The sequence below is a fragment of the Dendrobates tinctorius genome, unplaced genomic scaffold, assembly GCF_039654945.1.
Source record: "Dendrobates tinctorius isolate UK_male_01 unplaced genomic scaffold, ASM3965494v1 ptg000054l, whole genome shotgun sequence".
Taxonomy (NCBI): Eukaryota; Metazoa; Chordata; class Amphibia; order Anura; family Dendrobatidae; genus Dendrobates; species Dendrobates tinctorius.
In genome coordinates, this window is record NW_027361722.1 from 428,416 (window position 1) to 500,504 (window position 72,089).

Below are 72,089 nucleotides of genomic sequence, written 5' to 3' on the forward strand. Positions count from 1 at the left end.
GAAATCCAAGTGCGATCCCACCGGTAGAGGCTCATGGGTTCTGGTTAACGCATTAAACGGCCCTGTTTGCCCGCTAAAGATCGTTAAGAGATACGCTGTAATAAAGCACGCAAGTAGATTTTTCCTCACTCATACAGACGGGTCCCCCCTGACAAAGTACCAATTCCAAGCAATTTTTAAGTTATGCTTGGAGAAAACCGGCGCAAATCCAAAAGAGTACGGGACACATTTGTTCCGTATCGGGGCAGCCACAGAAGCAGCTAGGGCAGGAGTGTCCAAGGCCGAGGTGCAGAGAGTGGGGCGTTGGAAATCCGCATGCTTCGCCAGATACATAAGACCTGATTTGCTGAATTAACATATGTTGTTTCTTGCAGGAGTTGAAGTTTGGGTTGTGGGACATTCCTATGTCTATTGGGCAGGAAAAAAGGGCCAAACTGCGTCCGGGAGGAAGGAATCTGTACCTCCTGGGCCTAGAGGTTAACTGGAGGGGTATCAGAGGCCTCCAATGGAAACAGGTGTTCAAAGAGATGGTTGACATTTCAAGGAGGCCAAAGCGCCCGGTGATACTGGTGGTACACGCGGGTGACAATGATCTAGGCAAGCAAAAGGTGGCGGACCTGTATAAGTGGATGACAACGGATATAGACCGGCTCCCCTGTTTATTCACAAATATGATGCTGGTGTGGTCAGAGATGATACCACGGGCCGTCTGGCGAGGCGCAAGAGATAAAAAAGCCATAGAGCGCACAAGGAGGAAATTCAACGCCCGGATGGGAAAATTTGTGAGAGGAAAAGGCGGTATCGTAATTCGTCACCACCATCTGCAACGGGATAACACAAAACTATTAAGACCGGACGGAGTTCACCTGACGGACATTGGCCTCGATATTTTTCTGACAGGTTTACAGGAGGGGGTTGAACAGGCCCTAACGCTGATGGATGGGGTCGGAGTCCCGTGTAGGGTATACACAGGATCCTCCGTGGCGGGAGAAGCAGAGGAGCGCAAAGGTTCGTAACCGCTCGTTGGGCCAACTTGCCTGTCGAATGCGGACAGGATCTCGGCGCGAGCCGCCCGTTACGGAGTGTAATTACTAAACTGTGACCGACCTGTTCACCCACCTAGGATTGTCTGGGTTTCTTTACGGGATTGGAGGGAGGGGGAAGGCACCCGTCACACAGGTCTCCACAGTTCTGCCGCGCATAGTTCTCCTTTGGTCTCATCTGAGCAGAGCCCTTACTGCAAAACTTCACGGTGTCTGAAGACTTTTTCGGGGCTTTGTACATGACCCTGATGAGAGAGATTCCAACAACACAAAACAAGATCTGAACTCGGCCTCATATAGACTTTGTGTGTGAGGGACACTGACGCACTTTGTGGAGGGATTACTTGTGCGTCTAGCAGTCTCTCTCTCTCGTGGTTCAGATATTTATGGTACTAGTTGGTGCACCATGCTCACACTTGGGCACCACAGATCCATATAGCGAGGGCCCTACAGGACGGCGGGGGAGGAGGCGTCCCACTGTCAAGGCTTCTGTGGGCAGCGCACATTCTGACCTTCGGGGGAGACAGGCATATAGCTCTGCACCCCGTGTTCATTGCACTGCTGTGATTCTTCTCTCCATGTCCCAGTACTGATTCCTGTGACTGCTGACAACCCTGCAGATCTGCAGTCGCCATGAGCGGTGCGCTGGCAGGGGTCTCCTGCCTGGTGACGGGGGCCAGTGGGTTTGTAGGGCACCGGATTGTGCAGATGTTACTGGAGGAAGAAGACGACCTAGGAGAACTTCGAGCCATGGATAAGATCCTGAGTGCCCAGCTTCTCCACACCTGTGAGCGTAAGTCTCGTAAAGGGGCGCTCTGCTGCTTCTTAAAGGGGTATTCTTATTAGAGACACTTATGGCATAATAGATGGCGGCCCGATTCTAGCGCATCGGGTATTCTACAATATGTGTGTAGTTTATTTATCATGATTCCGCACCAATATCGCTGATTGCGGCAAGTCCGTGCGCCGGAGATGACCCGCAGCAACCGTCGGGAGATCAGCGGCTACCTGGGGCGTGCGTCGTTCTAATGCCGCGCCAATTCGCGGCCGGACTGCGCCTGTCGCTGATTGGTCGTGGATGGCCGGGCGTGACCAATCAGGTACGTGGGATTTCCATTACAGAGAGACAGAATTAGACGATTATATAGTAGAAGCGCTGGACCCTAAAATGAGAGTGAGGGTCGTCAAGCCTGTACACAGAAGTCTATGGCAAAATGGGGAGAGCCGGCCGCTGCCTGTGTTCTCCTGATGGACAGGGGTCCGGAGGGGATATGTTACAAATGCTGTGGAGGAGAAGACCCCACACTAATGTCTGTGGAGGGGGAAGACCCCACACTAATGTCTGTGAAGGGGGAAGACCCCACACTAATGTCTGTGGAGGGGAAGACCCCACACTAATGTCTGTGGAGGGGAAGACCCCACACTAATGTCTGTGGAGGGGGAAGACCCCACACTAATGTCTGTGGAGGGGGAAGACCCCACACTAATGTCTGTGGAGGGGGAAGACCCCACACTAATGTCTGTGGAGGGGAAGACCCCACACTAATGTCTGTGGAGGGGAAGACCCCACACTAATGTCTGTGGAGGGGAAGACCCCACACTAATGTCTGTGGAGGGGAAGACCCCACACTAATGTCTGTGGAGGGGGAAGACCCCACACTAATGTCTGTGGAGGGGGAAGACCCCACACTAATGTCTGTGGAGGGGAAGACCCCACACTAATGTCTGTGGAGGGGGAAGACCCCACACTAATGTCTGTGGAGGGGGAAGACCCCACACTAATGTCTGTGGAGGGGGAAGACCCCACACTAATGTCTGTGGAGGGGGAAGACCCCACACTAATGTCTGTGGAGGGGGAAGACCCCACACTAATGTCTGTGGAGGGGGAAGACCCCACACTAATGTCTGTGGAGGGGGAAGACCCCACACTAATGTCTGTGGAGGGGGAAGACCCCACACTAATGTCTGTGCACGAGGCCTAATAGCGAGAGCTGACGAGCCTCAACCTTTACGACAAGCACAACTAGCGGCCGACTCATTGGATAATGAAAAGTTTTGCAACTTTATAACAAATTTTCTGCTTTACTTACTCAGCATAGTTAATAAGAAAATCTACTGGTGACGGCGATCCCTGACCTCCTCCTGCTCACACATGAGGGTACACGAGGCTGATATCAGTCACATAAGTCACATATGGCGTAATGTCTGGAGGTTATATCAGTACTGGAGCGTTATAAGAGGGGCTGATATCAGTCACATATGGTGTAATGTCTGGGGGTTATATCAGTACTGGAGTGTTATAAGAGGGGCTGATATCAGTCACATATGATGTAATGTCTGGGGGTTATATCAGTACTGGAGCGTTATAAGAGGGGCTGATATCAGTCACATATGGTGTAATGTCTGGGGGTTATATCAGTACTGGAGTGTTATAAGAGGGGCTGATATCAGTCACATATGATGTAATGTCTGGGGGTTATATCAGTACTGGAGCGTTATAAGAGGGGCTGATATCAGTCACATATGATGTAATGTCTGGAGGTTATATCAGTACTGGAGCATTATAAGAGGGGCTGATATCAGTCACATATGATGTAATGTCTGGAGGTTATATCAGTGCTGGAGCATTATAAGAGGGGCTGATATCAGTCACATGATGTAATGTCTGGGGGTTATATCAGTACTGGAGCGTTATAAGAGGGGCTGATGTCAGTCACATATGATGTAATGTCTGGGGGTTATATCAGCACTGGAGCGTTATAAGAGGGGCTGATATCAGTCACATATGGTGTAATGTCTGGGGGTTATATCAGTACTGGAGCGTAATAAGAGGGGCTGATATCAGTCACATATGATGTAATGTCTGGAGGTTATATCAGTACTGGAGCGTTATAAGAGGGGCTGATATCAGTCACATGATGTAATTTCTGGGGGTTATATCAGTACTGGAGCATTATAAGAGGGGCTGATATCAGTCACATATGATGTAATGTCTGGGGGTTATATCAGCACTGGAGCGTTATAAGAGGGGCTGATGTCAGTCACATATGATGTAATGTCTGGGGGTTATATCAGCACTGGAGCGTTATAAGAGGGGCTGATGTCAGTCACATATGGTGTAATGTCTGGGGGTTATATCAGCACTGGAGCGTAATAAGAGGGGCTGATATCAGTCACATATGGTGTAATGTCTGGGGGTTATATCAGTACTGGAGCGTTATAAGAGGGGATGATATCAGTCACATATGATGTAATGTCTGGGGGTTATATCAGTACTGGAGGGTTATAAGAGGGGCTGATATCAGTCACATATGATGTAATGTCTGGGGGTTATATCAGTACTGGAGCGTTATAAGAGGGGCTGATGTCAGTCACATATGATGTAATGTCTGGGGGTTATATCAGCACTGGAGCATTATAAGAGGGGCTGATATCAGTCACATATGGTGTAATGTCTGGGGGTTATATCAGTACTGGAGCGTTATAAGAGGGGCTGATGTCAGTCACATATGATGTAATGTCTGGGGGTTATATCAGCACTGGAGCATTATAAGAGGGGCTGATATCAGTCACATATGGTGTAATGTCTGGGGGTTATATCAGTACTGGAGCGTAATAAGAGGGGCTGATATCAGTCACATATGATGTAATGTCTGGAGGTTATATCAGTACTGGAGCGTTATAAGAGAGGCTGATATCAGTCACATATGGTGTAATGTCTGGGGGTTATATCAGCACTGGAGCGTTATAAGAGGGGCTGATATCAGTCACATGATGTAATGTCTGGGGGTTATATCAGCACTGGAGCGTTATAAGAGGGGCTGATATCAGTCACATATGATGTAATGTCTGGGGGTTATATCAGTACTGGAGCATTATAAGAGGGGCTGATATCAGTCACATATGATGTAATGTCTGGAGGTTATATCAGCACTGGAGCATTATAAGAGGGGCTGATATCAGTCACATATGATGTAATGTCTGGAGGTTATATCAGCACTGGAGCGTTATAAGAGGGGCTGATATCAGTCACATGATGTAATGTCTGGGGGTTATATCAGTACTGGAGCATTATAAGAGGGGCTGATATCAGTCACATATGATGTAATGTCTGGGGGTTATATCAGCACTGGAGCGTTATAAGAGGGGCTGATATCAGTCACATATGATGTAATGTCTGGGGGTTATATCAGTACTGGAGCATTATAAGAGGGGCTGATATCAGTCACATATGATGTAATGTCTGGAGGTTATATCAGCACTGGAGCATTATAAGAGGGGCTGATATCAGTCACATATGATGTAATGTCTGGAGGTTATATCAGCACTGGAGCGTTATAAGAGGGGCTGATATCAGTCACATGATGTAATGTCTGGGGGTTATATCAGTACTGGAGCATTATAAGAGGGGCTGATATCAGTCACATATGATGTAATGTCTGGGGGTTATATCAGTACTGGAGCGTTATAAGAGGGGCTGATGTCAGTCACATATGATGTAATGTCTGGGGGTTATATCAGTACTGGAGCGTTATAAGAGGGGCTGATGTCAGTCACATATGATGTAATGTCTGGGGGTTATATCAGCACTGGAGCATTATAAGAGGGGCTGATATCAGTCACATATGGTGTAATGTCTGGGGGTTATATCAGTACTGGAGCGTTATAAGAGGGGCTGATATCAGTCACATATGATGTAATGTCTGGAGGTTATATCAGCACTGGAGCGTTATAAGAGGGGCTGATATCAGTCACATGATGTAATGTCTGGGGGTTATATCAGTACTGGAGCATTATAAGAGGGGCTGATATCAGTCACATATGATGTAATGTCTGGGGGTTATATCAGCACTGGAGCGTTATAAGAGGGGCTGATATCAGTCACATATGATGTAATGTCTGGGGGTTATATCAGTACTGGAGCGTTATAAGAGGGGCTGATATCAGTCACATATGATGTAATGTCTGGAGGTTATATCAGCACTGGAGCGTTATAAGAGGGGCTGATATCAGTCACATATGATGTAATGTCTGGAGGTTATATCAGTACTGGAGTGTTATAAGAGGGGCTGATATCAGTCACATATGGTGTAATGTCTGGGGGTTATATCAGCACTGGAGCATTATAAGAGGGGCTGATATCAGTCACATATGGTGTAATGTCTGGGGGTTATATCAGTACTGGAGCGTTATAAGAGGGGCTGATATCAGTCACATATGATGTAATGTCTGGAGGTTATATCAGCACTGGAGCGTTATAAGAGGGGCTGATATCAGTCACATGATGTAATGTCTGGGGGTTATATCAGTACTGGAGCATTATAAGAGGGGCTGATATCAGTCACATATGATGTAATGTCTGGGGGTTATATCAGCACTGGAGCATTATAAGAGGGGCTGATATCAGTCACATATGGTGTAATGTCTGGGGGTTATATCAGTACTGGAGCGTTATAAGAGGGGCTGATATCAGTCACATATGGTGTAATGTCTGGGGGTTATATCAGTACTGGAGCGTTATAAGAGGGGCTGATATCAGTCACATATGGTGCAATGTCTGGAGGTTATATCAGTACTGGAGCGTTATAAGAGGGGCTGATATCAGTCACATATGGTGTAATGTCTGGGGGTTATATCAGTACTGGAGCGTTATAAGAGGGGCTGATATCAGTCACATATGGTGTAATGTCTGGGGGTTATATCAGCACTGGAGCATTATAAGAGGGGCTGATATCAGTCACATATGGTGTAATGTCTGGGGGTTGTATCAGTACTGGAGCGTTATAAGAGGGGCTGATATCAGTCACATATGATGTAATGTCTGGAGGTTATATCAGCACTGGAGCGTTATAAGAGGGGCTGATATCAGTCACATGATGTAATGTCTGGGGGTTATATCAGTACTGGAGCATTATAAGAGGGGCTGATATCAGTCACATATGATGTAATGTCTGGGGGTTATATCAGCACTGGAGCATTATAAGAGGGGCTGATATCAGTCACATATGGTGTAATGTCTGGGGTTATATCAGTACTGGAGCGTTATAAGAGGGGCTGATATCAGTCACATATGGTGTAATGTCTGGGGGTTATATCAGCACTGGAGCGTTATAAGAGGGGCTGATATCAGTCACATGATGTAATGTCTGGGGGTTATATCAGTACTGGAGCATTATAAGAGGGGCTGATATCAGTCACATATGATGTAATTTCTGGGGGTTATATCAGCACTGGAGCATTATAAGAGGGGCTGATATCAGTCACATATGGTGTAATGTCTGGGGTTATATCAGTACTGGAGCGTTATAAGAGGGGCTGATATCAGTCACATATGATGTAATGTCTGGGGGTTATATCAGCACTGGAGCGTTATAAGAGGGGCTGATATCAGTCACATGATGTAATGTCTGGGGGTTATATCAGTACTGGAGCATTATAAGAGGGGCTGATATCAGTCACATATGATGTAATGTCTGGGGGTTATATCAGCACTGGAGCATTATAAGAGGGGCTGATATCAGTCACATATGGTGTAATGTCTGGGGTTATATCAGTACTGGAGCGTTATAAGAGGGGCTGATATCAGTCACATATGATGTAATGTCTGGAGGTTATATCAGCACTGGAGCGTTATAAGAGGGGCTGATATCAGTCACATGATGTAATGTCTGGGGGTTATATCAGTACTGGAGCATTATAAGAGGGGCTGATATCAGTCACATATGATGTAATGTCTGGGGGTTATATCAGCACTGGAGCATTATAAGAGGGGCTGATATCAGTCACATATGGTGTAATGTCTGGGGTTATATCAGTACTGGAGCGTTATAAGAGGGGCTGATATCAGTCACATATGATGTAATGTCTGGGGGTTATATCAGTACTGGAGCGTTATAAGAGGGGCTGATATCAGTCACATATGGTGTAATGTCTGGGGGTTATATCAGTACTGGAGCGTTACAAGAGGGGCTGATATCAGTCACATATGATGTAATGTCTGGAGGTTATATCAGCACTGGAGCGTTATAAGAGGGGCTGATATCAGTCACATGATGTAATGTCTGGGGGTTATATCAGTACTGGAGCATTATAAGAGGGGCTGATATCAGTCACATATGATGTAATGTCTGGGGGTTATATCAGCACTGGAGCATTATAAGAGGCTGATATCAGTCACATATGATGTAATGTCTGGGGGTTATATCAGTACTGGAGCGTTATAAGAGGGGCTGATATCAGTCACATATGATGTAATGTCTGGAGGTTATATCAGCACTGGAGCATTATAAGAGGCTGATATCAGTCACATATGATGTAATGTCTGGGGGTTATATCAGTACTGGAGCGTTATAAGAGGGGCTGATATCAGTCACATATGGTGTAATGTCTGGGGGTTATATCAGCACTGGAGCATTATAAGAGGGGCTGATATCAGTCACATATGGTGTAATGTCTGGGGGTTATATCAGTACTGGAGCGTTATAAGAGGGGCTGATATCAGTCACATATGATGTAATGTCTGGAGGTTATATCAGCACTGGAGCGTTATAAGAGGGGCTGATATCAGTCACATGATGTAATGTCTGGGGGTTATATCAGTACTGGAGCATTATAAGAGGGGCTGATATCAGTCACATATGATGTAATGTCTGGGGGTTATATCAGCACTGGAGCATTATAAGAGGCTGATATCAGTCACATATGATGTAATGTCTGGGGGTTATATCAGTACTGGAGCGTTATAAGAGGGGCTGATATCAGTCACATATGATGTAATGTCTGGAGGTTATATCAGTACTGGAGCATTATAAGAGGGGCTGATATCAGTCACATATGATGTAATGTCTGGAGGTTATATCAGTACTGGAGCGTTATAAGAGGGGCTGATATCAGTCACATGATGTAATGTCTGGGGGTTATATCAGTACTGGAGCATTATAAGAGGGGCTGATATCAGTCACATATGATGTAATGTCTGGGGGTTATATCAGTACTGGAGCATTATAAGAGGCTGATATCAGTCACATATGATGTAATGTCTGGGGGTTATATCAGTACTGGAGCGTTATAAGAGGGGCTGATATCAGTCACATATGATGTAATGTCTGGAGGTTATATCAGCACTGGAGCATTATAAGAGGCTGATATCAGTCACATATGATGTAATGTCTGGGGGTTATATCAGTACTGGAGCGTTATAAGAGGGGCTGATATCAGTCACATATGATGTAATGTCTGGAGGTTATATCAGTACTGGAGTGTTATAAGAGGGGCTGATATCAGTCACATATGATGTAATGTCTGGAGGTTATATCAGTACTGGAGCGTTATAAGAGGGGCTGATATCAGTCACATATGGTGTAATGTCTGGAGGTTATATCAGCACTGGAGCGTTATAAGAGGGGCTGATATCAGTCACATATGGTGTAATGTCTGGGGGTTATATCAGTACTGGAGCGTTATAAGAGGGGCTGATATCAGTCACATATGATGTAATGTCTGGGGGTTATATCAGTACTGGAGCGTTATAAGAGGGGCTGATATCAGTCACATATGATGTAATGTCTGGGGGTTATATCAGTACTGGAGTGTTATAAGAGGGGCTGATATCAGTCACATATGATGTAATGTCTGGGGGTTATATCAGTACTGGAGTGTTATAAGAGGGGCTGATATCAGTCACATATGATGTAATGTCTGGAGGTTATATCAGTACTGGAGCGTTATAAGAGGGGCTGATATCAGTCACATATGGTGTAATGTCTGGGGGTTATATCAGTACTGGAGCGTTATAAGAGGGGCAGATATCAGTCACATATGATGTAATGTCTGGAGGTTATATCAGTACTGGAGCGTTATAAGAGGGGCTGATATCAGTCACATATGGTGTAATGTCTGGGGGTTATATCAGTACTGGAGCGTTATAAGAGGGGCTGATATCAGTCACATATGGTGTAATGTCTGGGGGTTATATCAGTACTGGAGCGTTATAAGAGGGGCTGATATCAGTCACATATGATGTAATGTCTGGGGGTTATATCAGTACTGGAGTGTTATAAGAGGGGCTGATATCAGTCACATATGATGTAATGTCTGGGGGTTATATCAGTACTGGAGCGTTATAAGAGGGGCTGATATCAGTCACATATGATGTAATGTCTGGGGGTTATATCAGTACTGGAGCGTTATAAGAGGGGCTGATATCAGTCACATATGATGTAATGTCTGGAGGTTATATCAGCACTGGAGCATTATAAGAGGCTGATATCAGTCACATATGATGTAATGTCTGGGGGTTATATCAGTACTGGAGCGTTATAAGAGGGGCTGATATCAGTCACATATGATGTAATGTCTGGAGGTTATATCAGTACTGGAGAGTTATAAGAGGGGCTGATATCAGTCACATATGGTGTAATGTCTGGAGGTTATATCAGCACTGGAGCGTTATAAGAGGGGCTGATATCAGTCACATATGGTGTAATGTCTGGGGGTTATATCAGTACTGGAGCATTATAAGAGGGGCTGATATCAGTCACATATGATGTAATGTCTGGGGGTTATATCAGTACTGGAGCGTTATAAGAGGGGCTGATATCAGTCACATATGATGTAATGTCTGGGGGTTATATCAGTACTGGAGCGTTATAAGAGGGGCTGATATCAGTCACATATGGTGTAATGTCTGGGGGTTATATCAGTACTGGAGCGTTATAAGAGGGGCTGATATCAGTCACATATGATGTAATGTCTGGAGGTTATATCAGCACTGGAGCATTATAAGAGGCTGATATCAGTCACATATGATGTAATGTCTGGGGGTTATATCAGTACTGGAGCGTTATAAGAGGGGCTGATATCAGTCACATATGATGTAATGTCTGGGGGTTATATCAGTACTGGAGCGTTATAAGAGGGGCTGATATCAGTCACATACGGTGTAATGTCTGGAGGTTATATCAGCACTGGAGCATTATAAGAGGCTGATATCAGTCACATATGATGTAATGTCTGGGGGTTATATCAGTACTGGAGCGTTATAAGAGGGGCTGATATCAGTCACATATGATGTAATGTCTGGAGGTTATATCAGTACTGGAGAGTTATAAGAGGGGCTGATATCAGTCACATATGGTGTAATGTCTGGAGGTTATATCAGCACTGGAGCGTTATAAGAGGGGCTGATATCAGTCACATATGATGTAATGTCTGGGGGTTATATCAGTACTGGAGCGTTATAAGAGGGGCTGATATCAGTCACATGGTGTAATGTCTGGGGGTTATATCAGTACTGGAGTGTTATAAGAGGGGCTTATATCAGTCACATATGGTGTAATGTCTGGGGGTTATATCAGTACTGGAGCGTTATAAGAGGGGCTGATATCAGTCACATATGGTGTAATGTCTGGGGGTTATATCAGTACTGGAGCGTTATAAGAGGGGCAGATATCAGTCACATATGATGTAATGTCTGGAGGTTATATCAGTACTGGAGCGTTATAAGAGGGGCTGATATCAGTCACATATGGTGTAATGTCTGGGGGTTATATCAGTACTGGAGTGTTATAAGAGGGGCTTATATCAGTCACATATGGTGTAATGTCTGGGGGTTATATCAGTACTGGAGCGTTATAAGAGGGGCAGATATCAGTCACATATGATGTAATGTCTGGAGGTTATATCAGTACTGGAGCGTTATAAGAGGGGCTGATATCAGTCACATATGGTGTAATGTCTGGGGGTTATATCAGTACTGGAGCGTTATAAGAGGGGCTGATATCAGTCACATATGGTGTAATGTCTGGGGGTTATATCAGTACTGGAGCGTTATAAGAGGGGCTGATATCAGTCACATATGATGTAATGTCTGGGGGTTATATCAGTACTGGAGCGTTATAAGAGGGGCTGATATCAGTCACATATGATGCAATGTCTGGGGGTTATATCAGTACTGGAGCGTTATAAGAGGGGCTGATATCAGTCACATATGATGTAATGTCTGGGGGTTATATCAGTACTGGAGCGTTATAAGAGGGGCTGATATCAGTCACATATGATGCAATGTCTGGGGGTTATATCAGTACTGGAGCGTTATAAGAGGGGCTGATATCAGTCACATATGGTGTAATGTCTGGGGGTTATATCAGTACTGGAGCGTTATAAGAGGGGCTGATATCAGTCACATATGATGTAATGTCTGGGGGTTATATCAGTACTGGAGTGTTATAAGAGGGGCTGATATCAGTTACATATGATGTAATGTCTGGGGGTTATATCAGTACTGGAGTGTTATAAGAGGGGCTGATATCAGTCACATATGGTGTAATGTCTGGGGGTTATATCAGCACTGGAGTGTTATAAGAGGGGCTGATATCAGTCACATATGGTGTAATGTCTGGAGGTTATATCAGCACTGGAGTGTTATAAGAGGGGCTGATATCAGTCACATATGATGTAATGTCTGGAGGTTATATCAGCACTGGAGTGTTATAAGAGGGGCTGATATCAGTCACATATGATGTAATGTCTGGAGGTTATATCAGTACTGGAGCGTTATAAGAGGGGCTGATATCAGTCACATATGGTGTAATGTCTGGGGGTTATATCAGTACTGGAGTGTTATAAGAGGGGCTTATATCAGTCACATATGGTGTAATGTCTGGGGGTTATATCAGTACTGGAGCGTTATAAGAGGGGCAGATATCAGTCACATATGATGTAATGTCTGGAGGTTATATCAGTACTGGAGCGTTATAAGAGGGGCTGATATCAGTCACATATGGTGTAATGTCTGGGGGTTATATCAGTACTGGAGCGTTATAAGAGGGGCTGATATCAGTCACATATGGTGTAATGTCTGGGGGTTATATCAGTACTGGAGCGTTATAAGAGGGGCTGATATCAGTCACATATGATGTAATGTCTGGGGGTTATATCAGTACTGGAGCGTTATAAGAGGGGCTGATATCAGTCACATATGATGCAATGTCTGGGGGTTATATCAGTACTGGAGCGTTATAAGAGGGGCTGATATCAGTCACATATGATGTAATGTCTGGGGGTTATATCAGTACTGGAGCGTTATAAGAGGGGCTGATATCAGTCACATATGATGCAATGTCTGGGGGTTATATCAGTACTGGAGCGTTATAAGAGGGGCTGATATCAGTCACATATGGTGTAATGTCTGGGGGTTATATCAGTACTGGAGCGTTATAAGAGGGGCTGATATCAGTCACATATGATGTAATGTCTGGGGGTTATATCAGTACTGGAGTGTTATAAGAGGGGCTGATATCAGTTACATATGATGTAATGTCTGGGGGTTATATCAGTACTGGAGTGTTATAAGAGGGGCTGATATCAGTCACATATGGTGTAATGTCTGGGGGTTATATCAGCACTGGAGTGTTATAAGAGGGGCTGATATCAGTCACATATGGTGTAATGTCTGGAGGTTATATCAGCACTGGAGTGTTATAAGAGGGGCTGATATCAGTCACATATGATGTAATGTCTGGAGGTTATATCAGCACTGGAGTGTTATAAGAGGGGCTGATATCAGTCACATATGATGTAATGTCTGGAGGTTATATCAGTACTGGAGCGTTATAAGAGGGGCTGATATCAGTCACATATGGTGTAATGTCTGGGGATTATATCAGTACTGGAGCGTTATAAGAGGGGCTGATATCAGTCACATATGGTGTAATGTCTGGGGGTTATATCAGCACTGGAGTGTTATAAGAGGGGCTGATATCAGTTACATATGATGTAATGTCTGGGGGTTATATCAGCACTGGAGTGTTATAAGAGGGGCTGATATACATCGCAGTAGTGAATGCTGCTTGCGAGTTCCCGCAGAGTAAGAAGACACTAAGGCTGTGTGCACATGTTGCGGATTGTTCTGTGAATTTTTCCACGTGGATTTGGCAAAATCCTTTCCACCTCTACAATGCAGCAGGTGTAAAAGCGCAGCTGAATCGGCACAAAGAATTGACATGCTGCGGATGTGAAGCTGCAGGAGAGCCGCACCGTGCGCCCGGTGGTTTTTGTTTTTCATTGATTTTAATGGTACTGTACAACGCAGCAGAATCCGCAGTGTGCGCACTCACCCTGAAGGGCCCGCAGATGTCACCGCGTAGCTGCCGGCCCTGAGCCCTGTGGTCCCAGGATCTTCCGGGGCGGGAGAACAGGTCATCCTGAGATTCCCCCCCCCTGCCGTAGATGAGAGGTCGATGGTGACGGACTGGAATAATTCCCCGACACTTAGACACAAAGTGGAATCTTTCAAATATCAGCGTCTATAAAACTAAACGTATTTCCTCTGATTAATGAAGAAAGCCCCAATGTGGTCAGTCCCTCCATTAACGTTGGCTGCCGGGGTTCAGTTAGTAAAATACAGCGCTGGCAGAAATGAAGAGACCGCGGCACAATGTTCAGTTTGTCTGATTTTCCTCTTGATATGTTTGAGTAAAATGTAAATTGCTCTTTTATTCTATAAACTTCTGACCACATGTCTCCGAATCTCCAAGCAATAAATATTGTATTTTTAGAAAATGAGAAATGGTCAAAATAACAAAAAATGCAGAAAACAAGATCATAAACATGTAGACACAACAATCCTAATGTTTTACCTCAGGAAGAGTTCAGAGATCAATATTCTGTGGAATCCCCATGATTGTTAATCCCGGCAGGGGTTGCAGCTGTGAAGAGGCCTGAAGTGTTTAAGGGCCCGATGGGGGAGCTGCAGCCACTCATTGGCTGTGCCGCTCCTTGCTTTGAGTGGCTGCCAGGCTGCAATTGGCCTGAAAGGATGGCTGCACACAGGACCTGTGATGATGTCACAGTAGGGGAGGAGTCAGGGGTCACATGATCAGGAACCAGGCGTATGCAGGACTTGGTTGTCATGGTGCTGGATGAGGGGAAGTTTATGTGTGAGGTCAGGAGGGGTTTACAGGGTGGATGTAGCAGAGCCGTGTGTGTACGAGGTGTACGAGGTGTACGGAGAGGAGCTGCGTGTGTACAAGGTGTACGGAGCGGAGCCGTGTGTGTACGAGGTGTACGGAGCGGAGCAGAGTGTGTGCGAGGTGTACGGAGAGGAGCCGCGTGTGTGCGAGGTGTACGGAGCGGAGCCGCGTGTGTACGAGGTGTGGGAAGCGGAGCTGGTGTGCTGAGCGGAGCCGCGTGTGTACGAGGTGTACGGAGAGGAGCCGCGTGTCTGCGAGGTGTACGGAGCAAAGCCGCGTGTGTGCGAGGTGTACGGAGCGGAGCCGCGTGTGTACGAGGTGTACGGAGAGGAGCCGCGTGTGTACGAGGTGTGCTGAGCTGAGCCGCGTGTGTACGAGGTGTACGGAGAGGAGCCGCATGTGTGCGAGGTGTACGGAGCAAAACCGCGTGTGTGCGAGGTGTACGGAGCGGAGCTGCGTGTGTACGAGGTGTACGGAGCGGAGCCGCGTGTGTACGAGGTGTGGGGAGCAGAGCTGGTGTGCTGAGCGGAGCCGCGTGTGTACGAGGTGTACGGAGAGGAGCCATGTGTCTGCGAGGTTTACGGAGCAAAGCCGCGTGTGTGCGAGGTGTACGGAGCGGAGCCGCGTGTGTACGAGGTGTACGGAGAGGAGCCGTGTGTGTACGTGGTGTGCTGAGCTGAGCCGCGTGTGTACGAGGTGTACGGAGAGGAGCCGCATGTGTGCGAGGTGTACGGAGCAAAGCCGCGTGTGTACGAGGTGTGCGAAGAGGAGCCGCGTGTGTACGAGGTGTGCTGAGTGGAGCTGCGTGTGTACGAGGTGTACGGAGCGGAGCCGCGTGTGTGCGAGGTGTACGGAGAGGAGCCGCGTGTGTGCGAGGTGTACGGAGAGGAGCCGCGTGTGTGCGAGGTGTACGGAGAGGAGCCGCGTGTGTGCGAGGTGTACGGAGAGGAGCCGCGTGTGTGCGAGGTGTACGGAGAGGAGCCGCGTGTGGGTGAGGTGTACGGAGAGGAGCCGCGTGTGTGCGAGGTGTACGGAGAGGAGCTGCGTGTGTGCGAGGTGTACGGAGAGGAGCTGCGTGTGTGCGAGGTGTACGGAGCGGAGCCGCGTGTGTACGAGGTGTACGGAGCGGAGCCGCGTGTGTACGAGGTGTTGGGAGCGGAGCTGGTGTGCTGAGCGGAGCCGCGTGTGTACGAGGTGTACGGAGAGGAGCCGCATGTGTGCGAGGTGTACGGAGCGGAGCAGAGTGTGTACGAGGTGTACGGAGCGGAGCCGCGTGTGTACGAGGTGTACGGAGAGGAGCCGCGTGTGTACGAGGTGTGGGGAGCGGAGCCGCGTGTGTACGAGGTGTGGGGAGCGGAGCTGGTGTGCTGAGCGGAGCCGCGTGTGTACGAGGTGTACGGAGAGGAGCCGCATGTGTGCGAGGTGTACGGAGCGGAGCAGAGTGTGTACGAGGTGTACGGAGCGGAGCCGCATGTGTACGAGGTGTACGGAGAGGAGCCGCGTGTGTACGAGGTGTACGGAGCGGAGCCGCGTGTGTACGAGGTGTACGGAACGGAGCCGCGTGTGTACGAGGTGTGGGGAGCGGAGCTGGTGTGCTGAGCGGAGCCGCGTGTGTACGAGGTGTGCTGAGCGGAGCCGCATGTGTACGAGGTGTACGGAGCGGAGCCGCGTGTGTATGAGGTGTACGAAATGTACGTAGCGGAGCTGCGTGTGTACGAGGTGTACGAAGTGTACGGAGCGGAGCTGCATGTGTACGAGGTGTGCGGAGCGGAGCCGTGTGTGTACGAGGTGTACGGAGCGGAGTCGCGTGTGTACGAGGTGTGCGGAGCGGAGCCGCGTGTGTACGAGGTGTACGGAGCGGAGCCGCGTGTGTACGAGGTGTACAGAGCCGCGTGTATACGAGGTGTGCTGAGCGGAGCCGCGTGTGTACGAGGTGTACGGAGCGGAGCCGCGTGTGTACGAGGTGTACGGAGCGGAGCCTTGTGTGTACGAGGTGTACGGAGCGGAGCCTTGTGTGTACGAGGTGTACGGAGCGGAGCCTTGTGTGTACGAGGTGTACGGAGCGGAGCCTTGTGTGTACGAGGTGTACGGAGCGGAGCCGCGTGTGTACGAGGTGTTCGGAGCGGAGCCGCGTGTGTACGAGCTGTGCGGAGCCGCGTGTGTACGAGGTGTGCAGAGAGGAGCCGCGTGTGTACGAGATGTACTGAGCGGAGCCGCGTGTGTACGAGGTGTGCGGAGCGGAGCCGCGTGTGTACGAGGTGTGCGGAGCGGAGCCGCGTGTGTACGAGGTGTGCGGAGCGGAGCCGCGTGTGTACGAGGTGTACGGAGCGGAGTCGCGTGTGTACGAGGTGTACGGAGCGGAATCGAATGTTTACGAGGTGTGAGGAGCGGAGTCGCGTGTGTACGAGGTGTACGGAGCCGCGTGTGTACGAGTTGTACGGTGCAGAGCCGTGTGTACGAGGTGTAAGGAGCGGAGCCGCGTGTGTACGAGGTGTACAAAGCGGAACCGGATGTGTACGAGGTGTACGGAGCTGAGCCGTGTGTACGGGGTGTGCGGAGCGGAGCCGCATGTGTACGAGGTGTGCGGAGCGGAGCCGCGTGTGTACGAGGTGTGCGGAGCGGAACCGGATGTGTACGGAGCTGAGCCGTGTGTGTACGAAGTGTACGGAGCTGAGCCGCATGTGTACGAGGTGAGTGGAGCCGTGCGTGTACAAGGTGTACAGAGCGGAGATGTGCGTGTAATTTGGCATGGGGGGGCCCATTTGAAAGTTCACACCGGAGCCCATAACGTTGTAGTTACGCCACTGAACCCCAGCTTTCCTGCGTCTTGGCTGCTTTCCTCTAGTCTCTCACTCTGCTTTTGGGTGACCTTATCCCTCTCCTGGTACTCATATGTCAGCAGCTCTTCCTTGTCTGATAGCTTGTGACTCTCCATCTTCCTCTTGATGACATTCCAGAGGTTTTCAATGCGGTTCAGGTCTGGAGATTTGGCTGGCCATGATGGGGTTTGGATGTGGGGGTCTCTTAATTTTTGCCAGAGCTGTACATTAGGTTTCCAAACATTTTATATAGATTTTTTTTTTACATATCCATCTAAGCATATTTTTAAAGGGAATCTGTCAGTGATCATCCCTCCTGAGCTGCGGGTCATAAGAAGCTGAATAAGAAGAAACCTTGATATCCGTGTCTTATTCCAATGAAAACCGTGTTTTTGATAATATGTAAATGAGCTGTTAAGATCTATGGGAGGGGCATACATATTTTGAGACTCCACCTCCAAAACTTATAAATGAAAGAGAAAGAGGGTGTTACTAGTGTGTTCTCATGCCTACAAATGGGACTCCTGGGAGAAATAAGTGTTGGGCAGAAACAAAACACATTTTTAATTTAGGAGGCTACATAAGTTTTACTCCAGATTCAGGAAGAACCTGAACGCTAAGCACTTGGTGAGTTTACAAGGCTTCACAGAACGGAGAGATAAAGGTAGAGCTAGATGATCCATAACTTGGCGGGGGGAGGGGGTAATATGTACATTCAGGAATCACAAATATACGAACTAAAATAGAAGAATACATTTCAATATCTACAATTATTTTATAATTTCACCCTCATATTGTAGATCGAAGCATGGCTTCTCATTAATTGAAGGAAAGAGCTCAAACTCACACTCCACGTGACCTTTGTTGAGCTGGGACCCCCTGCTGTGAACAGGTAATTAAAGTAGGTTATCTGATGGATCGCAGACACAGAGTCCAAGCACAGCCTGCAGAGGAATATGGAAGGCAACAGATTTATGGCCTGTGGAAGACGTCTTATTTCCCTATCTCCCTTGGCTCCCCATGTCAGAACTGCAATCAGACTTCCGCAAGCCCATATTCCATTTCAGAATATTGGGGGGGTTTATTTAATGGCGTACGACGTCCTTGAGTCATGGCTAACATATTTTTTACATATATCAAACTATCCCGTACATGTGAATACAGGACTAAGAAGAGATCCCAAGATGAATCAAAACAATTTTATTACATGCTTTTTTAAAAAAATACACAACAAACATAAAAAAGCAAAAAATTCCGTATATGGGAACGCAAGAGCACACCTGTGTGATAATCCTTGTGAGGCTGATAAAAACCGTCCAAAAATATAAACATATGTCCAAGGAATTAAATAATATTTTTATGTGGACATGCAATTATCCTCATGACATATAAAAGTCAAAAAACAGAATCCAACAAGTGCTGTTATACAACTGACAAATATTATCAAATCTCTAAGCATGAAGATTACCCTGTAACATGTAAATCTAATAGCCCATAACTGACTGAAATCATCAGAAAGATTCCTAATCACATGGAAGGCACAGCCTATATATTACAAAGAAATACCCAAGTGCATAGTAACACAAATAGGGTCATAAGCGGTGAGGAACAGTCCTTAAATACCCCAAATATACATCAATGATAAATAATATAGCAAAACGCCTGTGTTAGCACATAATTACCGCAGGTAAACGGAGGTGCTCCTGGTGTCCCCTCACCCCGACGCGCGTTTCGCTGCCAGCTTCTTCTGGGGGCTCGTGTCCAAGGTGAGGGGCGGCCCAGTATTTATATCCAATTGGTGAATGTGTTGAAACCGAGGACCAATCAGCACATCGCGGCGCATGACGCCTTAACCCCGCTCCCAATGACATACTTCCTCCCAACGCTCAATGACACGCAAGCTTACCCTGCGTGTCAGTGTCAGAGAGTCATCGGAAGTGATGAGGGTGAGGGAAATGGCTCATGTGCACTGCCTGATGGCCGCTTCATAATGAAACACTTATAGAACACAAGAACAATGTGAATTAGGGCAATGTGTAAACCAAAATTAAGCTAACTTTTTGCACTTATATTATTGGTTCCAATGGTATTACATAAATAACTAGAAGTGAATAGTAATATATTATTAATACTTAATTATATAAAAGTGCATATTGACCGAATATTCCATCATATATTAAAGTGACTGTGCTAAACTAATCATAAATGTATATGACTTTCATATCATAATTAAAGTGACAGTGCATATTGTAAATAACAATATTAAATTACACAGAATTAGTGAAAAAATAATCACAACCACCACCAATAAAAGTGACAGTGCTCTGTGGCACGTAATTTATGAAATATTTCATATTTTAAAGTGACAGTGCAAAAAGCCTGAATTCATGTTAAAGTGACAGTGCACTAATAAATGACCATGTATATATTCACACTAAGGTACAACACCAAATGATGTATAGCATATCAAAAAAACCATAACAAAAAAATCACTAGACAATGTAGAATAATAAAAAAAAAAAATACACCGCAACAGTCCCAAATTAAAATCTGACAGCTGGCTGACATTATACATGCCATATTTCCTCTCTATGGAAGGCGAAAATTATAATAGGATATATGACAGTAAAATCTCCCGCTTGGGACCTCCAGGGGTGAAGACATTCTGAAAGTTGTAGATCTCTAAATTTTTAGGAACCTAGCCACATCCCATGCTTAGCTCCCATATGAGCTCACCGAGAAGTGTGTGGTTGTGGTTTTTTTCCCATTAAAGCAGATTTTGAATTACTGTCTTTGTCAATCTTGGAATACACAGTTCGCTGTGGCTCTGCACCACTTACCTAAAAGGAGCGCTTCCCTTCACTACAAACCATGACATCAGGTTTAGTGATTTTCTTTTCTTTTTATTTTCAGTAATTGTATATATTGTATTGTTTTCTTACCATTTTGCACCATCTGTATATTTTTATAAACACTGCCTATCTTTCAGGTTTAAATATACAATAGCTCTGTTCTTCTTGCTCTGTTTTCTATATGTTAACTTTTGAATTTATGTGTTTCTTCAATCAGTCAAGAGTCTGACTTTTCTTGTTGGTTGAATTGTTATTTCTAAATTGATGAATTGTTGTTTTTTACCTCTTATATCAGCTCCTACAGTTTAATGTACTGGTATCTTTGCAAAACAGGGATGCAGGGTCACTGAACAATGAGGTTTGCTGATATGTTGATTACACATTATACCAGGCCATGCAGTTTGTTGACTTGCAAACATTCAAGGATAAACTATAAATAATCAAACAATGCGAGTTAATCTCATCACCCCTTCCTCTTGACCTGTGAATAATGGTTGAACAGTTGTGGACTATAAAAAAGGGATATGTGTGATGCTAGTCACTTCTCACGGCCAAGCCATGAGTCAGGATAGTCAAAGAGTCCAAGGTCAGTGGCCAGGAAGATACGTCATAATCAGAAGGAAGAGACATAAGTGTAGTCAGATAACTTTCTGAGGTCAGAATACCAGGAAGATAGTGGATCAGAGCAGAAGGGGTTAAACAAACGGATGGTCAGAATGAGGTCCAAGGTCAGGCAACAAAAGATCAGCATACAGAACGCAAGACACACAGAGAACAAACCACACAGTAGCTGAATGTATGACTGGCAGAGGTCTGGGAGAAACAGCTCAGTTAAATAGCATGGCAATTACCTGGGATAATAAACACTTGGAGACAGAGGAACAAAAACGTACATGGGAGTCTCGGTGACCTTCTCAGCCATCACCCTGACGTAGACGTTCTCCCGATTGTTTGCCAACTTGAGGACGAGTTGGCTAATTCTTAAGAAAATGTCCAGAGAAATCACAACATAGACAGAGTCCAAAATCTTGTCTATGTCTTCTGTCCACAACACGAAGACTGGCAACTCCATCTCCAGTAAATGGACCTACTCCGGGGAAGTATAATAAGCACCTGCTTCTCACAGATTCTGCAGTCCATTTGTATGGCCTTAGTCATGGCCTCCACCACATAACAAGGGGCATTTTGAATGATCAGAGCATCCTTGTGGGTTTTGGAAAGGCCTCTTTGGAACTGGCGCCTGAGAGCTGCATCGTTCCATAGAACTTCAGTGGACCACTGCCGAAACTCAGTACAGTAGTCCTCAGCTGTGCGACCCCCCTGTGCCAGGTTCATGATCATAGCCTCCTCGACCGGGATTCTGTCGGCTTCATCATATATATGACCTAAACTGTCAAAACAGGCGTCAACAGAAAACCATTCTGGGGCTTGTGGGGCCAAAGAAAATGTCCAGGTCTGAGGACCCCCTCGCAGTAGTGACATGATTATTCCCACCCGCTGGAACTCCTCCCCTGACAACCTGGGGCGCAGGGTAAAAAGTAACTTACAGCTCTCCCTGAATACCCTAAACTTGTCTTTAGCTCCTGAAAATGTATCAGGGAGGGATATGACGGGTTCGGGAGAGACCAACTGTACATCAGAAGGTACTGAGGTCACAGCCACTGCTGGAAGTGGGAGGCTATGGGTGGTCTTCATCAAATTATTTATCAGACCCTGAAACTGACATTGTGAGTCAGGCGGGAGATGATTAATGATTCCACAGGAAAACAAAATAGATTTAAGAAAAAATGGTTAAAATGAAATCACCAAAGAAATGTTAACCTGTAAGTGGAGGTGAAGATGGGTGAGAGATATTGGTATCATTATGGTTGTTGTTTTTTTTGTTTTTTTTTTAATAATTTTGCAATTTATTTAGAAAAAAATCAGCATTTCCGTTAAACATATTTCATTTTTATATTTTATAAAGAAAATGTCTATCTGCAGCCGCCACTAGGGGGAGCTCCCTGAATACAAAGATACATGATAAGATCCTGTCTGCAACCATCACTAGGGGAAGCACCCTGTATACAGAGATCCATGATAAGATCCTGTCTGCAGCCACCACTAGGGGGAGCTCCCAGTATACAAAGATACATGATAAGATCCTGTCTGCAGCCACCACTAGGGGGAGCTCCCTGTATACAGAGATACATGATAAGATCCTGTCTGCAGCCACCACTAGGGGGATCTCCCTGTATACAGAGATACATGATAAGATCCTGTCTGCAGTCACCACTAGGGGGAGCTCCCTGTATACAGAGATACATGATAAGATCCTGTCTGCAGCCACCACTAGGGGAAGCACCCTGTATACAGAGATACATGATAAGATCCTGTCTGCAGTCACCACTAGGGGGAGCTCCCTGTATACAGAGATACATGATAAGATCCTGTCTGCAGCCACCACTAGGGGGAGCTCCCTGTATACAGAGATACATGATAAGATCCTGTCTGCAGCCACCACTATGGGGAGCTCCCTGTGTACAGAGACACATGATAAGATCCTGTCTGCAGTCACCACTAGGGGGAGCTCCCTGTATACAGAGATACATAATAAGATTCTGTCTGCAGTCACCACTAGGGGGAGCTCCCTGTATACATAGATACATGATAAGATCCTGTCTGCAGCCACCACTAGGGGGAGCTCCCAGTATACAGAGATACATGATAAGATCCTGTCTGCAGCCACCACTATGGGGAGCTCCCTGTGTACAGAGATACATAATAAGATCCTGTCTGCAGTCACCACTAGGGGGAGCTCCCTGTATACAGAGATACATGATAAGATCCTGTCTGCAGCCACCACTAGGGGGAGCTCCCAGTATACAGAGATACATGATAGTAACATAGTTTTGAAGGCTGAAGACCTTATGTCCATCTAGTTCAGCCTATTTTTAGTGCAGCTGTTTTACATTGTTGATCCTGGGGAAGGCAAAAAACCCACAGAGTAGAAGCCAATTTTCTCCATAAGGAAAAAAAATTCCTTCCCCTAAGCTGGGTCACCCATCTACCTATAATATTCTGTTATTCGTAACCTTCTATACTATTACTCACAAGAAAAGCCTCCATTCCTTTCTTACATTTATTCAGTGAGTTGGCCATCACCACTTCCTCAGGAGGAGAATTCCAGAGCCTCACTGCTCTTACCGTGAAGAACCCTCTTCTATGCTGGTGCAGAAATTGTCTTTCCTCCAAACTAGGAGAATGCCCCCTTGTTCTTGTCACAGTCCTTGATAAAAACAGTTCATTGGAGAGATCTCTGTATTGCCCTCTGATATACTTGTACATATATATTAACCCCTTTCTGACATCAGACGTACTATTCCGTCCATGTGACCTGGCCCCTAAGTCCCATGGACGGAATATTACGTCATAGCGATCAGCGGCGCCCACGTGGTGAGCGCCGCTAATCGCGGCCGGGTGTCAGCTGATTATCACAGCTGACACCCGGCACAATGTGTCAGGGGTAGAGTTGAGCGATACCGTCCGATACTTCAAAGTATCGTATCGGATGGTATCGGCCGATCTTTAAAAAAAGTATCGGTATCGCCGATTCCGATACCGGAAGTCCCATTCAAGTCTATGGGACTTCCGGTATCGGAATAAGAAAAACCCTTTCCTGCCCTTGTACAGCCTCTCTGGGGTCTGTACGGGCCTTTCGGGGGGCTGTGCCGGCCTGCCAGGGGGTCTGTGCAGGCTCCGGTGGTCTGTGCCGGCCTGCCGGTGGTCTGTGCAGGCTCCGGGGGGCTGTGCCGGCCTGCCGGGGGGCTGTGCCGGCCTGCCGGTGGGCTGTGCCGGCCTGCCGGTGGTCTGTGCAGGCATCGTCCGATGGGACTACAAGTCCCATCGGGCGATGCCTGCTACCATGACAGTGATTGACACATTAGCCAATGATGGGACAGTAGTAGTCCCATCATCCGGCTAATGTGTTAAATGTAAAAAAAAAAAAAAAAAAAAAAAATTACATGCTACATACATACTACATGCATGCTACATACATACTACATGCTACATACATACTACATATATACTACATGCATGCTACATACTACATGCTACATACATACTACATGCTACATACATACCACATACATACTACATATATACTACATGCATGCTACATACATACTACATGCTACATACATACTACATACATACTACATATATACTACATGCATGCTACATACATACTACATGCTACATACATACCACATACATACTACATATATACTACATGCATGCTACATACATACTACATGCATGCTACATACATGCTACATACATACTACATACATACTACATACATACAATACATTCATACAATACATACATAGACATACAGTACATATAACATAGAGTAACATACTTACCAATACTTGTCACATTGTTCCCCGAAGCCATTGTCGTCTACGGAATAAATATTAACATAACAAACCACAAAAATACTCACCCACGATCCGAAGCAGTCCACGAGTGTGTCCCACGACGATCTTGGGTAGAGAACTGCAGCATCAGCTGTTGCTGCCGTTCTCTACGGGCTGCAGGAATCCAATGACGGAAGGTAGGTATCCTTCCGCACTGTATTCCTCCGCCACTTAAAAAAAAAAAAGTCCCTAGTCTCACTTTATGCCATTGCTGTGTGGGAAATGTGTATGTAGCATGCATGTAGTATGTATGTAGTATGTATGTAGTATGTAGTATGTATGTAGCATGCATGTAGTATATATGTAGTATGTATGTAGCATGTAGTATGTAGCATGCATGTAGTATGTATGTAGTATGTATGTAGTATGTATGTAGCATGCAGTATGTATGTAGCATGTATGTAGTATATATGTAGTATGTATGTAGTATGTATGTAGTATATATGTAGTATGTATGTAGCATGTAGTATGTATGTAGCATGTAGTATGTATGTAGTATTTTTTTTTTTTTTTTTAACATTTAACACATTAGCCGGATGATGGGACTACTACTGTCCCATCATTGGCTAATGTGTCAATCACTGTCATGGTAGCAGGCATCGCCAGATGGGACTTGTAGTCCCATCGGACGATGCTTGCACAGACCCCCGGACATCAGCACAGCCCCCCGGCAGGCCGGCACAGCCCCCCGGCAGGCCGGTACAGACCCCCACAGGGTGCACAGACCACCGGCAGGCCGGCACAGCCCCCCGGCAGGCCGGTACAGACCCCGGGCAGTCCACACAGCCCCCCGGCAGGCCGGCACAGCCCCCCGGCAGGCCGGCAGAGAGCCCCGGAAGGCCCGAAATGACGGCGCATCATGATGCGCACACACCGCGCATCATGATGACGTCAGGCCATCAATCAACTGAACTTCCGATTCCGATGCCGAATTCCGATATTGAAAAAATATCGGAAGTCGGTATCGGAATTCCGATACAGCAAGTATCGGCCGATACCCGATACTTGCGGTATCGGAATGCTCAACACTAGTCAGGGGTGGTCACGGACCGCCCCTGACACATTAACCCCTTGCACACCGCGATCAAACATAATCGCGGTGTACCGGGGGTTAAAGGGAAGCATCGGCAGGGAGGGGGCTCCCTCCGTGCTTCCCTGAGCCCCCCCCACAGCAGCGCAATGTGCAGCGCTGCTGCGGGGGGCTCCATCCCTGCAGGCCCCCGAATCCAATATGGCGACGGGGGCCTTCAGGGGCCTGCAGGGAGCTGACTTCCTCACTGCCTGCAAAGCGCAGGCATGAGGAAGCCTTGTGCACTGCCTGTGACAGATCGCTGATCTGTCACCGGACAGTGATGTCCCACCTGGGACTATGTAATAAAGTAAAAAAAAAAGTGTAAAAATAATTTTAACAAAATCGCTTAATAAATTAAAAAAAAAAAAAAATATTCCCCAATAAATTCATTTTTTGAAAATAAAAAAAATAAATAAATAAAAGTATACATATTAGGTATCGCCGCGTCCGTAACGACCCGCCCTATAAAACTGTCCCATTAGTTAACCCCTTAAAAAATAAAAAACGAAGCAAAAAAATAATGATTTATTATCATACCACCAAACAAAAAGTGCAATAACGCGCGATCAAAAAGACGCATATAAGTATCCATGGTACCGCTGAAAACGTCATCTTGTCCCGCAAAAAACAAGCCGCCACACAGCATCATCAGCGAAAAAATAAAAAAGTTATAGCTCGCAGAATAAAGCGATGCAAAAATAATTATTTTTTATATAAAATAGTTTTCATTGCATAAAACCGATAAAACATAAAAAAACGATATAAATGAGGTATCGCTGTAACCGTACTGACCCGAAGAATAAAACCGCTTCATCAATTTTACCGCACGCGGAACGGTGTAAACGCACCCCCCAAAAGAAATTCTTGAAACGCTGGGTTTTATTCATTCTGCGTCCCAAAAATCGGAATAAAAAGCGATCAAAAAATGTCACGTGCCCGAAAATGGTACCAATATAAACGTCAACTCGTCCCGCAAAAAATAAGACATCACATGACTCGGTGGGTCAAAATACAGAAAAATTATAGCTCTCAATATGTGGTGATGCAAAAACTATTTTACAATAAAAAGTGTCTTTTAGCGTGCGACAGCCGCCAAACATAAAAACCGCCATAAATAGTAAATCAAACCCCCCGTTATCACCCCCTTAGTTAGGGAAAAATAATAAAATAAAAAAAATGTATTTATTTCCATTTTCCCATTAGGGTTAGGGCTAGGGTTAGGGTTAGGGCTAGGGTTAGGGTTAGGGCTGAGATTAGGGTTAGGGGTGTGTTGAGGTTAGGGTTGGAGTTATAATTGGGGGTTTCCACTGTTTGGGCACATCAGGTGCTCTCCAAATGCAACATGGCGTCTGATCTCAATTCCAGCCAATTCTGCGTTGAAAAAGTCAAATGGTGCTCCTTCCCTTCCAAGCTCTGCCATGCGCCCAAACAGTGTTTTACCCCCACATATAGGGTATCAGCCTACTCAGGACAAATTGTAAAACGACTTTTGGGGTCCAATTTCTCCTGTTACCCTTAGGAAAATAAAAAATTGGGGGCAAAAATATAATTTTTGTGGAAAAAAATGATTTTTTTTATTTTCACGCCCAGGCGTTATAAACTTCTGTGAAGCACTTGGGGGTTCAAAGTGCTCACCACACATCTTGATAAGTTCCGTGGGGATCTAGTTTCCAAAATGGGGTCACTTATGGGGGGTTTTCACTGTTTAGGTACATCAGGGGCTCTCTAAACGCGACATGACACCCGCAGACCATTCCATCAAAGTCTGCATTCCAAAACGTCACTACTTCCCTTCCGAGCCCCGACGTGTGTCCATACAGTAGTTTTCTCCCACATATGAGGTATCAGCGTACTCAGAACAAATTGGACAACTTTTGGGGTCCAATTTCTCCTGTTACCCTTGGGAAAATAAAAAAATTGGTGACTAAAAGATCATGTTTGTGGAAAAAATACGATTTTTTTATTTTCATGCCCGGGCGTTATAAACTTCTGTGAAGCACTGGGGGGTTCAAAGTCCTCACCACACATCTAGATAAGTTCCTTGGGGGTCTAGTTTCCAAAATGGGGTCATTTGTGGGGGGTTTCTACTGTTTTGGTACATCAGGGGCTTTCCAAACGCGACATGGTGTCCGATCTCAATTCCAGCCAAAAACGTCAAATGGCGCTGCTTCCCTTCCGAGCTCTGCCATGCGCCCAAATAGTGGTTTACCCCCACATGTGGGGTATCAGCGTACTCAGGACAAATTGCACAATAACTTTTAGGGTCCTGTTACCCTTGGAAAATAAAAATTGGGGGTGAAGAGATCATTTTTGTGGAAAAATATGATTTTTTAATTGTACCGCTGTACGTTATAAACTTCTGTGAAGCCCTTGTGGGTTCAAAGTTCTCACCACATATCTAGATAAGTTTCTTGGGGGGTCTAGTTTCCAAAATGGGGTCACTTGTGGGGAGTTTCCACTGTTTAGGTACATCAGGGGTTTTCCAATCGCGACATGGTGTCCGATCTCAATTCCAGCCAATTTTGCATTGAAAAAGTCAAATGGCGCTCCTTCCCTTCTGAGCTCTGCCATGCGCCGAAACAGTGGTTTACCCCCACATATAGGGTATCAGCGTACTCAGGACAAACTGCACAATAACTTTTCCAGTCCAATTTCTCCTGTTACACTTGGTAAAATAAAAAAAAATTGAACATGAAGTATTTTTTTTGTGAAAAAAAGTTAAATGTTCATTTTTTTTTTAAATATTCAAAAAAATTCCTGTGACGCACCTGAAGGGTTAATAAACTTCTTGAATGTGGTTTTGAGCACCTTAAGGGGTGCAGTTTTTAGAATGGTGTCACTTTTGGGTATTTTCTATCATATAGACCCCTCAAAGTGGCTTCAAATGTGATGTGGTCCGTAAAAATAAAATGGTGTTGCAAAAATGAGAGATCGCTGGTCAACGTTTAACCCTTATAACTTCCTAACAAAAAAAAATTTTGGTTCCCAAATTGTGCTGATGTAAAGTAAACATGTGGGAAATGTTACTTATTAAGTTTTTTGTGCGCCGTATCGCTGTGATTTAAGGGCATAAAAATTAAAAGTTGGAAAATAGCAAAATTTTAAAAATTTTCGCCAAATTTCCATTTTTTTCACAAATAAACGCAAGTTATATGAATGAAATTTTACCACTAACATGAAGTACAATATGTCACGAGAAAACAATGTCAGAATCACCGGGATCCATGGAAGCTCCAGAGTTATGGCCTCATAAAGGGACAGTGGTCAGAATTGTAAAAATTGGCCGGGGAGTTAACGTGCAAACCACCCTTGGTAGTGAAGGGGTTAAGTCTCCCCTAAAGCCCCCGTTACACACTGCGATATCGCTAGCAATATCGCTGTAAAGTCACCGATTTTGTGACGTAGCAGCGACATCGCTACATGTGATACTTACCTCCGACCGGCTCCCCCCGCTGGATATCGCTGGTCGCGCGAGAAGGTCCTGAACCATTCCTCGTCGTCAGCTTCCTGCTATGACGACGAGCGACGCGTGGACGCGGGCGGGAGGACATTAGGATCGCCGCGTCTGACAGGTAAGTAGCGACCCCCGACCCCTGCGATGTCGCTGGTGAGATCTGCCTGTGTGGCAGCTCACTAGCGACCACTTAGTGATGCACCAGCGATACATATCGTTGTCGGGATCGCTGGTGCATCGCTACGTGTAACGGTACCCTTAGTCTTCTCTTTTCTAGAGTAAATAGACCTAATTTTGATAACCTTTCTGGGTATTGTAGTGAACCAACTCCATTTATCATTTTAGTTGCCGCCTTTGAACCCTTTCAAGTTCAGTAATGTCTTTCTTGAGCATCGGCGTCCAAAATTGCACACAACCCTCCAAGTGTGGTCTGACGAGTGATTTGTACAGAGGGAGAATTATGTTTTCATCTCGTGCCCCCAGACCTCTTCTAATGCATCCCATCACCCTATTTGCTTTGGTGGCAGCTGCCTGACACTGGGCACTCCAATTTAGCTTCTTATTGACTAAGATGCCTAAGTCTTTTTCCATGTCTGATTTCCCCAGCAGTTTCCCATTTAGTCAGTAATTGTAGCATCTGTTTCTCCTTCCCATGTGCATAACCTTACACTTATCTGGGTTAAACCTCATTTGCCATTTTTCAGCCCAATTCTCCAATTTACTCAAATCTGTCTGTAGTTGCAAACTGTCCTCCTTTGTGTTAACGACCTTACATAGTTTTGTCTCATCTGCAAATACTGATATTTTACTGTGTAAGCCATCCACTAGATCATTAATAAATATATTAAATAGTAGGGGGCCCAATACAGACCCCTGTGGTCCCCCACTAGTAACCCTGGCCCAATCTGAGGATGCCCCATTAATAACCACTCTTTGTTTTCTATCACTAAGCCACCTACCTACCCATCTACACACATTTTCCCCTAGCCCGAGCTTTCTCCTCTTACTGACCAATCTTTTATGTGGGACAGTGTCACATGCTTTAGAGAAGTTGAGATAAATGACATCCAATGATTCTCCTGGGTCCATTTGAGAGCTTACATCCTCATAGAAGCTGATCAGGTTAGTCTGACAGGAGCGATCCTTCATAAATCCATGTTGATATGGAGTTAAACATTTATTAACATTGAGATATTCCATAATGGTATCCCTTAGAAACCCTTCAAACATTTTACCCACAGCAGATGTTAAGCTTACCGGCCTATAGTTTACAGGTTCCCTTTTACTCCCCTTTTTGAATATTGGTACCACATTTTCTTGCCGCCAATCAAAAGGAACAGACCCTGATTCTATAGAGTCTTTAAATATAAGGAATAGAGGCCTGTCTATCACATTACTTAACTCCCTTAATACCCGAGGGTGAATGCCATCAGGGCCTGGTGATTTGTCCATTTTCATCTTACTAAGGCGGTCCTGCACTTCTTCCTGGGTTAGGCAGGTAATACTTAATGGGGAGTTTACATTATCACTCTGCATTTCCCCTGGCAAATCCTTTTCCTGTGTGAACACTGTGGAGAAAAAAGTATTGAAAACCTTTGCTTTTCCCACATCGCTCTCTGTGATTTCACCCTCATTGTTCTTTAAAGGGCCGACACCATCAATTTTAATCTTTTTACTGTTTATATAATTATAGAATAGTTTGGGGTTTGTTTTACTTTCCTTAGCAATGAGTCTCTCAGTTTCCACTTTTGCTAAATGTATTTGTGTTTTACACATTTTATTTTTTCTCTATAACTTTTTAATGCTTCTTCATTGCCTTCTTGTTTTAGCTTCCTAAATGCCTTGTTCTTGTTCTTTATTGCCCTTTTTACATCCTTATTTAGCCACATTGGTGTTCTCCTGTTCCTAGCCCTTTTATTTCTGTACGGTATGGCTAGCTCGCAGTGGGGGTGTAAAACGGATTTAAATATTTCCCATTTATTTTCTGTGCTCCTATTTTTGAGGACATTGTCCCAATCAATTCGGCGAAGGTCCTCTCTAAGCTGATCAGACTTTGCTTTCCTGAAATTCAGTGTTTTTGTAACCCCCTTCCAGGGCGCCTTACTGAAGGACAAGTGGACTTGTGTTATATTGTGGTCACTGTTCCCTCGGTGCCATCGACTCGGACTTCTGTTATTCTATCCGGCCTGTGGCTTCACATTAAGTCCAGAAGGGCCGTCCCTCTAGTTGGGCCCTGCACAAGTGGTGACTGATAATTATCCTTGGTCACTGACAGACATTGGTTTCCTTTCTGAGATCCGCAGGTTCCAGGTTCCCAGTCTATGTCGGGGTAGGTGAAGTCCCCCATAATAATCACCTCATTGGGATTTGCTGCTTTGTCTCTTTGTCTCAATAATACATTCTCAGTGGTTTCTGTTATATTTGGTGGCTGATAACAAACCCCTATGAGGATTTTATTACTTTTCCCTCCTTGTATCTCCACCCATAGAGACTCCACCTCTTCGTTTCCCTCTTGTATATCTTCTCTTAGTGTGGACTTTATATATAGACAGACTCCACCCCCTTTTCCTTTTTTTACGATCCCTCCTAAACAAATCATATCCTTGCAGGTTGGCCGCCCAGTCATAGCTGTCGTCTAACCATGTCTCAGTTATTCCTACTAGGTCGTATTTCTCCTCATACATTACCAACTCCAGATCTTCAGTCTTATTGGTCAGGCTCCTTGCATTGGTCAGCATGCAGGAAAGAGGTTTTGCTTCCTTTTTCTTAGCTTCCTTCTGAGTGCCCTGTCTTGGGTCCTCTGTACCACATCTAGTATCCTTGATTAGTTTGTCCTTCTGCTGCATGTTCTTGTCGGCTGTTTTTCCTCCCATCCCCTCCTCTTCTAGTGTAAAGCCCTCCTGATGAGTGTGGCAAGTCTTCTGGCGAATGTGTGTTTCCCAGGTTTTGTGAGGTGTATCCCATCTCTTGCAAGAAGTCCATCGTAGAGGTAATTCACGCCATGGTCCAAGAATCCAAATCCTTGCTGCCTGCACCACCGTCGTAGCCAGTTGTTCACCTCTAGTATCCTATTCCATCTTCTGATGCCATGGCCATCGACTGGGAGGATGGATGAGAAAACAACCTGTACGTTCCGTTCCTTTATTTTCTTCCCCAGAATTTCAAAGTCTTCGCAGATAGTTGGTAGGTCATTTCTTGCCGTGTCGTTTGTGCCTACATGTATCAGTAGGAAAGGGTAGTCGTCCTTGGATTTGAGGATAGTTGGTATCCTGTTGACCACATTCTTGATTTTTGCTCCTGGGAGGCAGCATACTTCTCGTGCGGTTATGTCCGGCCTGCAGATAGTTGCCTCCGTGCCTCTTAGTAGTGAGTCGCCCACAACTACCACTCTTCTTTTCTTTCCGGACGCACTGCTTGTTGCTCATGAGTGTTTTTGAGTGTCATTTGTTTCCGCTTTTGTTGACAGAGTAAGATAAGATCCTGTCTGTAGCCACCACTAGGGGGAGCTCCCTGTATACAGAGATACATGATAAAATCCTGTCTGCAGTCACCACTAGGGGGAGCTCCCTGTATACAGAGATACATGATAAGATCCTGTCTGCAGTCACCCCTAGGGGGAGCTCCCTGCATACAGAGATACATGATAAGATCCTGTCTGCAGTCACCACTAGGGGGAGCTCCCTGTATATAGAGATACATGATAAGATCCTGTCAGCAGCCACCACTAGGGGGAGCTCCCTGTATACAGAGATACATGATAAGATCCTGTCTGCAGTCACCACTAGGGGGAGCTCCCTGTATATAGAGATACATAATAAGATTCTGTCTGCAGCCACCATTAAGGGAAGCTCCCTGTATACAGAGATACATGCTAAGATCCTGTCAGCAGCCACCACTAGGGGGAGCTCCCTGTATACAGAGATACATGATAAGATCCTGTCTGCAGTCACCACTAGGGGGAGCTCCCAGTATACAGAGATACATGATAAGATCCTGTCTGCAGACACCGCTAGGGGGAGCTCCCTGTATACAGAGATACATAATATTCTGTCTGGAGCCACCACTAGGGGGAGCTCCCTGTATACAGAGATACATAAGATCCTGTCTGTAGCCACCACTAGGGGGAGCTCCCTGTATACAGAGATACATGATAAAATCCTGTCTGCAGTCACCACTAGGGGGAGCTCCCTGTATACAGAGATACATGATAAGATCCTGTCTGCAGTCACCACTAGGGGGAGCTCCCTGTATACAGAGATACATGATAAGATCCTGTCTGCAGTCACCACTAGGGGGAGCTCCCTTTATATAGAGATACATGATAAGATCCTGTCAGCAGCCACCACTAGGGGGAGCTCCCTGTATACAGAGATACATGATAAGATCCTGTCTGCAGTCACCACTAGGGGGGAGCTCCCTGTATATAGAGATACATAATAAGATTCTGTCTGCAGCCACCACTAAGGGAAGCTCCCTGTATACAGAGATACATGCTAAGATCCTGTCAGCAGCCACCACTAGGGGAAGCTCCCTGTATACAGAGATACATGATAAGATCCTGTCTGCAGTCACCACTAGGGGGAGCTCCCAGTATACAGAGATACATGATAAGATCCTGTCTGCAGACACCGCTAGGGGGAGCTCCCTCTATACAGAGATACATATAAGATCCTGTCTGCAGACACCACTAGGGGGAGCTCCCTGTATACAGAGATACATGATAAGATCCTGTCTGCAGACACCACTAGGGGGAGCTCCCTGTATACAGAGATACATGATAAGATCCTGTCTGCAGTCACCACTAGGGGGAGCTCCATGTATACAGAGACACATGATAAGATCCTGTCTGCAGTCACCACTAGGGGGAGCTCCCTGTATACAGAGACACATGATAAGATCCTGTCTGCAGCCACCACTAGGGGGAGCTCCCTGTATACAGAGACACATGATAAGATCCTGTCTGCAGCCACCACTAGGGGGAGCTCCCTGTATACAGAGATACATGATAAGATCCTGTCTGCAGCCGCATGAAGAATTCCTGCTCACATTGTATCTTTATATAATTCTCAGGATTCCAGAGTAAAGTGAAGGTTCTAGAAGGAGACATCCGGGACACAGAATTCCTGAATAGATCCTGCCAGGGAGTGGACCTGGTCATTCACACAGCGGCCATCATAGATACCAACGGCCGCATCAGTAAGGAGACCCTGATGTCCATCAACCTCCATGGTAAGAGCTTACTGTACACAGGGGGTATACTGAGCAGCCAATACAATGGTGGTAAAGACACGATATAATACAGCAATAGCCCAACCACTAGTGACATCACCACAGGTTATAATCAATTCCTACCATCGAGATTATCTCTACGGAGAGCTTCTACTAATGTTCACAATGAACCCTAATGTATTGTGTAAGAAATGCAGAAAAGAAGGGAGACGGAGGTAGAGACAACCACAGGGTGGGCCACTTATATGGATACACCTAAGTTAAATGGGAAAGGTTGGTGATATCAACTTCCTGCTTATGGCACATTAGTATATAGGAGGGGGGAAACAGATGGGTGGTGACTAGTGTTGAGAGATACCGTGAAGTATCGGATCGGATTGGATCGGCCGATACCCAAAAAGTATCGGGTATCGCTGATTCCGATACTGGAAACCCCATTCAAGTCAATGGGACAGAAATATCGGAATTAAAAAAGCCCCTTTCTTTACTTGTACATCCAGTTCGGGAGGGGGGAAGAGTGTGGGCAGTGCGTGGGCGGACACTGTGCGTGTCTGTGTGTACGGGAGGGGTCTGTACGGGCCTCTCGGGGGTCTGTGCGGGCCTGCCGGGGGTCTGTGCGGGCCTGCCGGGGGTCTGTGCGGGCCTGCCGGGGGTCTGTGTGGGCCTGCCGGGGGTCTGTGTGGGCCTGCCAGGGGTCTGTGAGGGCTGTCGGGGGTCTGTGCGGGCCTGCCGGGGGTCTGTGTGGGCCTGCCGGGGGTCTGTGCGGGCCTGCCGGGGGTCTGTGTGGGCCTGCCGGGGGTCTGTGCGGGCCTGCCGGGGGTCTGTGTGGGCCTGCCAGGGGTCTGTGAGGGCTGTCGGGGGTCTGTGCGGGCCTGCCGGGGGTCTGTGCGGGCCTGCCAGGGGTCTGTGAGGGCTGTCGGGGGTCTGTGCGGGCCTCCCGGGGGTCTGTACGGGCCTGCCGGGGGTCTGTACGGGCTGCCGGGGGTTGTGTGTGTGTGCAGGCATCGTCCGATGGGACTACAAGTCCCATCGGGCGATGCCTGCTACAATGACAGTGATTGACACATTAGCCAATGATGGGACAGTAGTAGTCCCATCATCCGGCTAATGTGTTGAATGTAAAAAAAAAACAAAAAACATACTACATACAGTGGGGAAAAAAAGTATTTAGTCGGTCAGCAATAGTGCAAGTTCCACCACTTAAAAAGATGAGAGGCGTCTGTAATTTACATCATAGGTAGATCTCAACTATGGGAGACAAACTGAGAAAAAAAAATCCAGAAAATCACATTGTCTGTTTTTTTTTCATTTTATTTGCATATTATGGTGGAAAATAAGTATTTGGTCAGAAACAAAATTTCATCTCAATACTTTGTGATATATCCTTTGTTGGCAATGACAGAGGTCAAACGTTTTCTGTAAGTCTTCACAAGGTTGCCACACACTGTTGTTGGTATGTTGGCCCATTCCTCCATGCAGATCTCCTCTAGAGCAGTGATGTTTTTGGCTTTTCGCTTGGCAACACGGACTTTCAACTCCCTCCAAAGGTTTTCTATAGGGTTGAGATCTGGAGACTGGCTAGGCCACTCCAGGACCTTGAAATGCTTCTTACGAAGCCACTCCTTCGTTGCCCTGGCGGTGTGCTTTGGATCATTGTCATGTTGAAAGACCCAGCCACGTTTCATCTTCAATGCCCTTGCTGATGGAAGGAGGTTTGCACTCAAAATCTCACGATACATGGCCCCATTCATTCTTTCATGTACCCGGATCAGTCGTCCTGGCCCCTTTGCAGAGAAACAGCCCCAAAGCATGATGTTTCCACCACCTTGCTTTACAGTAGGTATGGTGTTTGATGGATGCAACTCAGTATTCTTTTTCCTCCAAACACGACAAGTTGTGTTTCTACCAAACAGTTCCAGTTTGGTTTCATCAGACCATAGGACATTCTCCCAAAACTCCTCTGGATCATCCAAATGCTCTCTAGCAAACTTCAGATGGGCCCGGACATGTACAGGCTTAAGCAATGGGACACGTCTGGCACTGCAGGATCTGAGTCCATGGTGGCGTAGTGTGTTACTTATGGTAGGCCTTGTTACATTGGTCCCAGCTCTCTGCAGTTCATTCACTAGGTCCCCCCGCGTGGTTCTGGGATTTTTGCTCACCGTTCTTGTGATCACTCTGACCCCACGGGGTGGGATTTTGCGTGGAGCACCAGATCGAGGGAGATTATCAGTGGTCTTGTATGTCTTCCATTTTCTAATTATTGCTCCCACAGTTGATTTCTTCACTCCAAGCTGGTTGGCTGTTGCAGATTCAGTCTTCCCAGCCTGGTGCAGGGCTACAATTTTGTTTCTGGTGTCCTTTGACAGCTCTTTGGTCTTCACCATAGTGGAGTTTGGAGTCAGACTGTTTGAGGGTGTGCACAGGTGTCTTTTTATACTGATAACAAGTTTAAACAGGTGCCATTACTACAGGTAATGAGTGGAGGAAAGAGGAGACTCTTAAAGAAGAAGTTACAGGTCTGTGAGAGCCAGAAATCTTGATTGCTTGTTTCTGACCAAATACTTATTTTCCACCATAATATGCAAATAAAATGAAAAAAAAACAGACAATGTGATTTTCTGGATTTTTTTTTCTCAGTTTGTCTCCCATAGTTGAGGTCTACCTATGATGTAAATTACAGACGCCTCTCATCTTTTTAAGTGGTGGAACTTGCACTATTGCTGACTGACTAAATACTTTTTTTCCCCACTGTACATACTACATACATACTACATACATACTTCATATATACTACATTCATACAACATACATACTACATACATACTACATATATACTACATTCATACAACATACATACTTCATATATACTACATACTACATACATACTACATTCATACAACATACATACATCTACTTACATACTTCACATATACTACATTCATACAACATACATACATACTACATACATACAACTTACATAAAACATGCTACAGACATACAACATACATACTACATACAATACATACATATAGACACACAGTACATATAACAGAGTACTTACTCACCATCACTTGTCACTTTGATCCCTGAAGCCAGTGTCATCTTTAAAAAATATTAAAATAACAAACAAGCGATACACTCCCTGATCCGCAGAAATCCACGAGTGTCCCACGACGATCTCCCGTGGAGAACAGCAGCATCAGCTGATGCAACCGCTCTCTAGGGGCCCCAGGAATACAATGACGGGAGGTAGGTATCCTCCCGCACTGTATTCCTCCGCCACTGTAAAAAAATAGTCCCTAGTCTAACTTTTGGCATTGCTGTGTGAGAAAGTTCCCACGCAGCTTTTGCCATAAAGTGAGACCAGTGAACTATAGTAACCTCTCAGTGATGCACTGCAGGAGATCGTCGTGGGACACTCGTGGATTTCTGTTATTTTAATATTTTTTACAGTGAGATGACACTGGCTTCGGGGATCAAAGTGACAAGTGATGGTGAGTATGTACTCTATGTTATGTGTACTGTATGTCTATATGTATGTATTGTATGAATGTATTGTATGTAGTATGTATGTAGTATGTATGTATGTAGTATATGTAGTATGTATGTAGTATTTATGTAAGAATGTTGTATATATGTAGTATATATCTAGCATGTATGTATGTTGTATGAATGTAGTATATATGTAGTATGTATGTAGCATGAAGTATGAATGTAGTATGTTTTGGGTTTTTTTTACATTCAACACATTAGCCGGATGACGGGACTACTACTGTCCCATCATTGGCTAATGTGTCAATCGCTGTCATTGTTGCAGGCATCGCCCGATGGGACTTGTAGTCCCATCGGACGATGCCTGCACACACACACACAATCCCCGGGAGGCCAGACAGACCCCCGTCAGGCCCGTACAGACCCAAGGGAGGCCCACACAGACCCCCGGCAGGCCCGTACAGACCCCCGGGAGGCCCACACAGACCCCCAGCAGGCCCGCACAGACCGCGCATCATGATGCGCACAGACTGCACATCATGATGACATCATTTCAGCAGCCAATCACAGCCACAACACTGGCTCATTGCATTATGGGAACTTCCGATTCCGGTATCCGATATTGTAAAAATATCAGTACTCGGTATCGGAATTCCGATACAGCGAATATCGGCCGATACCCGATATTTGCAGTAACGGAATGCTCAACACTAGTGGTGACCATGGCGGCCATTTTTGAAGTCGGCCCACTTAGGTGTATCCATATAAATGGCCCACCCTGTATATACAAATATAACTACTATAATACTGCCCCTATGTACAAGAATATAACTACTATAATACTGCTCCTATGTACAAGACTATAACTACTATAATACTGCTACTATGTAGAAGAATATAACTACTATAATACTGCCCCCTATGTACAGGAATATAACTACTATAATACTGCTTCTAACTACTATAATACTGCCCCTATATACAAAAATATAACTACTATAATACTGCCCTTATGTACAGGAATATAACTACTATAATACTGCCCCTATGTACAAGAATATAACTACTATAATACTGCCCTTATGTACAAGAATATTACTACTGTAATACTGCCCCTATGTACAATAATATAACTACTATAATACTGCCCCTTATGTACAGGAATATGACTACAATAATACTGCCCGTATGTACAGGAATATAACTACTATAATACAGCCCCTATGTACAAGAATATAACTACTATAATACTGCTCCCTATGTACAAGAATATAACTACTATGTACAAGAATATAACTACTATAATACTGCCCCCTATGTACAAGAATATAACTACTATAATACTGTCCCCTATGTACAAGAATATCACTACTATAATACTGCCCACTATATACAAGAATATAACTACTATAATACTGTTCCTATGTACAAGAATATAACTACTATAATACTGCTCCTATTTACAAGAATATAACTACTATAATACTGCCCCTATTTACAAGAATATAACTACTATAATACTGTCCCTATGTACAAGAATATAACTGCTATAATACTGCACCTACGTACAAAAATATAACTACTATAATACTGCCCCCTATGTACAAGAATATAACTACTATAATACTGCCCCCTATGTACAGGAATATAACTACTATAATACTGCTCCTATGTACAAGAATATAACTACTATAATACTGCCCCCTATGTACAAGAATATAACTACTATAATACTGCCCCTATGTACAAGAATATAACTACTATAATACTGCCCCCTATGTACAGGAATATAACTACTATAATACTGCCCCTATGTACAGGAATATAACTACTATAATACTGCCCCCTATGTACAGGAATATAACTACTATAATACTGCTCCTATGTACAGGAATATAACTACTATAATACTGCTCCTATGTACAAGAATATAACTACTATAATACTGCTCCTATGTACAAAAATATAACTACTATAATACTCCCTATGTACAAGAATATAACTACTGTAATACTGCTTCTATGTACAAGAATATAACTACTGTAATACTGCCCCTATGTACTGTACAATAATATAACTACTATAATACTGCCCCTTATGTACAGGAATATGACTACAATAATACTGCCCGTATGTACAAGAATATAACTACTATAAAACTGCCCCTATGTACAACAATATAACTACTATAATACTGCCCCCTATGTACAGGAATATAACTACTATAATACTGCTCCCTATGTACAAGAATATAACTACTATAATACTGTCCCCTATGTGCAAGAATATAACTACTATAATACTGCCCCCTATGTACAAGAATATAACTACTATAATACTGCCCCCTATGTACAAGAATATAACTACTATAATACTGCCCCTATGTACAAGAATATAACTACTATAATACTGCCCCTATGTACAAGAATATAACTACTATAATACTGTCCCTATGTACAAGAATATAACTGCTATAATACTGCACCTACGTACAAAAATATAACTACTATAATACTGCTCCCTATGTACAAGAATATAAGTACTATAATACTGCCCCTATGTACAATAATATAACTACTATAATACTGCCCCCTATGTACAAGAATATAACTACTATAATACTGCCCCCTATGTACAAGAATATAACTACTATAATACTGCTTCTATGTACAAGAATATAACTACTATAATACTGCCCCTATGTACAAGAATATAACTACTATAATGCTGCTTCTATGAACAAGATTATAACTACTATAATACTGCTCCTATGTACAAGAATATGACTACTATAATACTGCCCCCTATGTACAAGGATAAAACTACTATAATACTGCTCCTATGTACAAGAATATAACTACTATAATACTGCCCCTATGTACAAGAATATAACTACTATAATACTGCTTCTATGAACAAGATTATAACTACTATAATACTGCCCCTATGTACAAGAATATAACTACTATAATACTGCTTCTATGTACAAGAATATAACTACTATAATACTGCTCCTGTGTACAAGAATATAACTACTATAATACTGCCCCTATGTACAAGAATATAACTACTATAATACTGCCCCTATGTACAAGAATATAACTACTATAATACTGCCCCTATGTACAAGAATATAACTACTATAATACTGCTTCTATGAACAAGATTATAACTACTATAATACTGCCCCTATGTACAAGAATATAACTACTATAATACTGCTTCTATGTACAAGAATATAACTACTATAATACTGCCCCTATGTACAAGAATATAACTACTATAATACTGCTCCTATGTACAAGAATATAACTACTATAATACTACCCCTATGTACAAGAATATAACTACTATAATACTGCTTCTATGTACAAGAATATAACTACTATAATACTGCCCCTATGTACAAGAATATAACTACTATAATACTGCTCCTGTGTACAAGAATATAACTACTATAATACTACCCCTATGTACAAGAATATAACTACTATAATACTACCCCTATGTACAAGAATATAACTACTATAATACTGCCCCCCTATGTACAAGAATATAGCTACTATAATACTGCACCCCTATGTACAAGAATATAACTATTGTAATACTGCTCCTATGTACAAGAATATAACTACTATAATACTGCGCCCTATGTACAAGAACATAACTACTATAATAATGCCCCTATGTACATGAATATAACTACTAAAATACTGCTCCTATGTACAAGAATATAACTACTATAATACGGCGCCCTATGTACATGAATATAACTACTATAATACTGCCCCCTATGTACAAGAATATAACTACTATAATACTGCCCCCAATGTACAAGAATATAACTACTATAATACTGCCCCCTATGTACAAGAATATAACTACTATAATACTGCTTCTATGTGCAAGAATATAACTACTATAATACTGCTCCTGTGTACAAGAATATAACTATTATAATACTGCCCCTATGTACAAGAATATAACTACTATAATACTGCCCCTATGTACAAGAATATAACTACTATAATACTGCCCCTATGTACAAGAATATAACTACTATAATACTGCTTCTATGAACAAGATTATAACTACTATAATACTGCCCCTATGTACAAGAATATAACTACTATAATACTGCTTCTATGTACAAGAATATAACTACTATAATACTGCCCCTATGTACAAGAATATAACTACTATAATACTGCTCCTATGTACAAGAATATAACTACTATAATACTACTCCTATGTACAAGAATATAACTACTATAATACTGCTTCTATGTACAAGAATATAACTACTATGTACAAGAATATAACTACTATAATACTGCCCCCTATGTACAAGAATATAACTACTATAATACTGTCCCCTATGTACAAGAATATCACTACTATAATACTGCCCACTATATACAAGAATATAACTACTATAATACTGTTCCTATGTACAAGAATATAACTACTATAATACTGCTCCTATTTACAAGAATATAACTACTATAATACTGCCCCTATTTACAAGAATATAACTACTATAATACTGTCCCTATGTACAAGAATATAACTGCTATAATACTGCACCTACGTACAAAAATATAACTACTATAATACTGCCCCCTATGTACAAGAATATAACTACTATAATACTGCCCCCTATGTACAGGAATATAACTACTATAATACTGCTCCTATGTACAAGAATATAACTACTATAATACTGCCCCCTATGTACAAGAATATAACTACTATAATACTGCCCCTATGTACAAGAATATAACTACTATAATACTGCCCCCTATGTACAGGAATATAACTACTATAATACTGCCCCTATGTACAGGAATATAACTACTATAATACTGCCCCCTATGTACAGGAATATAACTACTATAATACTGCTCCTATGTACAGGAATATAACTACTATAATACTGCTCCTATGTACAAGAATATAACTACTATAATACTGCTCCTATGTACAAAAATATAACTACTATAATACTCCCTATGTACAAGAATATAACTACTGTAATACTGCTTCTATGTACAAGAATATAACTACTGTAATACTGCCCCTATGTACTGTACAATAATATAACTACTATAATACTGCCCCTTATGTACAGGAATATGACTACAATAATACTGCCCGTATGTACAAGAATATAACTACTATAAAACTGCCCCTATGTACAACAATATAACTACTATAATACTGCCCCCTATGTACAGGAATATAACTACTATAATACTGCTCCCTATGTACAAGAATATAACTACTATAATACTGTCCCCTATGTGCAAGAATATAACTACTATAATACTGCCCCCTATGTACAAGAATATAACTACTATAATACTGCCCCCTATGTACAAGAATATAACTACTATAATACTGCCCCTATGTACAAGAATATAACTACTATAATACTGCCCCTATGTACAAGAATATAACTACTATAATACTGTCCCTATGTACAAGAATATAACTGCTATAATACTGCACCTACGTACAAAAATATAACTACTATAATACTGCTCCCTATGTAAAAGAATATAAGTACTATAATACTGCCCCTATGTACAATAATATAACTACTATAATACTGCCCCCTATGTACAAGAATATAACTACTATAATACTGCCCCCTATGTACAAGAATATAACTACTATAATACTGCTTCTATGTACAAGAATATAACTACTATAATACTGCCCCTATGTACAAGAATATAACTACTATAATGCTGCTTCTACGAACAAGATTATAACTACTATAATACTGCTCCTATGTACAAGAATATAACTACTATAATACTGCCCCCTATGTACAAGGATAAAACTACTATAATACTGCTCCTATGTACAAGAATATAACTACTATAATACTGCCCCTATGTACAAGAATATAACTACTATAATACTGCTTCTATGAACAAGATTATAACTACTATAATACTGCCCCTATGTACAAGAATATAACTACTATAATACTGCTTCTATGTACAAGAATATAACTACTATAATACTGCTCCTGTGTACAAGAATATAACTACTATAATACTGCCCCTATGTACAAGAATATAACTACTATAATACTGCCCCTATGTACAAGAATATAACTACTATAATACTGCCCCTATGTACAAGAATATAACTACTATAATACTGCTTCTATGAACAAGATTATAACTACTATAATACTGCCCCTATGTACAAGAATATAACTACTATAATACTGCTTCTATGTACAAGAATATAACTACTATAATACTGCTCCTATGTACAAAAATATAACTACTATAATACTCCCTATGTACAAGAATATAACTACTGTAATACTGCTTCTATGTACAAGAATATAACTACTGTAATACTGCCCCTATGTACTGTACAATAATATAACTACTATAATACTGCCCCTTATGTACAGGAATATGACTACAATAATACTGCCCGTATGTACAAGAATATAACTACTATAAAACTGCCCCTATGTACAACAATATAACTACTATAATACTGCCCCCTATGTACAAGAATATAACTACTATAATACTGCTCCTATGTACAAGAATATAACTACTATAATACTACCCCTATGTACAAGAATATAACTACTATAATACTGCTTCTATGTACAAGAATATAACTACTATAATACTGCCCCTATGTACAAGAATATAACTACTATAATACTGCTCCTGTGTACAAGAATATAACTACTATAATACTACCCCTATGTACAAGAATATAACTACTATAATACTGCTCCTATGTACAAGAATATAACTACTATAATACTACCCCTATGTACAAGAATATAACTACTATAATACTGCCCCCCTATGTACAAGAATATAGCTACTATAATACTGCACCCCTATGTACAAGAATATAACTATTGTAATACTGCTCCTATGTACAAGAATATAACTACTATAATACTGCGCCCTATGTACAAGAACATAACTACTATAATAATGCCCCTATGTACATGAATATAACTACTAAAATACTGCTCCTATGTACAAGAATATAACTACTATAATACGGCGCCCTATGTACATGAATATAACTACTATAATACTGCCCCCTATGTACAAGAATATAACTACTATAATACTGCCCCCAATGTACAAGAATATAACTACTATAATACTGCCCCCTATGTACAAGAATATAACTACTATAATACTGCTTCTATGTGCAAGAATATAACTACTATAATACTGCTCCTGTGTACAAGAATATAACTATTATAATACTGCCCCTATGTACAAGAATATAACTACTATAATACTGCCCCTATGTACAAGAATATAACTACTATAATACTGCCCCTATGTACAAGAATATAACTACTATAATACTGCTTCTATGAACAAGATTATAACTACTATAATACTGCCCCTATGTACAAGAATATAACTACTATAATACTGCTTCTATGTACAAGAATATAACTACTATAATACTGCCCCTATGTACAAGAATATAACTACTATAATACTGCTCCTATGTACAAGAATATAACTACTATAATACTACTCCTATGTACAAGAATATAACTACTATAATACTGCTTCTATGTACAAGAATATAACTACTATAATACTGCCCCTATGTACAAGAATATAACTACTATAATACTGCCCCTATGTACAAGAATATAACTACTATAATACTGCCCCTATGTACAAGAATATAACTACTATAATACTGCTTCTATGAACAAGATTATAACTACTATAATACTGCCCCTATGTACAAGAATATAACTACTATAATACTGCTTCTATGTACAAGAATATAACTACTATAATACTGCCCCTATGTACAAGAATATAACTACTATAATACTGCTCCTGTGTACAAGAATATAACTACTATAATACTGCCCCTATGTACAAGAATATAACTACTATAATACTGCTTCTATGTACAAGAATATACAGTGGGGAAAAAAAGTATTTAGTCAGTCAGCAATAGTGCAAGTTCCACCACTTAAAAAGATGAGAGGCGTCTGTAATTTACATCATAGGTAGACCTCAACTATGGGAGACAAACTGAGAAAAAAAAATCCAGAAAATCACATTGTCTGTTTTTTTTTCATTTTATTTGCATATTATGGTGGAAAATAAGTATTTGGTCAGAAACAAAATTTCATCTCAATACTTTGTGATATATCCTTTGTTGGCAATGACAGAGGTCAAACGTTTTCTGTAAGTCTTCACAAGGTTGCCACACACTGTTGTTGGTATGTTGGCCCATTCCTCCATGCAGATCTCCTCTAGAGCAGTGATGTTTTTGGCTTTTCGCTTGGCAACACGGACTTTCAACTCCCTCCAAAGGTTTTCTATAGGGTTGAGATCTGGAGACTGGCTAGGCCACTCCAGGACCTTGAAATGCTTCTTACGAAGCCACTCCTTCGTTGCCCTGGTGGTGTGCTTTGGATCATTGTCATGTTGAAAGACCCAGCCACGTTTCATCTTCAATGCCCTTGCTGATGGAAGGAGGTTTGCACTCAAAATCTCACGATACATGGCCCCATTCATTCTTTCATGTACCCGGATCAGTCGTCCTGGCCCCTTTGCAGAGAAACAGCCCCAAAGCATGATGTTTCCACCACCATGCTTTACAGTAGGTATGGTGTTTGATGGATGCAACTCAGTATTCTTTTTCCTCCAAACACGACAAGTTGTGTTTCTACCAAACAGTTCCAGTTTGGTTTCATCAGACCATAGGACATTCTCCCAAAACTCCTCTGGATCATCCAAATGCTCTCTAGCAAACTTCAGACGGGCCAGGACATGTACAGGCTTAAGCAGTGGGACACGTCTGGCACTGCAGGATCTGAGTCCATGGTGGCGTAGTGTGTTACTTATGGTAGGCCTTGTTACATTGGTCCCAGCTCTCTGCAGTTCATTCACTAGGTCCCCCCGCGTGGTTCTGGGATTTTTGCTCACCGTTCTTGTGATCATTCTGACCCCACGGGGTGGGATTTTGCGTGGAGCACCAGATCGAGGGAGATTATCAGTGGTCTTGTATGTCTTCCATTTTCTAATTATTGCTCCCACAGTTGATTTCTTCACTCCAAGCTGGTTGGCTATTGCAGATTCAGTCTTCCCAGTCTGGTGCAGGGCTACAATTTTGTTTCTGGTGTCCTTTGACAGCTCTTTGGTCTTCACCATAGTGGAGTTTGGAGTCAGACTGTTTGAGGGTGTGCACAGGTGTCTTTTTATACTGATAACAAGTTTAAACAGGTGCCATTACTACAGGTAATGAGTGGAGGAAAGAGGAGACTCTTAAAGAAGAAGTTACAGGTCTGTGAGAGCCAGAAATCTTGATTGCTTGTTTCTGACCAAATACTTATTTTCCACCATAATATGCAAATAAAATGAAAAAAAAACAGACAATGTGATTTTCTGGATTTTTTTTTCTCAGTTTGTCTCCCATAGTTGAGGTCTACCTATGATGTAAATTACAGACGCCTCTCATCTTTTTAAGTGGTGGAACTTGCACTATTGCTGACTGACTAAATACTTTTTTTCCCCACTGTAACTACTATAATACTGCTCCTATGTACAAGAATATAACTACTATAATACTGCCCCTATGTACAAGAATATAACTACTATAATACTGCCCCTATGTACAAGAATATAACTACTATAATACTGCTCCTGTGTACAAGAATATAACTACTATAATACTACCCCTATGTACAAGAATATAACTACTATAATACTGCTCCTATGTACAAGAATATAACTACTATAATACTGCCCCTATGTACAAGAATATAACTACTATAATACTGCTTCTATGAACAAGATTATAACTACTATAATACTGCCCCTATGTACAAGAATATAACTACTATAATACTGCTTCTATGTACAAGAATATAACTACTATAATACTGCCCCTATGTACAAGAATATATCTACGATAATACTGCCCCTATGTACAAGAATATAACTACGATAATACTGCCCCTATGTACAAGAATATAACTACTATAATACTGCTTCTATGTACAAGAATATAACTACTATAATACTGCTCCTGTGTACAAGAATATAACTACTATAATACTGCCCCTATGTACAAGAATATAACTACGATAATACTGCCCCTATGTACAAGAATATAACTACTATAATACTGCCCCTATGTACAAGAATATAACTACTATAATACTGCTTCTATGAACAAGATTATAACTACTATAATACTGCCCCTATGTACAAGAATATAACTACTATAATACTGCTTCTATGTACAAGAATATAACTACTATAATACTGCCCCTATGTACAAGAATATAACTACTATAATACTGCTCCTATGTACAAGAATATAACTACTATAATACTGCCCCTATGTACAAGAATATAACTACTATAATACTGCTTCTATGTACAAGAATATAACTATTATAATACTGCCCCTATGTACAAGAATATAACTACTATAATACTGCTCCTGTGTACAAGAATATAACTACTATAATACTACCCCTATGTACAAGAATATAACTACTATAATACTGCTCCTATGTACAAGAATATAACTACTATAATACTGCCCCTATGTACAAGAATATAACTACTATAATACTGCTTCTATGAACAAGATTATAACTACTATAATACTGCCCCTATGTACAAGAATATAACTACTATAATACTGCTTCTATGTACAAGAATATAACTACTATAATACTGCTCCTGTGTACAAGAATATAACTACTATAATACTGCTTCTATGAACAAGATTATAACTACTACAATACTGCCCCTATGTACAAGAATATAACTACTATAATACTGCTTCTATGTACAAGAATATACAGTAACTACTATAATACTGCTTCTATGTACAAGAATATAACTACTATAATACTACTCCTATGTACAAGAATATAACTACTATAATACTGCTCCTGTGTACAAGAATATAACTACTATAATACTGCCCCTATGTATAAGAATATAACTACTATAATACTGCTCCTGTGTACAAGAATATAACTACTATAATACTGCCCCCTATGTACAAGAATATAACTACTATAATACTGCCCCTATGTACAAGAATATAACTACTATAATACTGCCCCTATGTATAAGAATATAACTACTATAATACTGCTCCTATGTACAAGAATATAACTACTATAATACTGCTCCTATGTACAAGAATATAACTACTATAATACTGCTCCCTATGTACAAGAATATAACTACTATAATACTGCCCCTATGTACAAGAATATGACTACTATAATACTGCCCCTACGTACAAGAATATAACTACTATAATACTGCCCCTATGTATAAGAATATAACTACTATAATACTGCTCCTATGTACAAGAATATAACTACTATAATACTGCTCCTATGTACAAGAATATAACTACTATAATACTGCTCCCTATGTACAAGAATATAACTACTATAATACTGCTCCTATGTACAAGAATATGACTACTATAATACTGCCCCTATGTACAAGAATATGACTACTATAATACTGCTGCTATGTACAAGAATATAACTACTATAATACTGCTCCTATGTACAAGAATATAACTACTATAATACTGCCCCTATGTACAAGAATATGACTACTATAATACTGCTGCTATGTACAAGAATATAACTACTATAATACTGCTCCTATGTACAAGAATATAACTACTATAATACTGCTCCCTATGTACAAGAATATAACTACTATAATACTGCCCCTATGTATAAGAATATAACTACTATAATACTGCTCCCTATGTACAAGAATATAACTACTATAATACTGCCCCCTATGTACAAGAATATAACTACTATAATACTGCCCCTATGTATAAGAATATAACTACTATAATACTGCTCCTATGTACAAGAATATAACTACTATAATACTGCTCCCTATGTACAAGAATATAACTACTATAATACTGCCCCTATGTACAAGAATATAACTACTATAATACTGCCCCTATGTACAAGAATATAACTACTATAATACTGCTCCTATGTACAAGAATATGACTACTATAATACTGCCCCTATGTACAAGAATATAACTACTATAATACTGCTCCTATGTACAAGAATATGACTACTATAATACTGCTGCTATGTACAAGAATATAACTACTATAATACTGCCTCCTAGCTGTGAGGTTGTGTGTCAGTGGTTCTCCTCATGACTGGAGCAAGCCCGGGGAGGGGCCACCCTGTGCGGGGAAGCTCCCCAGGCAAGGCCCAGGCTTCCCGGCCTACACTGGGACAAGCCTCTCAGGCTTCTACTAATGGGAATGTTAATCCCAAAGCCGCTGTGAGACCAGTGAATGCAGCGAGTCAAAGCTGCAGCAGTTCGGTGAAGGAGGAAACAGTTGTGAGTAAAGTTTTGGGAGGAAAACCTTCTCCAGTTCCAGCAAAGAAACAAGAAGGAAAAGTCTCTGTGAGTGATGGAAACCAGCAGAATGTGAAGTCTTGTAGCTCCCCAGTCAGTAAGCAGCTCCTGCCAGGTGCACAGGTGAGATCGGCCCCAGCTGTGCAGATCACCTCTCCTGCTTCCAGGCAGAGACGGACGTCTTTGGAAAGACAGACAATGCAGGAGAACCTACAGCAGCATGGCAGTATGGCGCGGTCAGGACGCACACGGTCACAGTCAGGTGGCAGCGATAACCCTGCTGCGGAGCCTGCATCCAGCCAAGGGGCCACAAAACCATCCGTGGTGGACCCGCACATGACTGTCTTCAAAACCCCTGTACCCGTGGTCAAGACTAAACCTGTGGGGCCGGCGCGTGCACCCGAGCTGCAGCTAGCGGATGAGATACCGGGACTTGTCCGAAAACTGGGTGAGTTACAGCAGCAAAAAAAAGCGCTGCAAATGGAGGTAGACTTCATCTACAGTCTAAAGACCACTAATCCTGCCAGTAATGAGGCGTATGACCTGAGACTGAACACACTGGGTGTACAGCTGGCGAGTGTTGTGCAGGACACTGAGTCTGTGCTGGAGAGCATGGGGCCCCTGGCAGAGACCTACAGGAACCGCGAGCGGTTCGCCTCCTATAAGCAGGACTGTGCTGTAGAGGCCAGGACCCCTGATGTTCAGGACGGGACCCCCCAGCAGCGGACACGGCCAGTGTTACAGGCTGCCCGCTTCTGCTTCCAGGAGGGAAAACAGCTGCAGCAGCAGGCAGCTCAGTGTGAACAGCAGCATACACTTCAGACTGCAGCAGAGGCACCACAGGTCCCAGAATGCCCCACACAGGAGCAGGACAGTGTATGTGAGACTGTTTGTGCTGATGAGGCCGAGGCTGAGGCTGAAGCACAGACTGTGGCTGGTGATGCTGTGCCCATGGGGTCGGGGGTTGGAGGGGTTTCACATTCTGTAATGGACGTCGCACTGTCTGATAATGATGCTGCTCATGATAATGTGCATGATATGTGTGACTATCCCCCTTTGCCATCTAGTCCACAAGGTGTGACAGCCCCCCCTGCTGCAGGCCCTCTCCCTGTCAGTCAGCCCAGTGTGACCCGGCAGGTGCCCCCCAGGAATGCCTGGAGCCGCGGCGCCCCATCCTTCACTTCCAGCGCCAGGTACACCGGCCAGACATTCAAACGCATTAATGTGGTGCGGTTTAAATACATAGGTGCCAAGGAGGATCTGCCACAACGCAGGTATGTGGTGAGAGAGCTGCTCTGCGGCCAGATGGGGTTTGTGGCAAATGAGATACTGGCAGTGTCTAATCTTCAGGACAGGCAGGGCTACGAGGTCAGCTTCAAGCTCATGTCTGACCTGGATAGATTCTGGGCCAATTAGCCCAAGTTCAGAGATGCTGAGGGCTGGAATAAGTTTGTGTTGGTTCCTATCTCCAGGCCGGACACTGTCACAGTGAATATCACCTTCTGGAATGAGGCCGTTCCTCCACAGGACATCGAGGTGTGGCTCCGGAGACACTGTGACCTCGTCTCTGGACTCACCAAGGTCAGAGATGAGGATGGTATCTGGACAATGGGGTGGCGGGTCTTGGTAAAATTGTGGCAATGTGAGAACATCACTGCCCACTTACCCAACTCCTTCTTCATTGGGAGGGAGAAGGGAAGGTGTTATTATCCCGGGCAACCCAGAAAATGCTTCAAATGTGGTGGGAAAGGTCATCTGGCTAACGCCTGTGCTGTGGTGAAGTGCAGTCTGTGTGGGGCAATCGGCCATGTCGCTGCAGACTGCCGTGACGTCAGGTGCAACCTCTGTGGTAGGATGGGCCACCCTCACAGGGACTGTCCAGACGCCTGGCACAACATCTGCAGAGTCTTCCCTGATGAGATAGTGATGGCAGGGGCAGAGGCTCAGGAGGATGAGGATGTGGTGGCAGGGACACATGGGGAGGAGGATTTAATGTCAGGAGAGATGTTGACCAGCTCAGATGCCCACCAGGAGTCCACTCAGGCAGCACCAGAGAAGCAGGGTGCAGAGGGGAACATGGAGGTCGTCCATCAGGTCCAGCAGCCTCAGATAGCCCCCCCTTCAGCATCGCTGTCTGTATCTGATGACTGGAGCATTAATAATAATAATAATAATAAAAGGAAGAAAAAGAACACATCCTCCCGTAAACCTGAGGCAGAATATGACACTGGTCAGATTGCTAGTAAGAAGGTTCAGAATTCTGCAGGAGTGATGGTCGTGTCCAACAAGTATGGAGTTTTATCTGACTCCAATGGTGACGATTATGAGGAAGAGTTGAGGAAAGTTGATGCTGAGTGTGACAGGGACATAGAGGACCATCCCCCGCCAAAGAGGAAGCCCTTATCTGTGGACCCTCAGGTAGAGTCTGACATGGACACCAGTGGTGGACAGAACATCTCTGACTCATGATGATGGCTGTTACTCTGCTCCTTCTATATTGTGTTGTGATGGCGGGGTTCTCATTGACAGTGACCTCGAGCAATGTGAATAGCATTAAGCTGAGGAGAACCAGACACGCGGTGTATGAGCATCTCAAATATCTGGACACAGATGTCATCTTCCTGCAGGAGACACGACTGACATCTCTGGGACTTATGAGAGAGGCTGAGAGGGAATGGCGGTCCGGTCCTTCTTTCTGGTCACTGGCTGTGGAGCCTTACGCCGGGGTCGCTGTCCTGTTTAACACCAATGATGTGACTGTGCATAGGATGACGGAGGTGGTCATGGGAAGATGTCTGGTCCTGGAAGTCACTGTCCATGGGAGGCGACTCCGGCTTATTAACATCTATGGGCCACAGACAGTGACTGACAGGATCCAGCTGTTTAATGACGTCAAGCCTTACCTCTTCACTTCTCTTCCAGTGGTGATGGCGGGGGACTTTAATGCCATAATGACTTCAGGTGACAGCTCCTCAGGCAGGGCAGTGACCAGGGACGGTAAGGTCCTACATAACGTCATAATGCAGGCAGGACTGACTGACGTTTTCACGCAGGGTGGACGACAGCCAAAATTCACATATTCATGTTCCAACAGGAGCAGTAGGATAGATTTTGCTTTTGTCAATCCTACTGAGGCTGTCGGCGCCCTGAGTGAGAAGGTCGTCCCTTACTCTGATCACCTCGCCTTGTGCTTCTCTTTGGGTTCCTCTAACCGTCCGGACATTGGTAGAGGGTTGTGGAAGCTCAATTCCAGTCTCCTGGATGATGCCTATGTTCAGAGCCGTGTTCACTCCCTTATACAGCTTCATCTAGACAGGGTTGACTTCTATGACAACATGACCAACTGGTGGGAGGACGTCAAGGAGGATATCAGATCCCTCTTAAAGAGACTGTCAGTTAATAAAGGGAGGAATAAGTACAGCCAGTACCTAAAGCTGCGCAAAGAATTGGAGTCACTGTATTCGGCGGGCGGGGATGACAAAGTGAAGATCGACCGGCTGAAATCTGAGATAAAGCAGTATCTGTATAGCAGGTATACCTCCCTGGTTCTTGAACGGGATTATGGGTCCTTAGGGGCCCCTGATCCCTTTGAGAATTGCAGGGAGAGGGTGGCCAAAAAAATGGTCACGGGTCTCACCGACTCCCAGGGTGTATTGCAGGATTCACGGGAGGGTATCCTGGAGGTGGTGAGATCTTACTATGCTGACTTGTTTCAGAGGAAAGTTTTGGATAAAGATAAGATGGCTCAATTCTTGGAGGCAACTCCAGTGCCTGATACTAATGATCTGGACTTTTCTCCTTTGACAGCAGAATTAACGGTGGAGGAAGTTAAGGAGGCTATTGATAAGTTATATCTGAAGAAGGCACCAGGTCCAGATGGTATAACAGCAGAATTTTATAAGAAATTCAGAGACCTCCTGGCTCCAATTCTCGTGGATGTGTATAGAAATTGTCTAGAAAATCACCTGATGCCTCCATCCATGAGAGTGTCCTCGTTAATTCTGCTGTCTAAAGGAAAGGAGCCGAGCGACATCAAGAACTGGAGGCCGATTGCCCTCTTGAATGTGGACAGGAAGATTCTAGCAAAGATCCTATTTTCTAGATTAGTCTGTTTGTCCCCGGCACTGTTGGCAGGCTCTCAGTTTGGCACAGTAAAAGGGCGGAACATCTCTGGAGCGGTCATCTCGATACGAGAGATGTTTGAGAGATGTAAAGCTCTGCGGTGTGGGAGATATGTTGTTAGTCTGGACCAGGCTAAAGCCTTTGACAGGGTTGATCATGATTATCTGTGGGCCACTTTGTCAAAGTACGGTATTCCGGGACAATTTGTGGATTGGCTGAAGACGTTATACAGAGAGGCGGTGAGCTTTCCTCTGATTAATGGTTGGCAGGGTGACACTTTTGGAGTTGGGGCGGGGGTGAGACAGGGCTGCCCAATGAGTCCGCTCCTGTAGTTTTTGCCCTAGACCCGTTTCTGAGGTTACTGCAGGAGTGCGATTTTCAGGGGGTGCCGGTCCCCCACTGCCCGCCTCTGAATGTTGTTGCCTATGCGGACGATGTGACGCTGGTGATCTCCAATCCTCGTGAGGTGCAGATGTTATCTGCGTCCATCAGAAGCTACTCAGAGGCCTCCGGTTCTCTGGTCAACCTTGAAAAGAGCCAAGCTCTGTGGACATTAGATACTGAGGCCAGCTTTGATCTGCCGCAGTTTTCCAAAGCCTCCACCCATATTAAGATCCTAGGGGTTAAATTTGGGAGGGATGATAATGCCATGCTAAATTGGGAGGAGAAATTGGAAACCGGAAATGCAAAGGTTCAGCGATGGAAGAACTGGAGGCTGACCTACAGAGAAAGGGTCACAATGTTGAAGACGTACCTGGTCCCCGTTTTCTTGTATGTCTCTGTCATTTTCCCTTTTCCAGAATCTTTCTCAGCGAGGCTCCTCAGCCTGTTCTTCCAGCTCTTGTGGGGGAATAGGTTGAACCTAATAAAGAGGGGAATAACGTACCTACGGCGGAGAGAGGGTGGGCTGGATATGTTGAATCCAAGGGTTTTCTTTGACTCCTTGTTTCTAAAGGTGAATTTTGGGAACATGGACTCAAACAGTAGCTCCCTGTGGGTAAATAGTATCAGGTACTGGATATTGCCTTTTGCAGAATCTTGGGTGCGAGGCGGCAGTCTCAAGAGGAGGAGATGGACAGGTGACCACCTCCCCCAGTATCTGGACTATGGTCTGAAGTGTGTTAGGAGGTGGGGACTGGAGAGGTCTTACATTGAGAGTAATACGAGGAAAGATCTGTATGCTCGTGTATGTAGGACTTTCTTCTACTCTCCACTGGCCCTGAGAGATTGTGTCACCACCACCCTGCAGGAAAGCCTTAGGTTCCTAAACGGGAAACGGCTACCTCCTAAACTGTTTGATGTCACTTGGCTTTCACTGCATAGTCGGCTCTTTGTCAGAGGGAACCTGAAACATCTGTGTGTCTCTGATCGGAATTGTCCCCTTGGTTGTCAGCAGGAGGAAACTATGGAGCACTTTATATGTGATTGCTGGGGAGGGAGGAAGATCCGGGAGGAAGTGTCAGATAATCTAAAAATCCCCAGACTGCGGACTCTAAAGTATCCTGACATAATCTATGGTGTCCCCTCCACTGTTAGAGACATCAACAGAGACACGATGTACATTATAATCAGTGTCATCAAATACTATCACTGGCACATGAGAACCCGGGTGTCACTACACAATGAGCTGTTCGATCACACCGCTGCCGCCAATCAGGTTATGTCAGAACTCCGGTGGATAAAATCACTGGAAGTTGGAAGGAGTCCAAGAAACATAACGTTATGGAGAAACGTAAAGTTCAGTTAGAAAATATGATAATTTTTTTTTTTTTTGTACTTTTTCCATCCCCAGGTGTGGACATTTTAATTTATTTATGAATATGATCTGATTATGTAATGCTGTGTATATATTACCTAAGTGGTTTGTGTTTTGTAATACTGGATGATTTTTGTTTTATTATAATTGTATTTATGTTTGGTTTATAATAAAAATTGCCCTCTATATACAAGAATATAACTACTGTAATACTGCCCCCTATGTACAAGAATATAACTACTATAATACTGCTCCTATGTACAAGAATATAACTGCTATAATACTGCCCTATGTACAAGAATATAACTACTATAATACTGCTCCTATGTACAAGAATATAACTACTATAATACTGCTCCTATGTACAAGAATACAACTACTATAATACTGCCCCTATGTACAAGAATATAACTACTATAATACTGCTCCTATGTACAAGAATATAACTACTGTAATACTGTCCCCCATGTACAAGACTATAACTACTATAATACTGCCCCCATGTACAAGAATATAACTACTGTAATACTGCCCTCTATATACAAGAATATAACTACTATAATACAGCCCCCTATGTACATGAATATAACTACTATAATACTGCCCCTAGGTACAAGAATATAACTACTATAATACTGCTCCTATGTACAAGAATATAACTACTATAATACTGCTCCTATACAGTATACAAGAATATAACTACTATAATACTGCTCCTATACAAGAATATAACTACTATAATACTGCTCCTATGTACAAGAATATAACTACTATAATACTGCTCCCTATGTACAAGAATATAACTACTATAATACTGCCTCCTATGTACAAGAATATAACTACTATAATACTGCCCCTATGTACAAGAATATAGCTACTATTAAAACTGCCCCTAGGTACAAGAATATAACTACTATAATACTGCTCCTATGTACAAGAATATAACTACTATAATACTGCTCCTATGTACAAGAATATAACTACTATAATACTGCTCCTATATACAAGAATATAACTACTATAATACTGCTCCTATATACAAGAATATAACTACTATAATACTGCTCCTATACAAGAATATAACTACTATAATACTGCTCCTATGTACAAGAATATAACTACTATAATACTGCTCCCTATGTACAAGAATATAACTACTATAATACTGCCTCCTATGTACAAGAATATAACTACTATAATACTGCCCCTATGTACAAGAATATAACTACTATAATACTGCCCCTAGGTACAAGAATATAACTACTATAATACTGCCCCTATGTACAAGAATATAACTACTATAATACTGCTCCTATGTACAAGAATATAACTACTATAATACTGCTCCTATGTACAAGAATATAACTACTATAATACTGCTCCCTATGTACAAGAATATAACTACTATAATACTGCCTCCTTCATGTTTCTCTTGTTTTTTCTTTTTCCTTTCTCTTTTTTCCCTTTCTCTCTTTTTTTCCCGTTTCAGGTACCCAGCGCCTCTTGGAGTGTTGCGTGCAGAACAACGTGCGGTATTTTTTATACACCAGCAGTATGGAGGTTGTGGGGCCAAACAGAAGTGGGGACCCCATAGTAAATGGACACGAGGAGCTGGAGTACGAGAGTACACTGGGGTTCTGCTATGGAGAAAGTAAGAAGCAGGCGGAACTGGCCGTGCTTCGGGCCTGTGGTCGTGATCTCCACAATGGAGGGTCCCTGTTGACCTGCTCACTGCGGCCCACCTATATATTTGGTGAAGGGTCTCAATTTCTCCAGCTGCACCTGGACCAGGCACTCCAGAACGGGGGCAACTTTCACCGAATCTCCAAGAAAGAAGCATTGGCCAATCCAGTCTATGTGGGGAACGTGGCGTGGGCCCATGTCATGGCAGCTCGGGCAATGAAGGACCCAGACACGGCCAAGAAGATGGCAGGAAATGTCTACTATGTCTGTGATGACACCCCCCACATGAGCTACTCAGATCTGAACCATGCTCTGGGCAGGGAGCTTGGCCTGGGGGTGGAAGGTCAGCTGGCCATGCCCTATCCTCTGCTCTACTTTGTGGCCTCCTTGATGGAGTTGGCTAGTTTTCTGCTTCGTCCGTTCTTCAGATTTGTGCCGCCTTTCACCAGGCACCTGCTGATCCTACTGAACACCACCTTCACCTTCTCCTACAAGAAAGCCCACATGGATTTGGGATACAAGCCACGCTACAGCTGGGAGGTGGCCAGGAGGCTAACCTCCACATGGATGGCCTCTGTAGTGCGCCAACGCAAGGAGGAGCTCAAAATAAAGTAGAAAGCAGAATTTGATCTGGAAACGTTCCTAGTGGGCTGGACATGAACTCCAGACACTCCCCCGAGGAAGCTGTTGGTGTTTGTAGACAGGAGGCTAGTGGTTAGCTCTTTTTTCACAATTGCTCTTCATAATAAAGTAAAGTAACTCTTCAACTTTGTGTCGTCTCTGTCCTTAGGTCTCCCTATATCTGGGAAGGCTGCATGGCCTCCTGCCGAGGGTCCGACATCTTCCGATACTAATAGTGTTCATTCTGTGAAGTAAATATATGCTATGACCTCTGCTTGCTGTTTTTTCCCTGGAGTGGATCTCAATCTGTCCTGGTCCTGTACTTACAGGTGCACGGCTCGGTACTGGTGCTCGGCTCAATACTGGTGCTTTGTACTGGTGCTCAGCTCGTTACAGGTGCATGGCTCGGTACAGGTGCGCGGCTCGTCACAGATGCGTGCCTCGTTAAAGAAGCACGGCTTGTTACAGATGCTCGGTTCATTACTGGTGCTCAGCTCGTCGCAGGTGTGCAGCTCGCTACAGGTGCACGACTCGTTACAGACGCGTGCCTCGTTACAGGTGTGCAGCTCGTTACAGATGCTTGGTTCATTACTGGTGCTCAGCTCGTTACAGGTGCACGACTCGTTATAGATGCTCGGTTCATTACTGGTGCTCAGCTCATCACAGGTGCGCGGCTCACCAAAGGTGCTCAGCTCATCACAGGTGCACGACTCGTTACAGGTGCTCGGCTCGTTACAGGTGCTCGGTTCATTACTGGTGCTCAGCTCATCACAGGTGCGCGGCTCACCAAAGGTGCTCAGCTCATCACAGGTGCTCAGCTCATCACAGGTGCACGACTCGTTACAGATGCTCGGTTCATTACTGGTGCTCAGCTCGTTACTGGTGTGCGCCTTGTTAGGCGTCGGATTCCTGCCCCTGCACAGGAGGAGTCTCGAGCCTTACCTTCTGCGGTCTCCCATTCCTCTCCAGCCGCAGAGGAGCCTGCTCAGCAGAGGCGTCGCTCCCAGCGTCTTGCTCAGGCGAGTGCTGTCAGGTTGGTTGCTGCTGCCACCTCTGGGTCAGCTTTGGCAATCCGCACTAGCCAACAGCGAGCAGCTCCAGAGGCGAAGTCCTTTTTGCAGCCTTCTGAGCATGCCCGTTGGACGACCTCTCATTGGAGGTCGGGGGTCACACGCTCAGGTCCTTCTCCAGCTCGGATTGGACCATCAGGAAGGTCCCGGAAGGACGCTGCTATAAAAGGTTTGCATGGCCGCTCAGCCATGCGCTAGTATAGTCTGTAATTTGTACGGGTATGTGTGATGATGGATGCTTGTGAAACGCTGACTGACTCATTATGAAACCCTTTCCCTCTGATACGTATGTTGTTAGGGTTTAGAGTTCCAGTCAGCGCCGGGTAGTGGCACTGCCTAGCGCCGCAGTGCTCCCTGCTCCCATCACATTCTAGCGCCAGTGCGCGCCACACTACATTAGGCACTACGGTACCACACGTTCAGCGACAGCAGCCTGAGCGGCACCATGCGCCACTAATGCGCTCTCCAACCCAAAGCTTAGGCTGGTTAGTGGCGTCCGCCAGAGCTGCGCTGTACGTACCTCGTGCGGTATTGCGCTATCAGCTGTGCCCTGTGGCTGTTAACAGGGCACAGCGTTTAGTAAGGGTCTCTCCCTGGCGTCACAGTTCCGGCGCCAAACGCTGGTGGGTCTAGAGGGACTCTAACCCTGTGTCCTTGGGGCAGGGTCCTGTGACCAAAACACTAGTGTTCACTCTGCGGTATTGCGACCCTGTGAAGCAGCAGGGTTCGCCTCCAATTCACAGGGTGAAGTTAACCCATGTGTGTCTGCTATACCGCCAGTTTCTGTCCACCATTACCGAGCAGCAGTCTACCATCTCTGCACGGTGGACCCCGGGCTGTGAATGCACCGCATTACCATCTTTTATTATTCGGTGAATTCTGCCAGCCCCTCATTACAGGTGCACGGCTCGTTACAGGTGTCCGGCTCATTACTGGTACGCGGCTCGTTACAGGTGCTCGGATCGTAACAGGTGCGTGGCTCGTTACAGGTGCTCGGATCATAACAGTTGCGCGGATCATTACAGGTGCTCGGCTCGTTACTGGTACGCGGCTCGTTACAGGTGCGCGGCTCATTACAGTTGCTCAGCTCGTTAAAGGTGCTCGGTTCGTTACTGGAGCTCGGCTCGTTACAGGTGCTTAGCTCGTTACAGGTGCTTAGCTCGTTACAGGTGCTCGGCTCGTTACTGGTACGTGGCTCGTTACAGGTGTCCGGCTCACTACTGGTACGCGGCTCGTTACAGGTGCTCGGATCGTAACAGGTGCGCGGCTCGTTACAGGTGCTCGGATCATAACAGTTGCACGGATCATTACAGGTGCTCGGCTCGTTACTGGTACGCGGCTCGTTACAGGTGCGCGGCTCATTACAGTTGCTCAGCTCGTTAAAGGTGCTCGGTTCGTTACTGGAGCTCGGCTCGTTACAGGTGCTTAGCTCGTTACAGGTGCTTGGCTCGTTACAGGTGCTCGGCTCGTTACTGGTACGCGGCTCGTTACCATTACAGTTGCTCAGCTCATTAAAGGTGCTCGGTTCGTTACTGGAGCTCGGCTCGTTACAGGTGCTTGGCTCGTTACAGGTGCTTGGCTCGTTACTGGAGCTCAGCTCGTTACAGGTGCTCAGCTCATTAAAGGTGCTCGGCTCGTTTCTGGAGCTCAGCTCGTTACAGGTGCACGGCTCGCTATTGGTGCGCGGCTCATAACAGGTGCACGGCTCGTTACTAGTGCTCAGCTCGTTACAGGTGCACGTCTCGTTATTGGTGAGCGGCTCGTTACAGGTGCGTGGCTCATTACAGGTGCACGGCTCATTACCAGTGCTTGGCTCTTTACAGGTGAGCAGCTCGTTACAGGTGCGCGGCTCGTTACAGGTGCGCGGCTCGTTACAGGTGCGCGGCTCGTTACAGGTGCACGGCTCGTTACAGGTGCACGGCTCGCTACAGGTGCTCAGCTCGTTATTGGTGAGCGGCTCATTACAGGTGCACGGCTTGTTACTAGTGCTCAGCTCGTTACAGGTGCACGTCTCGTTATTGGTGAGCGGCTCATTACAGGTGCACGGCTCGTTGCTAGTGCTCAGCTCGTTACTAGTGCTCAGCTCGTTACAGGTGAGCGGCTCATTACTGGTGCGCGGCTCGTTACAGGTGCACCGCTCGCTACAGGTGCTCAGCTCGTTATTGGTGAGCGGCTCATTACAGGTGCACGGCTCGTTACTAGTGCTCAGCTCGTTACTAGTGCTCAGCTCTTTACAGGTGAGCGGCTCGTTACAGGTGAGCGGCTCATTACAGGTGCTCGGCTCGTTACAGGTGCACGGCTCATTACAGGTGCACGGCTTGTTACAGGTGTGCAGCTCGTTATTGGTGCTTGGCTCATTACTGGTGCTTGGGTCGTTACTGGTGCTTGGCTCAATACAGGTGCTCGGCTCGTTACTAGTACTCAGCTCGTTACAGGTGCACGGCTCGTTACAGGTGCACGGCTCGTCACAGGTGCACGGCTCGTTACAGGTGAGCGGCTTGTTACAGGTGAACGGGTCGTTACAGGTGCTCGGCTTGTTACAGGTGAGCGGCTTGTTATTGGTGAGCGGCTCATTACTGATGAGCGGCTCGTTACAGGTGCTCGGCTCGTTACAGGTGCTTGGCTCGTTACTGGTGCTTGGCTCATTACAGGTGTTTGATTCGTTACTGGAGCTTGGCTCGTTACAGGTGCATGGCTCGTTACAGGTGCTCGGCTCGTTACTAGTGCTCGTCTCGTTATTGTTGAGCGGCTCGTTACAGGTGCTCGGCTCGTTACAGGTGCACGGCTCGTTACAGGTGCTTGGCTCGTTACTAGTGCTCGTCTCGTTATTGGTGAGCGGCTCGTTACTGGTGCTCGGTTCGTTACAGGTGCATGGCTCGTTACTGGTGCACGGCTCATTACAGGTGCTCGGCTCGTTACAGGTGCACGGCTCGTTACAGGTGCACGGCTCGTTACAGTTGCACGGCTCGTTACAGGTGCTCGGCTCGTTACTAGTGCTCGGCTCGTTACAGGTGCTCGGCTCGTTACAGGTGCTCGGCTCGTTACAGGTGCACGGCTCGTTACTAGTGCTCGGCTCGTTACTAGTGCTCGGCTCGTTACAGGTGCTCGGCTCGTTACAGGTGCTCGGCTCGTTACAGGTGCTCGGCTCGTTACAGGTGCTCGGCTCGTTACAGGTGCACGTCTCGTTATTGGTGAGCGGCTCGTTACTGGTGTAGCACGCTGATCAGAGCCCTCTGCATCCATCACAAAACCAGGACGGGTTTACTCTCTGGAGTGAAGAATAATGGCTGCCATTCACAGACAGGAGGCAGAGGTCTTAAAACTGAATAGAAATGATGCAGAAAGTGTAAAGATAAATGACAGAACTTCCCTCATACAAAGATCCTGGAAAGAAGCAGCAACAACAAGGAGCAAGAGAGCAGGATGTAACATGGAGGGTTAATGAGCCCAATGTAGTGAACAGCAGCACCAAACACAACAACCGCTGCCACTGATCTGTGCAGAAAGCAGCTGGCTCACCCCAGAGGCCGTGGGATACTTGGCATCGGGCCCGTTAACTTCAATGGGAGATGTCACAGTGGCGGTGACCCGGTCCGTGGCCCCAGGCGGTCATGTAAAAGGGGTAGAATTGGATGGGGATAAAGTTTATGAAGTGATTCGTGACGCCACCTGTGCTTTCTGGTCAGTATGACCAGCGCTGCAGTGTTGCTTCTCTGGGACAGTTGTTCAGGGCAGCAGTGATGTTAAAGCCCTCCACAGGTAGTGCCGTAGTCCCAGGGCAGTAGGGTTGATTTGGTAGATGGTGAGGTAGTGTAGAGAGGAAGATGTAGCAGAGCTGAGTGAGAGGCGCAGCAAAGGAGGCAACTCAGTTTTGCAGTTCCAAAGGGCTTTACTCACAGTTCTGTCCGCGGCACAGGTGCCCGTTTCACTGCTGCCTCCTCCAGGTGAGGGCTCCAGATAACTTCCAGATAGATGAAGTGCACCTTTCCGGCCTTCCCTATAGGTGTGTGCCTTTCCAGGCCGTCTCCTTCCTTCCACTCCAGCACTTCACAGTTATTGTTCTGGGCCAGCAGCTGCGACTCCTGTTCAGACAACGCCTCACCGTTTCTGTGACTCTGTATAGCGCCTTTCCAGTCGGATTAACCGTGGTAGGGGCGATGGGCCATAAAGTCACCACAGCTATCGGCTTGCTAGTGGCACCCTGAGGAATGCGATCTAGGCTAGGGGCCGTTCCCGTGTTGTGGCCTGGTTTCTACCTCTACCTAACGGCGGTCAGCATGGAACGAGCCCCACGGGATGACTTTCCAACCGTGTCTCTAGAAGAACCAATCCTTCCTACGGAGAACCTTCCGTACAAGTCCATTCCGTCCAGCAGCTCCTGCTGCAAGTCAGGACTCGTCTGTCTACTTCCCTCCCTCAGAGGGATCTCACCTTGCGCTCTATCCTAAGGCTCTCCCTCCCAACTGCGCTCCGCCCACACCCCAGCACTCTAAGGCTGAGTGCAGACGGACTTTTTTGCCCTGCGGATTTTTCCGTGCAGAATTGAAGAAATCCGCAGGTCAAATGACCTGCATTTTTCCTGCAGATTTCTTCCATTTTTCCTGCAGATTTCTTCCATTTTTCCTGCGGATTTCTTCCATTTTTCATGCGGTTTTTGTGCGGATTTCCCCCTGCGGATTTGGAGAATGGAGCAGGTGGAAAACTGCACAAAAAAGTGACATGCTGCATATTTTGAACCACAAGAAAACCGCACGGAAAAATCCGCAGCATCTGCACAGCGTTGTTTTTTCTATTGACTAACATGCTACTGTACATCACAATGCGGATATGCAACGTTTCTGCACGGTAAAATCCGCTGCGGATCCGCTGGATATCTGCATCGTGTGCACATGGCCTAAGACTCTCCCTCCCAACTGCGCTCCACCCACCTCCCAGCACTCTAAGGCCTCTTTCACACTTCAGTTATTTGCATCAGTTAAAATCCGCCAAAAAGGCAGACAAGCGGATCCGTTCTCAACTGATGTGAACGGATGGCACAGGATCCGTTTTTAGACGGATCCTGAAAATGAGGAAATTTAAAGGGAGAGAGAGAGAGAGAGATTTTTTTTTTGTCCGGCACCCAGACAGATTTTGGGGTTAATTCAGTGTCTGGAGGATCCGCCGGCCAAAAAAAGTTGCAAGCTGCGTTTGGAAATCTTTGAGGATGTTGACAGACACTAACATTGTGGCGGATCCTCAAAAAAAACGGATGCAACGGACGGCAATCAGTCAGGATCCGCCAAAGTGGGATATGCATAAATCCCCGCAGTTCTTGGAAGGTTGATAGCAGTGGTGGGATAACTAAGATAAGCCCCCACTGTGCCTGTGATAGCCGTGTGCCGGCAGTGCGTCCGCGTCCCTCCGTCCGCTGACAAACCCGTGTCGGGGGTGGGATTGTGACCTATTGGTGGCACCGGGTCCGCTGTCCGTCACAATAAGACACGATGTAACAGCAGAATAGTGACTGCAGCTCTGGAGGTGACTGGAGGATAAGACACGATGTAACAGCATAATAGTGACTGCAGCTCTGGAGGTGACTGGAGTATAAGACATGTAGCAGCAGAATAATGACTGCAGCTCTGGAGTTGGCTGGAGGATAAGACATGTAGCAGCAGAATAGTGACTGCAGCTCTGGAGGTGACTGAAGGATAAGACACGATGTAACAGCAGAATAGTGACTGCAGCTCTGGAGGTGACTGGAGTATAAGACATGTAGCAGCAGAATAATGACTGCAGCTCTGGAGGTGACTGGAGGATAAGACATGTAGCAGCAGAATAGTGACTGCAGCTCTGGAGGTGACTGAAGGATAAGACACGATGTAACAGCAGAATAGTGACTGCAGCTCTGGAGGTGACTGGAGGATAAGACATGTAGCAACAGAATAGTGACTGCAGCTCTGGAGGTGACTGGAGGATAAGACACGATGTAACAGCAGAATAGTGACTGCAGCTCTGGAGGTGACTGGAGTATAAGACATGTAGCAGCAGAATAATGACTGCAGCTCTGGAGGTGACTGGAGGATGACATGTAGCAGCAGAATAGTGAGTGCAGCTCTGGAGGTGACTGAAGGATAAGACACGATGTAACAGCATAATAGTGACTGCAGCTCTGGAGGTGACTGGAGGATAAGACACGATGTAACAGCAGAATAGTGACTGCAGCTCTGGAGGTGACTGGAGGATAAGACACGTAACAGAATAGTGACTGCAGCTCTGGAGGTGACTGGAGGATAAGACACGATGTAACAGCAGAACAGTGAGTGCAGCTCTGGAGGCAACTGGAGGCTCTGTGCTGTTCCATCTAAGGTTATGATTGTATGCTTATATAATTGTGTTATGTTACCTTTCTTTGTATTCAGTTTTGCATTTGGTCTGCTGCCATCTGCTGTCCTTTTTCTGTATAGCAGACGGCAGCTAATTAATTCTAGTACATGCCTCCCACTTCCAGGTCAGGTGACTCCTTCTCTTCCTGCTGGTGGCCATTACCAGTTTCTTTTTCACACGCTTACCAGGCTGTGGAAGGCATCAGTTTTTTGACCACACACAATTTGCTAAATTTTCTGAATCATCTTGCTGCACACACATCGCTGTACCACCTCGGTTGTTACATCTGCATGTCTGTAGGAGTACTGCATTACCAATCATACGCTGCATGTCCAGATTTCCAATAAACAAGTCTGGACTTCACAATATCTGGTGTGTATCATCTCTCCGGACGCATGAACAGCAAAACAGCAACAATGGTCCTGTCTGCTCTGCATCGAGGAAACGGAAGGTAGGAATCTCTCCCAGCCCCACTCAACTACACCTCCATTCACCTCATGTGGGCACAGAACAGTCACTGCCTTGAAGCCCGGCATAAAATCACTCATATCCTAACCCGTCTGCCCGCTCACATACTGCAGCCCTGCTCTACTAAGAATCTGTCTGCAGCGTCACCCCAGACCGCATTGTGCATAGAGACTGTGTATATTATACAACATTGCTGCAGATTGTCGGACTGCAAAACCCCACAATTCTCTAAAAACACATTGGGAATCTCGTCAGGACGTCTTAACTAAGCTGCACTGCGATTTCAAGCCCCCAATTCAAAAGGTCAGTTTCTTAAAGAGACAGTGTACCTTAAATCAAAATGGCCGAAAAAGACCCTGCACAGTCTCCCACTGCTGAAACAGAGCAAATACTACCCGATACTGTCCATTATGAGGAGGGAGAAACAGACCAAGACTCACGCCCAAGACGCTCTGTCAAGCCAACTATAAAGTTTGTCGAAAACTATCACAGTACGAAGGATGAGTTTAATGACAACCTGGGCGACCTATGGGAACGAGTCACCTCCCTCATGTCAAGCATCCAACGCCACAAAAATGATGCAGCGGGTCTACAGGACACTATAAAACGGCTAGACACGGCCCACGAAAGATACAAGAGACTGTCCGCAAGGTACATTGCCTTCCTAAAAGACTCTAATATCGATGAAGCCTCATCAGAATTAAGTAAAGTGGATTCCACAGAAAGAGAAAGGGACGCCGCTGTGCAAGATGCCAAAGATAAAGCGGAGCTCCGTATTGCTCATCTGCAAGAATCAAGATCCCGCAAGTCAGGCTCATCCAGACACTCTGCTCGGTCATACAAATCATCCTGCTCAAGAACTTCAGCCCTCAGCGACAGAATCCTTGAGGCCTGTTTAAACGCAGAGCGATCCAAACTAAGACGCTCCTACACAGAAAAGAAAGCCGAAGCAGAGGCAGAAGCCAAGAAAGCAGAAGCACAGGCAGAAGCCAAGAAAGTAGAAGCACATGTTCGGGCAAAGATTCTTCAAACAGAAATGGAGGAAGAAATCGCGCTAGCTGAAGTAAAAATACTCGAGCAAGCATTGAATCAAAACCTCGACCCGATTTGCCTACCACCACTGGAAGAAGAGGACCCAGCCGTCCGTACCAGTGATTATGTGCAGAAACAGATATCTGCAGCAAACATCTCCAGCGACGTTCAACCCACCAATGTGGAAACGTCCATTTCAGCCCAACTTATGGTGCCAGTGTTACCCACAGCATCTGCAGAGACCCAAGACCAACGCCATAATGTGTCCCCTAAGGAGCAGCAATCATCACAAGACGCACTCCAGTCCATCTCCACAGTTCAAGCCGCAGTCATCGAAACCTCCAGAGGTTAAACCACAGCTCAACCCTGCAGCATCATTCTACCCAGGAACAATTCACCCTTCCACGCCACACAGCTTATACGCCCGAGAGGCAACACAAGCTAACACGGTAACAAGGAGTGAAGGATCGGACATGTCCGAGTTTGCCAGGTTTATGGTGAGCAAAGAGCTAATCAGCACCAGCCTCTCAAAGTTTGACGACTGTGCAGAGAACTACAGAGCCTGGAAAGCAACCTTCAAGGCCACCATTGCTGACCTCAACCTATCGACAGAACGGGAGCTCGACTTCATGGTAAAATGGTTGGGTCCTGACTCCACAAACCGTATCAAGAGTCTTCGGACCGTCTACGTGGGGGAAGCTGAAGCAGGTCTCGCTTGCAGAGACTCGAAAGAACCTATGACAGCGCTGAAGCCATAGAAAAGTCCCTATTCAAGCGACTGCAGAACGTTCCAAGGATCAACCTTAAGGAAGCCTACAAGCTTCTGGACTGAAGCGATCTGCTTATGGAGCTGGAACTTGCAAAAGGAGATCTTCGTCTGGATTATGCTACCTGGACACTGCCCATGGGGTGAACCCAATCGTCTCAAAGCTGCCGCATAGTCTGCAAGAGAAGTGGGCAGTATGCGTCTCCAGGTACAAAAGGTCACATGATGTCACCTTTCCTCCGTTCGATCAGTTCTGCAAATTTTTCGACGAACAGGCCCAAATGAGAAACGACCCTAGCTTAGACTTCCCGTAGTCTAACACTACAGCTCCAGCAACACCGTCATCAAGGTATGAAAGCGCCTCACATAGACGCAAGGACTTGAGGAGCAGTGTAAGCGTCAGAAAGACTAACCTGCCACCACCTGCTGTAACTGCCGATAAACAGTACACTATTCCATCGAGAGATAAGTCTTTCAATCGTGAGTGTTCCATTCACAAAAAACCGCACTCATTGAACAAATGTAGAGGCCTCAGGTCCAAAACCATGCAGGAGCGCAAGAAAATCCTCAGCGAACTTGGGGTGTGTTTCAAGTGCTGCACCTCATTAGAACACATGGCCAAGGACTGTAAATCTGCCATTAAGTGTGAAGAGTGTCATAGTGACAAACACCCATCAGCTTTGCATCCAACCTCAGCCACCAGCAGTCACAGTTACCTCTAGTCCGGCTACAAGCCATGGTGGGGAGCCACAGAATAACGCCAAGTCTACCACGGCTGTCTCCTGCTCATGCTCAGAGATATGTGAGGAGAGCCAAAGTGATAGATGCTGTGCCAGGATATGCCTAATCAGAGTTTATCCAGAAGGGCAACCGGAGAAGGCAGTAAAAATGTATGCCATCATTGACGATCAGAGCAATCGATCCCTAGCTGGACCCAAGCTCTTTGAAGCCTTTGGAATCAAGGGACCAGCAACGCCCTATACTCTGAACACTTGCTCAGGCCGCAGAGACTAGCGGCAGGAGGGCACGAGGTTTCATTGCGTCTCCTGTCAATGGAGGCGTAGAAATACCCTTACCTATGCTAATCGAACGCGATCAAATACCCAGCCAAAGGAATGAGATTCCTACCCCAGAAGCTGTGTTCCTCCAACCACACCTAAGGCACCTAGTCAGCGTTATCCCACCTATGGACTCAGATGCTGAAATCCTACTTCTGCTCGGCAGAGACAATTTAAGGATACATAAGGTCCGCCAACAGTGCAATGGTCCTGACTACACCCTATACGCACAGAGACTCGACTTGGGGTGGGTAATCATAGGAAATGTGTGCTTAGACCGAACAAGAGTCAACGCCTCTAAGACCTATGTACGCAGAGAGGGACGAGCTACTTTCTGCAAACCATGCCCTCATCACTACGAGGTGAAAGAGAAGCCTCCAGATCCAGTACAGCTGCCTGATGTCCCTCCTCCCTATGCAGACGACTTTGGAAGATCGGTGTTTCATGCAACTAATGATGACAACAATGTAGCCCCGTCAATGGAAGACAAGGAATTTGTCAGGATAATGGACAATGAGTTCCTTAAGGACAAGACTAATCACTGGGTTTTTCCCCTAACCTTCCGAGCTATCAGAGTAAGACTCCCGAACAATCGTGAACAAGCCTTGTCCAGATTCAACTCTCTCCAGCAGACACTTAGCAACAAACCGGAGATGAAAGAACACATTGTCACCTTCATGAGCAAGATATTCCGGAATAACCATGCGGAGCCAGCGCCTCCCTTAAAGGAAAACGAGGAGTGCTGGTACCTACCCTCATTCGGAGTATATCACCCACGGAAACCTAAGCTAATTAGAGTTGTCTTTGATTCAAGCGCCAAACATCAAGATGTATCTCTCAACGATGTCCTCCTCACGTGGCCTATCTTACAAACAACCTAGTAGGAGTGTTGATGAGGTTCCGGAAAGAGCCCATTGCCATCACCGCCGACATTGAACATATGTTCCACTGTTTCATAGTCAGAGAGGACCACAGGAATTTCCTCAGGTTCCTATGGTACAAGGACAATGACCCCAGCAAAGAGATGGTGGCGTATCGCATGAGGGTGCACGTATTCGGGAACAGCCCTTCACCAGCAGTGGCAACCTATGGCCTGCGGAGAACCGCTCAAGGAGAGTCCGAACATGGAACAGACGCCAGAGACTTTGTAGCAAAAGACTTCTATGTAGATGATGGACTAAAATCTCTACCCACAGAAGAAGCAGCTATCGATCTACTCAAGAGGACCCAAGGTATGCTGTACCAAGCTAAGCTTAGATTGCACAAAATTGCTTCAAACAGCCTGGCTGTCATGAGAGCCTTTGATTCAAGTGACCACGCACCAGGATTCAAGGACATAGACCTGGGACCAGACTATCCGCCTGTGCAGAGAAGCTTAGGCTTGAGGTGGAACCTGTCAGTTGACACCTTCAGTTTCCAAATCAACTGTGCAGATAAACCATTCACTAAACGTGGTGTCCTGTCAGTGGTGAATAGCTTATACGACCCAATGGGGTTCGTAGCACCAATTACCATACAAGGTAAATCCCTTCTGAGACAGCTTTCCGAGACCGTCAAGGACTGGGATGCCCCACTCCCTCCTGATAAGGAACCAAAATGGGAAACCTGGAAGCAGTCTTTGTGTGCCTTGGATGAGATCCACATACCGAGATGCTACGCCAGAACCTCACTCGCTGCTAGCACTAGGAAGGAACTCCATGTGTTCTCAGACGCATCCACAGAAGCCATTGCAGATGTCGCCTACTTGAAGGTGACGGGTCCCGACAATCAAGATCACGTTGGGTTCGTTTTCGGCAAGGCTAAGTTGGCTCCCAAGCCTGATCACACTATTCCCAGGCTTGAACTCTGTGCAACCGTGCTTGCGGTAGAACTCGCAGACTTTATACAGCATGAGCTGGACACCAACATAGACGATGTACAATACTACAGTGACAGTAAAGGGCCTGTCATACTAAGAGATATCGCTAGCAATATCGCTATAACTAGTGACGTTATAGCGATATTGCTAGCGATATCGCTGTGTCTGATACTTACCTACGACCCGCTCCCCCGCTGGTTATCGCTGATCGCGCGAGAACGTTCAGGACTGTTTCTCGTCGTCAGCTTCCTGCGGCGCTTCCTGCTGTGAGGACGAGCGACGCGTGGAGCCGGGCGGGAGGACGCAGGATCGCCTGGTGTGACAGGTAAGTAGCGATCCCCGACCCCAGCGATGTCGCTGGTGAGATCTGCCTGTGTGGCAGCTCACTAGCGACCACTTAGCGATGTACCAGTGATCCTGACCGCGTCATATCGCTGGTCGGGATCGCTGGTAAATCGCTA

The 72,089-nt window shown here is 44.9% G+C and overlaps 1 protein-coding gene across 1 annotated transcript; it reads left to right on the forward strand.

The window, feature by feature from the left end:
* The first annotated feature begins 1,146 nt into the window (after positions 1–1,146).
* LOC141091417 (3 beta-hydroxysteroid dehydrogenase/Delta 5-->4-isomerase-like) lies at positions 1,147–59,159 on the forward strand. The gene is made up of 3 exons (XM_073576960.1): positions 1,147–1,836; positions 34,744–34,902; positions 58,199–59,159. The coding sequence occupies exons 1-3, from the start codon at positions 1,677–1,679 to the stop codon at positions 59,005–59,007; spliced, it is 1,128 nt and encodes a 375-aa protein (XP_073433061.1). The 5' UTR covers positions 1,147–1,676; the 3' UTR covers positions 59,008–59,159.
* Positions 59,160–72,089: the final 12,930 nt, after the last annotated feature.

Excerpts from the sequence above, each read along its gene's own strand:
- LOC141091417 (XM_073576960.1), top strand. The coding sequence starts at position 1,677 with ATGAGCGGTGCGCTGGCAGGGGTCTCCTGCCTGGTGACGGGGGCCAGT. Across the intron at positions 1,837-34,743 it reads GCTTCTCCACACCTGTGAGC|GATTCCAGAGTAAAGTGAAG; the intron begins GTAAGTCTCGTA and ends TATAATTCTCAG. Across the intron at positions 34,903-58,198 it reads GATGTCCATCAACCTCCATG|GTACCCAGCGCCTCTTGGAG; the intron begins GTAAGAGCTTAC and ends TTCCCGTTTCAG.